The following is a 70,805-nucleotide window of genomic DNA, read 5'->3' as shown; positions in this document are numbered from 1 at the left end:
GACTCTTGACCTCTCACCTCAAAATCCTCAGCTGTGTCCACCAACCCGTAAGGATTAATATTATATCAGGATCCTTACCCAGTCCTAACCAAGCCCCTTGCTGAAAGCCCTGCCTTAAACCAGGCTTCAAGATCTCAGAGGCCCCAGCCCTCGGAGTCGCCGCTCCCAAGACTCTGGGGCCGCCCGCGGTCCCTCACGGAGAGCGACAGGCTCAGCTCGGTCTCACCACTGGGCTGTTTTGGTGATGTTTGGGGGAGCCAGCCCTCCACACTGCCCACACATCCCCGCTCACTCAGCCTCTGGGTGCTGCGGATGCAGGTGGGAATTAACTCTGTAAGAAAGGCTGCTATCTACCTACGGAAGGCCACGCACAGCCCAAGTACCGGAGTTCTCCGGCTGGGAAGTGATTCCTGACTCGCATTTCTAGTGCCCGCAGCAGAGGCGAGTCGGGTTTGAGAGCCTGAGGTTTCCAAATGCAAGCGAGGGCTCCATCTGGCGGCTGTCTGTGGAATAGCGGCTAACCTTGGCCTCCGAGGCCCGTGGGGGTGTTTCCCAGGAGACAGGGCCTCCAGACCTGCGCACCCCACGCCCAGCCCACCCCGGCTCACCTCCTCCCTGAAGGGCAGTGGGGGCACAGTGGGGTCCAAGCGGAACATGTCCTCACACAGCAGGGCTCGCAGGCACAGGGCCAGGCTCTCCACGTCCCGGGCCATGGGGCCAACAGAGAGCTGCACTGTGGGGCAGAAGGGGAAGGACATGATCGAGAGGAGGTGGGAACTCGGACCCAGGGTGGCCTGGGGGCCGGATACTGCCCACCAGAGAAGCAGGAGCAGAGTTGAATCAGACCAACCCCTCCCTCCTCCAGGGCACTGAGGGGACCACAGACCTCACCTGCCGTCTGTCCATAGACACAGCCCTTCAGGCCACTCTTGCTAGATAAGAAACACAAGATGTTGAAAATAGGAAATGGTCACCCTCTGCCCATCCCCACAGCCCGAACTCTCACCACCTTGGAAACAAGGGAAACAAGGAACCACAGACAGCCCGCGGTGCTGTGATACTCCCTCCCGGCAAAATCCTGGTAAGCAAACCCCCGCCTGGAACCCAGACGGGTTGGAAGCTAGGCCAAGGTCACACAGCAAGAGGCCCAGAAGTTCCCTCCACACCTGAGGCGGTTGGACGTGGGCTTGAGACCGCAGATGCCACAGAAGGAAGAGGGGAAGCGGATGCTGCCTCCAATGTCAGTGCCTAAGCCCAGGGGGGAGCCTCCAGACCCAATGAGGGCCCCCTCACCCCCTGAGGAGCCACCTGGGCTCTTGGAGGACTTCCATGGGTTTGTGGTCTGGCCGAAGAGGGGGTTGCTGCAGTCATAGCTGGAGGAAGCAGGGATGGGTCAGCCATGTCACGAGGCATCTGTGCCCCCACCACTCCCCACCCCTGAGGCCCAACCTGAACATGGACTGGGGGACATTGGTGTGCACGAAGGGCACGGCACCCTGCAGCTTCAGCACGCGCACCACCACGCTGTCGCACTCTGCCGGCATGCCCTCGTTCAGGCTTAAGCCCAGCGTCGAGTCCTGGCCCTGGGAGGAAGGATGAGCACCAAGAAGGACATGGCTGTTGAGTCAGGGCAGGCAGCCCAGGGTCCACTCCTGCCGCTGTCAAACAGGCCAAGGCGAGGCACACCCAGCAGCCCCTCAAGGCCTCTGGACCTGATACCTCCTCTGGGGGCCCAGAGTGACCCAGGACACACAGCTGGCCTGACACTGAGGCAGGGCGTACCGTGTAGGTGAAGCACTCCTTGAGGCTCACAGGGACCCCATAGAGCAGGCCCTGCCTGGGGGCCTCGGACAGCCAAGTCTCACAGTCAGCCAGGTAGGAGGTCACACAGTTGGTCCCTTTGTTCACTTCCCAGGCCTGGGGGAGGGGAAAATAGATACAAGGTAGAGTTAAGCTGGCCTTTTAAAAAATTGTGAAAATATACATTGTATACAATTGGCCTTTTAAAGTATATCCAGGGAAAGAGTAACCAGTAATGTGGCCCAGAGCACAGAGGACGACCTAGGGCCCAGCACCCACCTCATGAGGACATCTGGCCCCAGCCTCAGCCTAGCTCTTTCTAGCCTTTGACCCCAAAACAGAGAGGGTACTCCAGGGCCAGGACAAACCAGGACACTCAAGAGGGCAACATACTGGCTTCAGATGCCCCCAGCAGGGGACGAGCTGGGAGGAAGATGACCACTGACCACTCCCCCACCTCCTCCAAGACACATCTGTGCCCAGCGAGGCCGATGGGAACTAGATAGGGACAGACCCATTTCAGGTAACACTGGGAGCAGCTGCAGAACAGGGCTAGACCCAGATCCCTGCCTCCCAGAGCCCGGCACTCCCTCCTCTGGCCCAGAAACTCTGGAATCTATTAATCAAATCACATGGAGTAATGGACTGATTGTGGCAAAGGGGGCAGGAACTTGACTAAAAGGAGTGTCAGAGTAATAGCGGACATCTGCCCAGAGCACTCAAACCACACCCCACTGGGTGATACAGAGAAGTCCAGGGCAGAATGAGTAGTAAATACTCCTATGCCTGTGAGACACCCAAGGAAAACTGGGCAGGTTGTGTTGCCACACTCAGGCTTACGCAAAATCTGTCCCCAGGCTATCCAAGGCAGGAAGGGAGGCCAATCTGTAAACAGAATGTTCTCTATGATTGACTAAGTAGAGCAAGGACCTTTCAGGGACCTGACGGGAAGAAGTAACATTGCCTGGCCCGCTCCGCTGCGGTCCCTCGCCCAGACTCGCTCACCTGCCTAGGGGTCACACCCACTAGCAAACGCTCTTTCAAGAAATCATATAAGCCAACTTGTAAAGCAGAATTTGTCCTCCCTCCCTCCATTCCTCCCTTCCTCCCTTCCTTCCACCTCCTGAGCATTTTACTATGTGGAAGACAACGTGTTCAGCACTAAGGGTCAAAGACAGATAAGACAAGCTCTGTCTACAAAGAGCCCACAGTAGACACGGGAAAGAGAAAGAGAAAGTGAGCCCGGTATGGCGATGAGAACTGTGCTGTTAGAGAGTGAGCACCAAAAAGGCAACAGTAACTCAGGCTGGGAGGGGACAAGCGTCAGGGATGCCTGCTGCTCTGCGCCCTGAAGGGACAGCCAGGAAAATCTGTGGCACTCAGAGGGGCAGAGAAGAGGGAAAGAGACTTCCAGGCAAAGGAGCCCCACTCGAGCCAGTGCAGAGGAGGGCTGAGCTGCTGGTGCCCCCAGCTCTGACCAGGAGGCCTTGGTCAGAGGTGATGCTGGGGACAGAGGAGGAGCACAAGAGCAGGGCCTGAAGAGCTGGGGACCCGAGAGAGCACCTGGCCAGGAGGCTGGTGCTTGGGCAGGGAGGGAGATGGTGGTGGAGAGCCAGGGTGGCTGTAGGGGGATTACACAAGGAGAGGGACAGGAGAGACACATCAGAAGGGAACAGACCTCACAGTGATCAATGGAGTAGAGGCAGGAGGGAGAGGGAAGTCTGGGCTGAATTCCAAGTTTCCAGCTAAGACGACATGCTCAGTGACACACACAAACACAAAGAGTGCTCTGGCTCCTTCCCCCACTGGCAGCCCCTGGCACGGTGGCCTCCCCAAGGCCCTCAGTGGGACAAAGTTCAGGCCAAGTTTTCCCCACTGCCTGTGCAGGGGAGGCAGCAGGGAGGATCCCTGGCTGGCCTGTGCTGGCCTTACCTTTTCCACATAGGTGAAGAGGGTAGCCTCAGGGGACACTTCCCCACTGTGTAACTTCTGCACCAGTTGAGGCAGGGACAGGGCCAGCAGCGCCTCTGAGTCCAGGTCTGGGTTCTGTGGGAGACACACTCCGATCAGTCCCTCATCCCCCAAACCCCCACCCGCCTCCCCGAAGGCCTCAAGTGCCGGCAGCAGACATGTGGGCCCACGGCCCTCAGTCCCCAGGCATACCCAAGCAGATGCTCACTGTCACATGCCGATCCATGCAGACATGCCCACCTGCAGCTCTGACACCAGGCTGGGCAGGCCCTTGCCATCCCTGGAGAGTGCAGATATATCTCCTCCAGAAGCCTGCCAGGGAGTGCCCAGCAAGAGGCCATGCCCCAGCTGACCATGAAACCATTGCAAACAACCCCCAGCAACAGCACCCTTCTGTGTGCCGGGCACTGTGCTGTGCACGCCACATTTTGATTAAATCTTCCTATCATTCTCACTGCACAGATAAAGAAACTGAGGCTCAAAGAGAGGAAGTGCCCTGCCCAGGACCATAAAGGGAAACTACAGCACTACAGCGCTATGCCCACCAGCACAGGCTGCCCACTGACTGCCCACCTGCACCCGACCCCCGAGCCCTGGCAGAGGAGGGCAAAAACAAGAAGACCCTCCCCCCTGGGTGGTCAGGGCTGTGGCTGGAGGCCCACCTGAAAGGGAGGATCTCTACTTTCATGCATTGGCCGCCTGGTCTATACCAAGCATCGAGCCAGGCAGGCACTGGGCAGTGAAAGAGAAGCCCCACCCACAGGAGCTTACGCAGGGCAGGGATGGGGAGAGCATATAATTAACAGGTAAACAAGATTTTAGATAGTGAGAAATAACTTAGAGAAAATAAAAAGGGGTGCCGTGAGTGGGCAGCACATGGGCAGTGTGGGCAGGGAAGGGCTCTGCAGGAGGAAGGGCATCTGAGCAGGCATCTGACTGCTGGGCCTCCAGGGCTCCAGAGTCCTGGGTCAGCCCCTGCCTGCTCCCACCTCTAAGGCAGAAGCAGTTAGCCACTGCTGAGTCACGGCCACCACTTATCACCCACGCTCCCCTGCTCTTGCCAAGGTCACCAGAGACCTGAAGGTTACTAAACCCAGCAATACAGGACTCCTTTTATCTCACTCCATGTCTCACTGAGGCACTCAAAGGTATTGAGGACACACACCGGCTCCCTTCCATTTCTCCTGAACGTGGAGACGCTACACTCTCCTGGTTCCCCTCATGCCTCTTGGCTGCTACTTATTCATTTATTTAGTCAGTTAACAAACATGTTCTGGACAACTATGTGCCAAGGACTGTGTGAGGGGCTATGAATTTAGAGGTAACCAAGACAGACAAAGTCCCCACTGTCAGAGAGCCTGCATGCAAGAAAATGAGCAAGTTAGATAAGAGACAGGCCATGGTAAGTGAGAGACAGCAGAGAAACAGAGCACTGACTCCAATGGGGCGGGCAGGCCTGTCTGAGAAGGAGCCAGACGTGAGGAGATACAGAAGCTCCTCGAGGTTCCTCCGGGCACCTTTTCTTCCCTCCTTGAGGCTGGGAGAACTTCGAGAAGGCCTTCCCTCCCCTGGCTTCCCCCCCTCCACATGCCCTAACTCTCTCCCGGCACCTCACCCTCCCACAGCCTCCAGATCCTGCACCCAGCCCGATCCAGCGGAGCTAAAACCAGCCCACTGAGCTATTCCTGTCCCTAAGCCTCCCCACCTTTTTTTTTTGAGGGCTGATACAGAGTTTATTGAATTAGATTTTTCTATTTACAACTGAGATCACATCTACATACTATTTTGCTAGTCTATATGGGTACATTATTTTTAACAAGTTTGACTTAGGAAGAATGGGCTCAATCACATAAAAATGCACTCACACACTCACACTAATTGTTTTGAAACAGTAGTGCATACATTATATTCCTCCTATAAAGCCAGCTTTCATTAAAAACCACTAGTTTCAAATATCAGTCTCTGATTTTGAAGATGAACCAAGATATATACCATATGACTCTAAAATCTATTTTAGCCATTTTGTACAGTTGCTATCTTACTGGACTAGAGTATATATTTTTTAAAAGGACACTGATGGGGGCACCATCTGGTGTTAACTTTAACCAGATAGTTGGCTTCCTCCCTCTCCCCTCAAAAACCTTTGGCCAGGCCGGGCCCTGTGGCTCACGCCTGTAATCCTAGCTCTTGGGAGGCCGAGGCGGGCGGATTGCTCAAGGTCAGGAGTTCAAAACCAGCCTGAGCAAGAGCGAGACCCCGTCTCTACTATAAAAATAGAAAGAAATTAATTGGCCAACTGATATATATATAAAAAAAAATTAGCCGGGCATGGTGGCACATGCCTGTAGTCCCAGCTACGCGGGAGGCTGAGGCAGGAGGATCGCTTGAGCCCAGGAGTTTGAGGTTGCTGTGAGCTAGGCTGACGCCACGGCACTCACTCTAGCCTGGGCAACAAAGCGAGACTCTGTCTCAAAAAAAAAAAAAAAAAAAAAAAAACCTTTGGCCAAGAGTTCTCCATTGTGAAGACTGAAAGGACCTGAAAGGTGATATTTCAGCATAAGTGCCATTACTGCTTGGAGGTAACAGAAGTAGGCCCACGTCCTTTAATTCTACCACACTACATAACTCACAATTGGTTCTGAAATTAGAACATTTACCATCATACTTAAAAACTTAGGGGCATGAAGATTCAGCTAGAACAAGGGAAAGGAAAGTCATGGGGGGCAGGTAAGTAGGTGGGTACATGAAAAGCCAAGCTGCACTATTAAACACTAGTGCACGTGTGCTTTAACTAAATGCTCAGGAGGTCAACAGCAGTAGACCTGCTCGATTCACCTTCCAAATCAGAACAAAACTAAAGAGCTCAGGCTCGAGTGTTCTACTATGCATAGGTTCCGCCAGTGATGAGGAGCTCATAAGCAGGATTTCTACTCCTTCTGCACAACACGATGCACGCACACAGCATGCCCAGCAGCTGAATAGCTGCAAATGCCAGTGCTGCCCAGATAACACACATCATGATTTCTTGTAGCTTCTTCACAACTAGAGCCTCACAGCCCTTGGCACAGAGGTCAGAGGGGGCGGGGGGCAGACTGCCATTGCAGCTGCTGGCAGTCTCTCTGCAGCAGCTAAGAGGGACACTCTGGTTTTTGGTTTCTTTAAACCAATCTGTATTTTCCCAGTCTGAGTAATTGTGAATTCCACAACAGTGCAGCTGTCCCTGTACATAATCAATAGCCCAGTTAGCAGCATCAGGGTTGGTTGCATTGTAGGTCTTATACACTTTCTGAATGCTGTGATCAACCTCATTTTCCTCCTTTGCTCTGTAAACGTATCCCAAAACCACGACGACAACTTCTGTGACAAAAACCAAGAGTGGGATGATAACAAACATGGCAAGTCCACAGCGACTTTCCCGGATGGTAGCACAGCAGCCAATTAACCCAATAATGAAAAGCAGGGCTCCTACAGCTATGATCACTACAGTGGGAATGAGAGTGTACACATCTTCAAAGAAGTGGTCATAGTCATCATAAGTGATGAAGATGTAAGCTCCCACATAGCATAAAATGCCAGCTGCCCCCCAGAAGATGAGGTTGAGGAGGTAATGCCACACTGGCCCATGGTGCCGGATGCCCATGGAGGCCCTGCTCTGTGAGCAGCGTTGCGCTCCCAACTTTTTTTTTTTTTAAGAGGCAGAGTCTTGCTTTGTCACCCAGGCTGGAGTGCAGTGGTGCAATCACAGCTCACTGCAGCCTGGAACTCCTGGGCTCAAGCGATCCTCCTGCCTCAGTCTTCTGAGTAGCTGGGACTACAGATGCGTGCCACCACATCCAGCTAATATTTTTTAAGTTTTTGTAGAGACAAGATCACACGATGTTGCCTAACCTGGTCTTGAACTCAGGAGTTCAAGCAATCCTACCCCCTCAGCCTCCCAAAGTGAGCCACCATGCCTGGTTATCCCCTACATTTAACTGACTCCTCCTCTGTGTACTGTACCCTGTACTCAGGGCAGGGTTCCACCTTCAGGTATTAAGGAAAGAAAACAAGTGTCTTCTACCTCCTCCCTCCCCCTCCCACATGCGTCCAATTATCACCAAGCCCTCTAAATAGCTCTGGAAAATATTAATAAATGGTCACCTCTCCCTCACTGGGGCTCATCCTTTTCTCCTGGGTTACACAGGGGCCACCTAACTGCTGCCTGCCCAAGCCTGCCCCTCCAACTCACATTTCCCAATAGGAACAGACAATGCAAAGTCCAACGTGGCCTTGCCTCTCCCTTTAAAATCCCTAGCACGCCACACCACAAGCTCCAGAGCATGTGCCAGGAGGTGCTTCCATGCCATGATCTGGTCAGACTTCTTCTGCACCCCTCTCCCAATGCTCCACTGCCCCCTCACATCTACACAGTCCCAGAGCAGAGCACCTGTCCACTTACCCCACGGCCTCTGTACCTGAGGCCCTCAATATTGAGAACACCTCTCTGAATTTGCTACAGATACAACACTTGGGATTTTTTTTTAATACAGGAAGTTACAAAGAAGACAAAAATGGGCCCATGATTTCTCCCCAAACACACCAGATAATCCCTGATGATATATTTTTTTAAAGGTTTACAAAATGAAAAGTGAGCATACCTTCCGCCCCTGGTTCCCCCCTGCACAGTCCCTCCTCTAAGAAGGAAACCAGAGTTTAACAGTTTCTAATGTACTCTTGCAGGAAAAGAAAATGTATATGAAAAACCCACAATGTATACAGCCATTTACATATATTCTTTTTTACACAAAGGAATCATATTATACACACAGTACTGCATCTTGCCTTTCCCATCTCACAATGAAAATAAAAATTTGGGTTTTTTTCTGATTATATGAGTTCATTGTAAAAAAAAAAAAAGAAGAAGAAAGAAAGAAAAGAAATACCTACAGTGCAGAGAAGAAAGTCACAATCAGCAGAGAGCCCACCACACTGGGATAATTATAGTCTGGTCACCATCTCCTCCAACCCCACTATGAGGTGCCCACAAAATCCCTGTGCACGTCAGCTAAAGGCTGTCAATGTGCTCCCCTCATTCTCTGCATAAATTTTAATTCTTTCCTGTGTTCTTCCCTGTTGACAGTTGATGACATGGCTGCTAACAGCTATTTTTAAGACTTCAACTTGTATCAGGCAGCTGAGATGTTTTCTCTTTTCACAAGATACCAAAGTATGTCTGCACCTCCAGGAAGCCAATCTGTGGCTTCAGCAGTTAGGTGGCCCCTGTGTAACCCAGGAGCCCCAGTGAGGGAGAGGTGACCATTTATTAATATTTTCCAGAGCTATTTAGAGGGCTTGGGGACTGCTGTTGTCTGGAGAATGCAGGGAAGTACACAGGTAACTTCTAACCATGTGGCCACATGTTAATTTTTCAAGAGAAGGACACGATACCCATCACCTGAGCATTGCCCTTCCCCCATCTGTTTCTGTGTCTCCTAAACCACCTAGTGTCCCAGTTCCAGGTCTCCGAGATTGTCCTCTTTTCTTTCCTTTCCCTGCATGATATTTGATCATGCAGACCACAATAACCATGCTCCCCTTTCAATTCATCTAACTGAATCATTTTGTTTTAAAGGAATGTGCCAGGTGGGTTTGGAGAAGGCCAAGAGACAGAACTACAGGTCAATCCAGCAGGAAGTTAAGGAAGAAAGTGCTATTTCATAAGACCAGTGGGTCTGTGATGAGCAGGTTGGCAGAGATGTGGGAAAAGCTATTCAGGGTAAAACAACACGTGCAAAGGCACAGGGGTATGAGTACGTGTTCTGTGGTGTGTCTGCCAGCCATAATATTCTATCATTGGTGGCTCCTTCTCCTCAGTCTAGAAACCAGTCAGAGGTCAGGGTGGGGAAAGAATGGCGAACGGTTATTACAGGTAAGCCTCACATGGCCAACAGAGAGTTGCCAGAAACACAGCTTTCTCCAGAGTTGCTCGAGAGTCTAGAGAGAGTAAACTAGTTTGCGAAGATTCAGAAGGTGCTTAGGTCCCCGCCTGTCCAGCCTGGGTCCTCCTTGGAACACTCCTAGGTATCTGGGCTCCCAACTAGGATTGTCCAGAATCTCTCAGACCAGAGCTTTACAACACACTGCTGTGTTCCTGCAGGGCCCGTGGGGGCCTGCTCGCCTCAGGCGCCCTTGGTGACTCACGGCTGGGCTGAGAAACCCCTGAAGAAAGACCGCTGAGACTGTCTCAGATCCCACCTCCCCCTATCCAGGACTCTGGGGCCAAGCACAAGGGTGCCTTACGGGTTGGGAGTGGGGAGAGGAGCTGGCCCAAAGCTGGACTGAGTTCAGCTAAAATTGCCACCTCCTACCTGCCCCCAAGGCCTACAAAGCTATTTTCATCAAGACCCCAGCCCTTTGCTAATGGCTCAAAACCACAGAGGCTCCAGAGATAGTTCTCTTTCTCATCCAGTCTTTGGGAACCCAAAAAGTAATTTCCTGCTTCTCCTCCTGAAAGGGCTAAGCTTTGGTGATGGAGGCCAGGCTTTCCTGCCCCCAGGGACGGTGTGTAAACAGCTTTTTGTATTTCAGAGCCAAAACTTCTGTCCTGGAAGATTTGGTTCTTAAAAATAATGAAGGGGAGTTACTGCAGAAGGAAACCATGCAGTTGCTGCTGCTTGGAGTTGAAGTGTAGGAAGACAGACTGATCCTTCAACCATCCCACGCCCCTGCCAGCCAGGTGGGTTCTCTGTGACTGGGAGAGGAGTTCTGCAGGCAGGAACTGTGGGGAGATGTCTGCACCTGCTCCCCACACAGCTCTGGAGCTGGCGGAATTCAGCTGGCTGCACAGAAGGACTTGGGGCCTCAGGAGCAGCCAAGGAAATCCAGGCCGAGCTGGTGATAAATACGAGGACCCCGAGAGGGGCATCTGCAGGGACCAGCCAGAGAAGGGGGCTAGACAGTGAAGAGTCTGTGCTCACACAGGGGAGACAGCCAGTTTGGGTTGAACACCCTCCATATCTGGGAGGAGGAAATTCTAAAAATTGACTGATGGTGGACTTTTCAGCCAGCATGATAAGTGGAGGCTGGAAATAGATATATTTTAATTTCAATAAATAATTAAATATGACACTTCCTGGGCCCAGGGATGGCACAGAGCAAATTCATACGATTGCAGCCAGCCAAAATCTCAACACATTCAAGGCCACACCCTGGGTATGGCATCCAAGGCCCAGTCTTCCTTCCTAATCTCTCTCCCCTGCTCCCCTCTTCTCCATGAGAGGGAGCCTGGGGAGTCCTGCTGGGCACCTAGGTTCTCGTTCTGCCCCAACTCAAAAATCACTGGCTGAGCATCTGCTAAATGCAGTTTTCTGTGACTTCCTCTCTGCTTCCCACCTAGGCATGCCCTCCTGAATCCTGCTGTCCCTGTCACCTGCAAAGCCTCCCCACCTGTCAGTTCCCACAAACACTCAGCAAGTCCTCCCTCCACCGGCTTTTGAGCTTCTAACTGGGGCCAGGGTTTCCTGCACCAGGAAGGGAAGGGGGGGCGGCTACAAGCGGTCTCTCCACCACAGCCCCGCCCTGCACTCCCCCTGTCCCCCAATACACACACTGAGATAATCCAGGAGCAGCGCAGAGAGATGTGAAGCTTGTTGACAGATCGCCCAGGAAAGGGGCTTGCCAGGGGTTGGAAACGACAGCCCAGGCGGGCGCAAGAGCTGGGAAGATCCATTAGCCCATAAGCCTGGCTTTGCCAATAAACTCCCCGTGCACTTGGCAAGCCTGTTTCTGGCTCCCTCAGGATCCTCATGCACAAATCAAGGAGCTTGAACTCTTAAGTTCTCTGGATTACCTGGGCCATCACTCCGTGATTCCAAGTCCTAAACCCTAGCACCCTATTTATTGGTTATCACGCTAGCGTTTTAGCGTTCTTTGGCACGGAGCAAAGCTCCTCTTTGACCCAGTGCAGCGATGGCCTTCCGCAACCTTTCGTTTCCTTTCCTCCCCGCCCCACCTGGCTCACAAAGAGTGCAGAATGCACTAAGGCATTAGGGCGAGGAATGGTTCTGGAAAGTAACACACCTGCGCTGCCAGCCCACCTGCCCTCCGCGCGCCCAGGCGGCGGAAACTGCTGTGGGGGTACCCCACGCCGTGCCCACCGCCCCGCCCCGCCCCGGCAGTCACCTGGAGCCTGTAGCGCTGCGCCGCCTTGTTCATGCTCTCCAGGCCGGCTCGCTGCCTCTGCCGCGCCCGGGCCGACGCGCCCCGCGCCGTCCAGCGCCCGGACCAGCGCAGGGCCACGGCCGCCGCCACGACGCAGCAGGCCAGGGCAGCCCCGGAGGCTCCGGACAGCGCGGCCCACAGTTCGCCCAGCACCATGATCTCCCGGCGCCAATTGCTGCCGACAGCGACAGATGAAGAATCAGCACTCGCCGCCCGACCGCTCCGCCGCAAAACCCGGCCTGGATCCGCCCGGGATCGCGCGCCCGCCTGCGCGGGAGGAGCGAGGCCCGCGGGGGTGGCGCGCGGTCGCCGGGCTGCGGACCCGAGGCCGGCGGCGCACAACAAAGTCAAGCCCGGCGGCCCGGGCCGGACGAATCGCTCCCTTGTCCTTCCGCTGCGGGGCAGGTCAGCCAAGAGGACGGGGAGCACTGCAGCTCGGGGTCAGGGACCTATTAACCTCCGCGAACTGTTTAGCAGCATCCTTCCTGGAGAACCGAACGCCGGGTCCTGCACCTCAGGGCGCCCATCTCTCCCCAGCTCCGGGCTCTGGGGCGCCAGCCCGGGGACAGAAACAGGAAGTTCCTCTGGGGCGCCCACCCGCTGTCCCCTCCTCTTTCCCTAACCCCAGGACTCCGTGTCTCCAGCCCTGGGCTCTCTCCTTCATGGCCCAAACCGCCCATCACTTCCTGCAGACTGGCCTCCCCAGGGTCACCCTGTCCCCGTCCTGGGCTATCCTGGATTTCACACTCAGGAAGCAGAAGGAACGCCAAACCAGGGAGAGTCTGGGGACCTGGCGCCCTTCATGGGGGGAATAGACCTCACATACAAACACACACACACCCGTGTGCTGTCCGGGCTTCTCTCACAGAACTTTGTGTGCTTTATCTCCTCTATTCTCCCAACAGCCCGATGAGAAAGGCATTTTTATGCTCATTTTATTTATGAGGCAACTGAGGAAAAGCGTTAAATAACTTCTGTGGGTCGCAGGTGCTCGGTGGGTGGGGATTCAAAGTCGGGTGCTCTCAACCATCACGCAGCACCCCTCACCGCCCCTGGAAGTGAGGCGCTGTGGGCGCAGGACAGGAGAGTGCTCTGTGGCTGAAAACACCGGAGGGGGCTCCTGGTTGTCTCTACCTCTCTGAATCTGGGCCTTTATCTGTAAAAGGGGGATGGTTATGTACGGGATTGTTAGGGAGAGTCAGTGAGTCTTTTAACAAAGGGCCTGGCTCATAGTAGGGACTCTGTAAACAATTATGATCAGAATGCAAGGCCCACCTGGGGAGAGCCTTGGGCCTTACTGGAAGAATCTAGGCCTGAGGGCCTCGAGTCAGGCTCTTGAACTTATTCAAGAGGAGCTCAAAGCCTTGTGCCTCCAAGTCTTTGGTGCCTTAGCAATATTTAAATCCCTAGACCTGTTTCCCTAGAATAGGGGAGCTAACAGGTACACATGATGGAAACCCCAGTCTGAAGTGGTTCTTGGGAGGTCACTTCACCCCATCTCCTGATTAAAAGATGGGAGTCTAGCCCTCAATTCACCTTTCCCTTGCTGGTGGACCTTGAGTAACTCAATTTTTCGTTTTGTAAAATGTGAAGCATTCGGGAGGCTGAGGCAGGAGGATCGCTTGAGCCCAGGAGTTTGAGGTTGCTGTGAGCTAGGCTGACGCCATGGCACTCACTCTAGCCTGGGCAACAAAAGTGAGACTCTGTCTCAAAAAAAAAAAAAAAAAAAAAAAAATGTGAAGCATTCTTCCAGACCCTCTCTCCCTCTCAAGGGGAATATAATGTTGTAGTCACAGGGAAACAGTGGCCTCTCCTGAGGCTTAACCACCAAGTTCATAATCTGTTGTGAGTAAGGCACAGATTTGCTACTTTAGGAACTCCATTTACAAAGCATCCACTTGTGTTTGCTGTAATGACAGACTTCTCCAAGCAGAAAGCTCCCTGGGGACATATTAAATGGGATTGAATTCACAAAAAGGATCCAGGGTTTAGTGTGGGTTTGGAGGCCAAGGCAGCAAGTCCAGGAAGTAGTCTAATGTTCCCATCCAAGCGGGCAGCTACTTCATTCCTATAAAAGAGGATCTGGAGACCCTTCTGAAGTCCTGTGCTTCAGTTCAACAGACGTGAGCCCTGCCACCATGTGAGAGTCCCACTGGTGATCTGGGAAAGTGAGGCAAATACTAGATTTAAAATCTGTCCTGAGGTTGCAGTGAGTTACCATGATGCCACTGCACTGTAGCCCAGGCAACAGAGCAAGACTTTGTCTCAAAAAACAAAAAAAAATTATAACTCTTAGCAGTGGATAATATATATATATATATATATATATATATATATATATATATATATATATATATATAAACTAGCCCGTGGAGCTTCAGTCTTATGGGGAAGGAAAAAGGTACATAGACCAAGACAAAATAAAGGACAGGCTTTGGTGGATATGCAGAGATCACGCTGCACGAATCCAAAAGGCCTTGGATTCCGGACCCATGGGCTGAAGAGCAGCCCTTAGTACGATGGCACAGTGGTTTAGAGCTTGGCTCTGGAGCTGGACTGTCTAGCAACCCATCCTTGTTGTGGGACTCTATGCCTCAGTTTCCTTATCTATAAAATAAAGATAATAATAGTACTCCCTAATACTCTAGTACTTTGGTTAAGAATCAAATGAGTTCATGCATGTAGCATAGTCACAACAGGGCCTAACATATAGTAAGCAATCCATGTGATTCAAAGATCATTATTGTTGTTGTTACTACTTATTATTAGAAAAAAATAGAAACCTATAGAGAGGAATTTTCTGGCCTGAGAAGCCCAGGCTCAGGAGCCAGACTGCCTGAATTCAAATCCCAACCTTGAGTCAGCCACTTTAACCTCTTGTGTCTCAGTTTCCTTATCTATAAAATGGAGATAACACCAGTGACTACCTCACAGAATTGCTGTCAACATTAAACAATTCAAGGAGAGAACTTAGAACAGCTCCTCACCCACTGTAAGAGCTCAGTAAATGTTAGCTCACTTTATTTTAAGCAGAGATGTGTGCAATCCTACCAGTGTTTTGGGAAGACAGTGTGGAGGAGGGTTGGGAGAGGCAAGCTAGAGGCTGAGGTCGTGGAAAGGAAGAGCAGGTGGATGTGAAGATTAGTGAGGGTGGGTTTCCAGGGCTCCACCTGTGTTATCTAAAAGGCATCAGGGTAAAAGGCAACACCCCGCACCTGTACTCAGGTGGTTCCTGCAAGGGATGGTTAGTTATTATTCTTACGGCCTGTCAAGCAGGGCTGGTAAGTTCCTGACCAGGCTCAGGATCCTTCCCAGTTAGCTAGTGACCTTGAGCAAGTCATCCTTAAGTGTCTTCAGCTGTTGAGTGGAAAGACAGGTAATAAGTTCCCTCCAGCTGAGGTGGGGCTGCCAGGAGAGGGCGGGAAGAGGGAGGAGAGCTCTGATTGCAGACAGTTTGAAGTCTGTCTTTGTTCTGGGGGTGGGAATAGTAACTGCTCTGCTTCCCGGTTTCCTTTCACTTCTATGAGCCTTTCCTAGCAGCCTACTAAAGGGGAGGACACAGGCCTGTTCTAGAACTTCTATGGTCTGAATGTTTGTATCCTTCCAAACTTTTACGATGGTATTAGAAAGGTGGAACCTTTGGGGGAGGTGATTAGTTCCTGAGAGCTCTGCTGTCATGAATGAGGCTGACTTTATAAAAGAGGTGCAAGGGAGGTGTTCGCAGCACCTTTTGCCCTTCTGCCCTTCTACCACATGAGGATGCAGCAAGGGACCATCTATGAAGCAGAGAGCAAGCCTTTCCAGACACCAAATCTGCCAGAGCCTTGATCTTGCATCATAAGAAATAAACTTTCTGTTCTTTATAAATGCCCCAGTCTCACAGACTAAGACAGGAACCCACAGCCCCCGATGGGAGGTAGGGTACCATACTCAGAAGCCCTGCCATCTGTGGGGTGCTGACAATTTTTAAAAGCAGTCAGGTCGGCTGGGCAGGGTGGCTCACGCCTGTAATCCTAGCTCTCTGGGAGGCCAAGGCGGGCGGATTGCTCAAGGTCAGGAGTTCGAAACCAGCCTGAGCAAGAGCAAGACCCCATCTTTACTAAAAATAAAGAAATTAATTGGCCAACTAAAAATATATATACAAAAAATTAGCCAGGCATGGTGTTACATGCCTGTAATCCCAGCTACTCGGGAGGCTGAGGCAGAAGGATCGCTTGAGCCCAGGAGTGTGAGGTTGCTGTGAGCTAGGCTGATGCAAGGGCACTCTAGCCTGAGCAACAGAGTGAGACTCTGTCTCAAATAATAATAATAATAAAAGCAGTCAAGTCTTTGAGTGCAGTTGTCTGAGTCCCCTTACCCACATGCTCCTCTCAGTCCGGGAAGAGTTTGTCTCCTGTGGTAGATTGATTGCATAAATGACCCTGGCAGTCCACCCCTCCTTGTACATGTGTTCTTTGAAAAGTCATTTTGTATCTCCTCTCCCCAAGAGGTGGAGTCTACTTCCCTACCCCTGTAAATACTTGTCCCTTGCTTTAACTAATGGAAAGTAGCGGAAGGAATGTTGTGCTAGTCCTTAGCCTAGGCTTCAAGAGGACTGTTTTGTCTCTATGTCTTGGAACCCTGCCACTGCCGTGAGAACAAGCCCCAGCTAGCCTGCCACAGGATTAGAAACCCTGTGGAGTAGAGCCTGCTCAGCCCCATTGCCCCTGCTCAGGCCTCTACACAGGTGGGAAAGCCAAGACAAGCAGACCCACCTGACTGCAGGTACATAAGCGAGCTTACCTCAGCAGAACCACAAGCCAACCCACAGACTCAGAGAGTAATAGATGGTTGTTTATTACTCATTTGGGGATTGGTTCATTACAAAGCAATAGCTAACTGAGCTACCTTCCCATCCCAAATGAGTAACTGAGGCCCACAGACAACCAGTGACTTGCTCAATGCTACATAGCCAGTGGAGGGCCCAACTCCACCCACGTGAATCAAACCTGGTGTCTTCAAGACTCAAAATCCCTGCAGCCTCTGTAACATAGACACAGACAGCTAGACTTTAGAACTGCTGTTAAAAGTTCCAAGTCATTAGCTTGGAAACCCGCCAGCCACACTTCACCTTAAATCTGTTTTCCTCAACCTGTTTTAACCTATGCCCTCTTTGGATATATGTGAAATGCTATGCTTGCTCTATCCTATATTTGAAACTGTGGGGTTAGTTTCTTTACCATTCTGTACCTTGTTTTCCTCATCTGTAAAATGGGGATATTGTTCTACCTCATTGATTGCCGTGAGAATTAAGTGAGTTGATGTTAGTAAAGTGCTTGGAACAGTGCCTGACACACAGCAAGGACTATATCATTAAATAAAATAGTGTGACTAAAAATGAGCCGTAGCGATGGCAATTTTATTAGGGAAACGTTTTTATTTTGATCATGAGAGCTACATATTTTTCCTTTGATCTGGTGACATCAGTGTGAGTGCTGAGTCAACTTGTGTGCCATAAGCGCTTCTATCCAGGACGGTGTGGGAGACAACATCTTGTGGGTGGCAAACCAGACATGCAGAAAAAGCACACGCCTCCCTTCTTTAGGAGAATGGGTGCGACATTATTTCACATTTATTTCATATTTCACAGAGAATATATTCTTGGTAGGTGGTATGTAAATCAAGTCCTAATATATGTCATTTAAAGAACTCATCTGAGGGATCACGCTGCAAAATGAAGACTGCTTTGTGTCTAAAATATTAATAAATCTCCCCACCTGGGGTTCCCTCAGGGAACTCTGGTCCTTCTCTCCCTTTCCAGGATCCCCCACAGGTTCCAGGGCTGCCTGCCACTAAAACTTGGGACCACTCAAAGTACCCCAGAGGAAGAGGCCCCCTGCCTCCTCTCATTTGGCCTCTTGTCCTTGGCTCTTTAGGGCTGGGAGTGGTGCGATTCCTGGCACTACCCAGGTGAATTCCTTTGAAAACAGAAAGGGAGCTGTCCTTGGTGACTCTGATGTCATTCCACTGACAGTTTAAATATTCAGCTACCAGGCCTCCAGGCTGTCTGGATTCTGCCCTGACTTGCAACTTCCTTGCAACAGGAGCACCTAAGAGAGACACAGCCCACATCTGGTCCTGTGAGTTGAGGGAACATAGGTCTAGGCTCACAAGCTCAGTATGTGGTAAGGAGGGTGCTGTCCTGGTGCTGGCTGTCAGCTGAGGGCCTCCTAAAAGTAGCATCAAGGCAGACTTGTGGCATTTTTTGTCCATTGCCTGTCACTGGCTCAGTACTTCAAAAGCCAATTCAGAGGTCTCAGGTTCCAGATGGCAGATGAAGCACATGTATTTGCTATCCCCATTAAAATAATAACAACAGAAAGCATATTAAGGCCAGGCATGGTGGCTCACGCCTGTAATCCTAGCTCTCTGGGAGGCTGAGGCGGGCAGATTGCTCAAGGTCAGAAGTTTGAAACCAGCCTGAGCAGGAGCGAGACCCCATCTCTACTATAAATAGAAAGAAATTAATTGGCCAACTAATATATATATAGAAAAAATTAGCTGGGCATGGTGGTGCATGCCTGTAGTCCCAGCTACTCGGGAGGCTGAGGCAGCAGGATTGCTTGAGTCCAGGAGTTTGAGGTTGCTGTGAGCTAGGCTGACGCCACAGCACTCACTCTAGCCTGGGCAACAAAGTGAGACACTGTCTCAAAAAAAAAAAAAAAAAAAAGAGGATGATTCCAGATTTGGAGAGGGAACAAGATGGCCAAATAGAAACCTCCGGTGATTGTCCCCTGCACGAACACCAAATTCAACAACTACCCACGCAAGCAAGCACCTTCAGAAGAACCAAAAATCAGATGAGCAACCATACAACCTGGTTTTAACATCATATCAGGGAAAGAGGCACTGAAGAGGGCAGAAAAGACAGTCTGGCATTGCCTACGCCACCCATCCCCATCCCCTGGCAGTGCCGCGCCAGCACACAGAGTGGAGAGAGAATCTATGTGCCTGGGAGAGGGAGAGCGAAGTGACTGTGGGACTTTGGGACTCAGGGTCACCCTGGCACAGGAAAACACAGCACAGGGCAGAATTGTGCCAGAGCCTTAAGACCAGCCCTGAGAGAGAGAAATCCTCTGCCCTGAAACCCAAGTTCCTGCTAGCGCCAACAATGACAGACAAAAAGCAGCATGGGGCCTGGACTAAATTCATAAGGCAGATGGGTCACAAGGGCTGAAGTTCTTGCGCAATTCTTGCAGCTGTGCTGGCTCCAAGCCAGCAGACTTGGGGTGCACATGACCCAGTGAGACACCAGCAGCTGTGGCCAAGCTAGCACCAGTGTCACCCCTCCCCCAACTATAGGCAGCACGGCTCAGGGAGAGTCTTCTTCCACTCAGCGAAAGGAAAGGGAAAAATTCAGAGAACTTTGTTTTGCAACTTGGGTACCAGCTCAGCCACAGTAAAATAAAATGCCAAGCAGACTCCTGAAGCTCCTGAATCCAGCCTTAGTTCCTGGAAGGCATTTCTGGACCCAGCCTGGGCCAGAAGAAAACATGCTGCCCTGAAGGGAAGGACCCAGTCCTGGCAGGATTCACCACCTTCTGACTAAAGAGCCCTTGGGCTTTAAATAAACATGAGAGGTAGCCAAGCAGCAATCACCAAGGGCTTCGGGTGAGACTGGGCTGGCTTCAGGTGCGACCTGGCACTGGTGGCCACAAGGGAGTGCCCGTATCACTCCTCCAACTCTAGCAGCCCAGTGCAGAGTGAGGGAAGACAGTGAGAGACTTTGCCTTGTAATCCAGGGAATTCTCTTGTATCTTACCCAAGTCCACCAAGGCAGTACCACCAAGAGTCTGCAAGAGTCACAAAATTACTGGGCTTGGGGCACCTCCAGTGCTGATACAGCTGCAGTGACCAAAGACTTAGATCACAACACTCAATTTCATTTGACTATCTGGAAAGCCTTCTCAAGAAGGACGGGTTTAAACAAGCCCAGACTGCAAAGATTAAAATAAATTCCTTTTGTCTTCTACAACCTGAAGTTGATGTAAAAAAAAAAAAAAAAAAAAAAAGATAAAATTTAAAATAAAAAAAAATAAATTCCTAACTCTTCAATGCCCAGACATCAACAAATACCCGCAAGTATTGGGAACATCTAGGAAGACATGACCTCACCAAAAGAACTAAATAAGGTACCAGTGACCAATCCTAGAATGATGGAGATACGTGACCTTTCAGACAAAGAATTCAAAATAGCTGTCCTGAAGAAGCTCAATGAACTTCAACACAATACAGAGAAGGAATTCAGAAGCCTATCAGAGAAATTTAACAAAGAGATTGAAATAATTTAAAAGAAATCAAGCAGAAATTCTAGAGCTGAAGGATTTAATTGACAAACTGAGACTTGCATCAGAGTCTCTCAGCAGAGGAATTGACCTCTCAAGCAGAGGAAAGAATTAGTGAGCTTGAAGATAGGCTATTTGAAAATACAGTCAAAAAACAAAAAAGAATGAAGCATGCCTACAAGATCTAGAAAAAAAGCCTCAAAAGGGCAAATCTAATAGTTACTGGCCTTAAAGGGGAGATAGAGAGACTGGGGTAGAAAGTTTATTCAAAGAAAAAGAAAACTGGAGAAAGAGTTATTGGTAAACTGAAAAAAAAAACCCAGAAGATAGAAAATTTTTAATTCTTAGAAAATAGAAAGCAAATGATATCAAACTGGAGGAAAAGGAGAAGCAGTCCATGACACCAGAGGGAAGCAGGGTGTTCCTCAAGGAAGCCCTAGAGAGGATCCAAGTAGGGATGAGCCATTAGGACCATCATGGGATTATACAGAGTACAACTTTGAAATGCAACTTTGGGGCCTCTCACTGCCACCTTCAATAAATAAACAGTACAGGTCCAAGTCTGGAGAAATAACTCTCTAAATAAAGTACCCCAGTCTGGGAAGTGCAATCACTGAGGGCACGAGAGCTTGAAAGGAGCAAAACAGAGAGGAACTGAGTGAGTCTGTTCCCCTAGGACAGATGAACAGAAAAAAGACAAGAGGACAGTGACACTGTAGGACTTGTAGGAGTCCCTGCCTTCATGCGCATTTCTTGGTCACATTCCCTCTCCTGACCAGTCAGATCTTTGGGTCAGGGGAAAGGCCTTCCGGGAGGCAGCCACACCTGCAACTCAGGAGGAAATACGCACAATGCTTTATTGGCCAATGGTTTGTTCATTCATCATTCATTTATTACCTCAGATGCAGAGGGTTGAGTTCATTATATGCCTCAGTTCCTGGAACATTATCATCATTGATCCATCCAAGCCCCTCTCTCATTTTATCTACTTATTCTCTTATCTTTTCTCCTCAGTCTTATTCCCTCTCCAACCATAAGCAACTCATAACTTGTTTAATGCCTTTTTGTTTGTGTATTTTCTTGCAAAATGTGCTATTGTTTTGTATAAATGTATTTTACAGTTTTCTTAAGATATAATTGGTGCACGATAAACTGTATACATTTAAAGTATACAGGCCGGGCGCTGTGGCTCACGCCTGTAATCCTAGCTCTTGGGAGGCCGAGGCGGGCGGATTGCTCAAGGTCAGGAGTTCAAAACCAGCCTGAGCAAGAGCGAGACCCCGTCTCTACTATAAATAGAAAGAAATTAATTGGCCAACTGATATATATATAAAAAAAAAAATTAGCCGGGCATGGTGGCACATGCCTGTAGTCCCAGCTACCTGGGAGGCTGAGGCAGTAGGATCACTCGAGCCCAGGAGTTTGAGGTTGCTGTGAGCTAGGCTGACGCCACGGCACTCACTCTAGCCTGGACAACAAAGCGAGACTCTGTCTCAAAAAAAAAAAAAATAAAAAAATAAAGTATACAATATCCATCTTCCCCAAAACTTTCCTCATGACCTCTGTGTATCCATCCCTTTCTTATTGTTCCTCTCCCTTGGTAACCACTAATCTGCTGTTTGTCACCATAAATTGGTTTGCAATTTCTAGAGTGTTATACGAATGGAATCATTTAGTACATACTCTTTTTTTGGTCTGATTTCTTTCATTCAGCATGATTATTTTAAAATTCATTCATGTTGTTGCCGAGTAGTACTCTATTGTATGTATTAGGTCATTAAATATGAAACATCTGATTTAGAATCAAAAGGATAGTTTATTATATTTCAAATAAGAAGTGGTACAATTAATCAAAGTATGTGCCTAAAGTACGAACGCAGATTTGCCATCTTAACAGTAGCTTGTTTATGTGAGCAGCAAAGAAGCCTGGAGAGCGAGGAGCAATGAAATCTCAAAAGGTGTTTTCCCCAGCTTGTTGAGAATTGAATGTTTCCTTGCAAGAAGGGGTCCAAAGCCTAGAAGACGTGGTAGTCAGTTGGTGCAAGGTCTGGTGAATACGGTGGATGACAGAGAGTTTCCAAGTCCAGCCTCTGTAGTTTGAGCAGCATTGTTTTTTGCAACATGTGACCTAGCAAGTGTTCAGCACAATGGTTGGATAAAGATGAAGTGCTGAAACGCAGTCCAAAACTGAATAATCATCAAAAAAAGCTAATGGTGTCTATTTGGTGATCCAGCGCTGGTATTCGCTACTACAGCCTCATGAAACCTCATTAATCCATGACAGCAGATACCTACTTCAACCAATTGGATGAAATGATGGGGATACTTTTGATTAACCAGCTGAGATTGGTCAAGATTAGAGCAAGACCCTGTCTCTAAATAAATATTTATTTAATAAATACAGAAAACTAGGGATTACCAGACACTTGAAGAAAACCAATAACATGAAAGATAAGACCCAAGCTGCACAAACAGGACCACTGTACCAGAGGAAATTTTTTTTTTTTTTTTGAGACAACATCTTATTCTGTTGCCCAGGCTAGAGTTCAGGGGCATCATCATAACTCACTACAACATCAAATTCCTGGGCTCATGCAATCCTCCTGCCTCAGCCTTCCGAGTAACTGGGACTCCAGTGCATGCTGCCATGCCCAGCTAATTTTTCTATATTTTTAAAGACAAGGTATTGCTATGTTTCTCAGGCTGATAGACTCTAACTCCTGGCCTCAAGCAATCTTCCTGTCTTGGCCCCTCAAAGTGCTACTATTACAGGTGTGAGACACTGCACACAGCCCAAGAAATTACGATTCTTTAAAGGATTTATTCAGTGTTTAGCAGAACATATGAAAAAAAATCCATATCAGCTACATTATGGTGAACTTTTAGAAATTCAAGGCTAAAGAGAAAAGCCTAAAAGCTTCCAAAAAGTGAAAGTGATCACTTACAAAGAAATGAAAATCTGGTTGATATTAGACTTCCCATCAGCAAAACACTAAATTCTAAAAAATTATGAAATAGTCCTTTAAATTTCTCAATAAAATATCTTAAGCCTAAAATTATGTAATTGGCCTATCAACCAGGTGTTAGGGCCAAATAAAGACTTCACCAAATGTACAAGAACTTAAAAGTTCACCACCCATGCACTTCATAAGAAAAGTTATTCAAGGAAGTACTCTAGCAAAATGAAAAAAGATCTCGATTTGGGATACAAGAAAGAGTAGCATCTGAGAATGATCCAGAAGAAGGAAAGAAAGTGAAAAATAAATCAAAAGGAATCCCCTTATATACTGACACTTGGAAAATTCTCCTTTGAACTTCAAATTTTGGGGAACATAGGATTACATTTCCAACTCTGCCAGTCTAGTCATGGTACATGGTTCCTCAGTATTGGTATTACTGCTGCTGCCACTCACAAGCTGTCTAACCTTGGACTAGTTATTCAGTCTTTTTCTTCTCCTGAAAAATAAGCATAACAGGACCTACCTCAAAAGACTATTAGGGTGATTAAATTATTTTATGTAAAATCTCTTAGAATATATAAATCCTCAATGCTATTTGTAGATATTATTATTATAAATATTCACATACTGGCCGGGCGTGGTGGCTCACGCCTGTAATCCTAGCTCTCTGGGAGGCCGAGGCGGGCGGATTGCTCGAGGTCAGGAGTTCAAAACTAGCCTGAGCAAGAGCGAGACCCCGTCTCTACTATAAATAGAAAGAAATTAATTGGCCAACTAATATATATAGAAAAAAAATTAGCCGGGCATGGTGGCGAATGCCTGTAGTCCCAGCTACTTGGGAGGCTGAGGCAGGAGGATTGCTTGAGCCAGGAGTTTGAGGTTGCTGTGAGCTAGACTGACGCCACGGCACTCACTCTAGCCTGGGCAATAAAGTGAGACTCTGTCTCAAAAAAAAAAAAAAATATTCACATACTGTAATGGCTATTTATTGACTTTTAATTTTCAGAATCAATAAATAAACAAGCACAGAAGAAATATGGGTATTAATGTAATATAAATTAATGTAAAAATAAGCATAAAACAAGTAAGAAGTAGAAAGTATGGAGGGAGAAGGGAGAATATGTTCACTAATTTTTTAGTGAGGAGAGGAGAGTTGATACCATCTCAAGTTGATGTATCAAGAGAAGAGATTGGGCCAGGCGTGGTGGCTCACGCCTGTAATCCTAGCTCTCTGGGAGGCCGAGGCGGGCGGATTGCTCAAGGTCAGGTGTTCAAAACCAGCCTGAGCAAGAGCGAGACCCCGTCTCTACTATGAATAGAAAGAAATTAATTGGCCAACTGATATGTATATAAAAAATTAGCCAGGCATGGTGGCGCATGCCTGTAGTCCAAGCTACTCGGGAGGCTGAGGCAGAAGGATCGCTCGAGCCCAGGAGTTTGAGGTTGCTGTGAGCTAGGCTGACGCCACAGCACTCACTCTAGCCTGGACAACAAAGCGAGACTCTGTCTCAAAAAAAAAAAAAAAAAAAAAAAAAAGAGAAGAGATTGAAGAACATTACTGAAAGTCTTTAATATTAATAGGTATTATTTTTGGAGTTTATAATATATGCCAGGCACTATCATAAAAGCTTCACATATATAAACTTTTAATCCCACAAGGTAAATGCTATTGCTATCTCCATTTTACAGGTCATTCTCTAGAAAAATAAAATAAAATAATAAATAAAAATAAAATAATAATAGTATAACTCACAAAACATTAGGAAGGGGAGGGAGGAGAAAAGGCAGGAGATGATATATGTGCATGAATTTTTTATCTTTCATAAAAGTCATTGGATACTGGCTAAAGCTGACAAAGATTTTAAGTTGATTATATAAAGTTATAATGATAACCATCAGCAGCAGTTAAAATAGAAATTGCAAATTAAAACAGAACTTTTTTTTTTGAGAACTTGAAGTAGAACAGAACTTTAAATGTACAGTTGGATCCATAGTGTTCAAAAGATTATAGTTATTTTGTTTCGGTTTTTGCCTTTCAGCTATTTCATTGTTGTACATCTGGTTAACTTGCCCTTCCTATCTCAGCTGAAGTATCCTCTCCTCTGGGAGGACTTCCCAGAATTCCTAGTTTGGGTCAGGGTCACTATGCTCCCAAAGCTCCCTGTGCTTCCCTAGCACAAGGGTTCATCACACAGTGTTGAAATCCTCTGTTTGCATGACTGTATGGCCTCCCCTTAGGGCAAGGACTCTGTCCTATATCATCACATTCCCAGCACCATGCACGTTTATGCATGTTTGTTGAATGGATTGTATGAACCAATGCAATTGTGTTATATTGTATCGATAATACCTCTGTTTCCATCCCAGTGGCCAGTATATTAAATTGGTGGCTGCTTCCTTAACACAGCTAAGGATAAACTACCAGTGCTCACTGGTTGAACCCTGGGTTTGCTAACTTTCTAAAAACCCTTCCCGTGTTAAGTGCCAGCAACCTACAAGCCACCAGATCAGGAGCAGAGACCCCAAAGTAGGCACAATTTCTTCCTCTAAAGGAGGAGGATGGACATGGTCAAACGGAGCCTCCTCAGGTTCCCCTGCCTTTGTCACTGCAGAAAACCCCAAGGGTCCTGATAAACTGCAGGCACATCTATTTGTGTGCACTCAGACACACATGCCCTATGGCAGGGTTCCCCAACCTGTGGTGAGTTGTATAATTGTTTCATTATATAGTACAATGTAATAATAATAATAATAAAGTGCACAATAAAGGTAATGCGCTTGAATCATCCCCAAATCATCTCCCCACTCCCTAGTCCATGGAAAAATAATTTTCCATGAAAACGATCCCTGGTGCCAAAAAGGTTGGGGACCGCTGCCTTGTGGGGTTGTGGACTGAGTTGAAGTCAGCTGAGGCTCACCTGAGAAGCCTCAACTGGAGGAAGAGATGCAGAAAGGTCCCATCCTGAGACCAAGCAGGTGGCTCCAAGGCCCTGGAATTGTGCATCTCTGGCTTCTTCCCGCTGCCGACCACCCGTAGCTTCAGATATCTGGCAGGCTTCTCAGCAACAGCTGGTACCTAAGACTCAGAATGAGGTGGTGGCCCCAAGGTCACTGGGCTGTCCTCAGCACTGCAGGCAACCTACGTCCCTCCTGCCTGTCTTCTGAAGTCCCCAGGATCCCACAGCCAAGCCAAGCACATTGTCTGCTCTGATTATCACCCTCCCCTCTCCTTCAGGCAGCCCCCACATGCTCAGACCCATGCCCAGGCTCCGGCAACCACTGGTGCCTCCTCTGTATCCTGTCTGTACTTTGGACTTGGAGGTAACAGCCAGCACTTCAGCACTTTTATGTTAAGCCTGTCACAGACATTTTCTCATTTCACCCTATCAGTCCTGTGAGGTAGGAACTATGTTTATTTCCATTTTACAGATGAGGAAACTGTTAAGAGATTGAAACACCTAATTGACCACCCATTTTATTAATACTTTATCTCCCTACAGAGTTCTGTTGTTTATACTATACTTTTAGGAATGTTCTACCCTTTAATCCTGAGAATACTGTGGCTCAGAAAAGGGAAGTGACTTGTCCCTGGTGGTGTCCAGCTGAGAAGCAGCAGGTCAGGAAATAGAAGCCAGGTCATGTGACACTGAAACCAGGTGCCTCCTGTCTTCCACAGCCACTGCCAGTTCTGGGGTGAATAGTGAGGGCATCTGCCTTACCTAGGGCGCAGACAGGATGGCTATCTTGTGGGTCTGAATGCCAAAGAGCCATCTGACCCCAAACTTCAGCACCCCTGGCTTGCATGCCACAGGCACTTTGAAGAAATTAAGAATGGTACCATGGGTAAGTGCTGCTGGCAGGGCAGCTCACAGAGCACAGGGTGATTAGGAATGCTTCAGACAGAGATAAGCTTCCACTGCGCCCTAAAATGTGGGTAGGAGAGGGCTGGTAGAGAGGAGAGAGCGAATAGGAGAGATGCCAATGACTTTGGGCTTGTGTCAGCATCAAAAGTGATCTCAGAGGTCATTTGCTCCAGTCTCCCAACAGTACACAAATCCTATCAGTGACATCCTTGTCTGAGGACTACTCTCAATTTTTAATGTACTTTTAAATCATTTGAAGAGACTTTTTAAAATGCAAATTTCCGGAAAAAGCCTCTATCAGTAGATACGGGGCCAAGATATCAATATTTTTAACAATCACCCTAGGTGATTCTATTCTCCACACTTTGAAGAACATTGAATTCTGGGTCTCATACCTATACTTCCCTGTCAGCTAGGTTGTTTTCAGTTGCAAATAACAACAACAACAACAAAAAAAAACCCAACCCAAAGTGGCTGAAACAATAAAGAATTAATTGGCTAAAATAATGGAAAAAACTGGTATGAGGGTGAGATTCAGAGTTTGACTAGGGCACTGGCATTGATTCTCTGCAATACTCTTGTTTTTGTCTTCCTTCAAGTGTGGCAGCTTCACCCTTGGTTTTTCTTAGTCCCAAGATGGTTGCCAGGCAGCCATGCTTCATTGGCAGTGTACTTCCTCATTCTCAGCCAGGAAGAAAGCACCACTTCCCACAACACTTGAACAGAAGTCCTAAGTTGTACTCTGGTCCACTGAATCAGTTACCATGGCAAGAGGGATGAGTTTACCTTGTCAGAATCAGAGCAGTCAGAGCCCACCCCTGGGGCAAAGGGTAGAGTCACTACTACCCAAACCACAAGATTGTTAAATATTATGGGACTATGACTAGAAAATATCAGCCTGTAATACCTCACTATATTGGTTACTTATTGTTTGTAACAAATTACCCTAAAACTTTGCAGCTTAAAACAAGACATAAGGGCCAGACACGATGGCTCACGCCTGTAATCCTAGCACTCTGGAAGGCCGAGGCGGGAGGATCACTTGAACTCAGGAGTTCAAGACCAGCCTGAGCAAGAGTGTGACACCATCTCTACCAAAAATAGAAAAAATTAGCAGGACATGGTGGTGCACACCTGTAGTCTCAGCTATGTGGGAGGCTGAGGCAGGAGGATCGCATGAGCCCAGGAGTTTGAGGTTACTGTGAGCTAGGCTGACGCCATGGCACTCTAGCCCAGGCAACAGAGTGAGACTCTGTCAAAAGAAAAGAAAAAGAAAAAGAAAAAGAAAAAGAAAAAGAAAAAGAAAAAGAAAAAGAAAAAGAAAAAGAAAAAGAAGGGGAGGGGAGGGGACATAAGGCGTATTATCTCATAGTTTCTGTGGATTGGGAATTTGGGCATCTGCTTTATGGTCTCTTGCAAGGCTGCAATCAATATGTTAACCAGGCTATCGTCATCTCAGAGCTTGACTGGAGAAAGATCTACTTCCATGCTTGTATGGCTGCTGGCAGGATTCAGTTCCCTGAGGGTTTTTGGATTGAGGGCCTAGTTCCTCAATGTCAGCTGGAGGCTGCCCTCAGCTCAGGCCCAGGCGGCCCTCTCCATTAGGGCAAGTACACAAGAGTCAGGAAGACAATACCAGGAAGACTGAAGCCACAGTCTTCTGACACCTAATCATGGAAGTGACATCCTATCACTTTTGCTGTACTGTATTCTGTTTGTAGAAGCAAGTCACCAGGTCCGGCCCACACTCAAAGGGAGGGAATTACAAAGGGCAGGAATACTAGGAGGCAGAGATCTCTGGAAGCCATGTCAGTCTGTCTACTACACTCACAAAGTAGTCCTGTCCATTGCGGGACCACTGTAATTGTTTAAAGAGGTGGTTCTTACACCTTGTTCACCGTGTTTCACATTAAAAATAGAGACCTAGTAATATATCAAGACCTAGTATCAAGTATTAAATCAAGACCCAGTAATATATGTGGGTCTGTATACACACACTCTAAAACAAATGTTTCACAACATAACATTTATCTTTACTGTGTGATGCACATATATTTTCTTTTTCTTTTTCTTTTTTTTTTTTTTTTGAGACAAAGTCTCACTTTGTTGCCCAGGCTAGAGTGAGTGCTGTGGCGTCAGCCTAGCTCACAGCAACCTCAAACTCCTGGGCTCAAGCGATCCTCCCTGCCTCAGCCTCCCGAGTAGCTGGGACTACAGGCATGCGCCACCATGCCCAGCTAGTTTTTTCTATATATATTAGTTGGCCAATTAATTTCTTTCTATTTATAGTAGAGATAGGCTCTCGCTCTTGCTCAGGCTGGTTTCGAACTCCTGACCTTGAGCAATCCTCTCGCCTCGGCCTCCCAGAGTGCTAGGATTACAGGCGTGAGCCACTGCGCCCGGCCTATTTTCTATTTTTTTTTTTTTTTTTTTTTTTTTGAGACAGAGTCTCGCTTTGTTGTCCAGGCTAGAGTGAGTGCCGTGGCATCAGCCTAGCTCACAGCAACCTCAAACTCCTGGGCTCGAGTGATCCTTCTGCCTCAGCCTCCCGAGTAGCTGGGACTACAGGCATGAGCCACCATGCCCGGCTAATTTTTTATATATATATCAGTTGGCCAATTAATTTCTTTTCTATTTATAGTAGAGACGGGGTCTCGCTCTTGCTCAGGCTGGTTTTGAACTCCTGACCTTGAGCAATCCGCCCGCCTCGGCCTCCCAAGAGCTAGGATTACAGGCGTGAGCCACAGCGCCCGGCCTATTTTCTATTTTTTAAGGTGACTAATTTATTATCTCATTTAGGAGGTGCTATTAAATTTTCTTTACATTGTGAGTCAGTAAGTTTCAAGTAATTTGTCCATTTCATCTAAATTATAAATTCACTGGCAAAATAAATTATTCATAATATCTCTTTTTTCTGGCCGGGCGCGGTGGCTCACGCCTGTAATCCTAGCACTCTGGGAGGCCGAGGCGGGCGGATTGCTCAAGGTCAGGTGTTCAAAACCAGCCTGAGCAAGAGCGAGACCCCCATCTCTACTATAAATAGAAAGAAATTAATTGGCCAACTAATATATATAGAAAAAAAATTATTCATTGTGGTTATGATGAAGTAAAAAAAAAAAAAAAAAAAAAAAAAAAAAAGAAAAAAAATTAGCCGGGCATGGTGGCGCATGCCTATAGTCACAGCTACTCGGGAGGCTGAGGCAGGAGGATCGCTTGAGCCCAGGAATTTGAGGTTGCTGTGAGCTAGGCTGACGCCATGGCACTCACTCTAGCCTGGGCAACAAAGTGAGACTCTGTCTCAAAAGAAAAAAAAAAAAATCTCTTTTTTCTTTCTTCAAGACAAAGTCTTGCTCTGTTGCCCAGGCTAGAGTACAGTGGCATCATCAAAGCTCATTGCAAGCTCAAAATCCTGGGCTCAAGCGATCCTTCTGCCTCAGATTCCTGAATAGCTAGGACTACAGGTGTGCACCATCAAGCCTGGCTTATTTTTCTATTTTTTGTAGAGAAGGGGTCTCACTCTTGCTCAGGCTGATCTCAAACTCCTGGCCTCAAGCAATCCTCCCACCTTGGCCTCCCAAAGCACTAGGATTACAGGTGTGAGCCAGCATGCCTGGCCTATTCATAATATTCCTTTACTGTTTTTTTAATATTGGTTAGACATGTAGTGAATACCATTCTTTCGTCCTTGACATCGGTAATTTGTGTTCTCTTTTCTTAATCAGTTAAGTGTTTATCATTTTTGTTGATTGTTCAAAGAACCTACTTTTTCCTTTGCAAAAATTATTTTTGGCTGGGCATGGCGGCTCACACTTGTAATCTCAGCACTTTGGGAGGCTGAGGTGGGAAGAATGCTTTAGGCCAGGAGTTTGAGACCAGCCTAGCCAACATAGTGAGATCCTGCCTCTATAAAAAAATTTTATTTATTTTTTTAATTTTTACTTATTTATTTATTTTGAGATGGAGTCTCACTCTCTTACCTGGGCTAGAGTGTTGTGGCGTCAGCCTAGCTCTCAGCAACCTCAAATTCTTGGACTCAAGAGATCCTCCTGACTTAGCTTCCCAGGTAGCTGGGACTATAGGCCAGGAGCTCAAGACCAGCCTGAGTGAAAGTGAGGCCCCTGTCTCTACAAAAAATAGAAAATTCAGCCAGTTGTGGTGGCATGCACCTGTAGTCCCAGCTACTGAGGAGGCTGAGGCAGGGGAATTGCTTAAGCCTGGGATTTTTAGGTTGCAGTGAGCTATGATGATGCCACTGCACTGTAGCCTGGGCAGTGAGATCCTGTTGAAAGAAAGAAGGAAAGAATTTCTAGAAAGGAAGGAAAGAAGGAAGAGAGGGAGAAAGGGAGGGAGGAAGGAAGGAAGGAAAGACGACTAGGGAAAGTCTGGAATTTCTTACACATTATTTAAATGGTCATGACCAGAATGCTGATAGAAATATGGACAGTAAAGGCCATTCTGATGAGGTCACAGATGGAACTGAAGAACAAGGCATTGGAAACTAGAGTAAAGGCCACCCTTGTTATAAATGAGCAAAGAACTTGGCTGGATTGTGTCCATGCCCAAGAGGGCTTTATGGAATGCAGAATTTAAGAACAATGAATTAGAATATTTAGTAGAAGAAATATCTAAGCAGCAAAGCATGCAGGCTGCTACATCACTACTTTTTAACCGCTTACATTAAGCTGGGTGATAGGAAAAATGACTGAAAGATGGAGTTTATAATCAAAAAAGAAGATCTGGAAAACTCTCAGGCTGTCCACGTACAGTGAAAAAGCATGTTTGGGAGAGAGGAAACCAAGGATATGGCCTAGCAACCAGTTTGCTAGAGATTAGTACAGATAGAAGGGATTTTCAAGAGAATGGAAGAAAGACTCTAAAGGCATTTCAGAGATCTTAGAAGTTGTCCCTCCCATCACAGGCCCAGGGGACTAGGAGGGCAGAATGGTTTTGGAGGACCAGCCCAGCCCCAGTGCCCTCCATTGGCTTACTTCCCACGGTCCCCTTGGGTCTCTGCTTCCCGCACTCCAGCACAATTCTTCTCAGCTGCCCCAGGTATGGCTCAAGCGGGCCCAGGTGCAGCTCAACCTGTTGCTCCAGAAGGTATGAGCCTTAAGCTGTGGCTGCATCCATGTGGTGCTGACTCTCCAGGTGTGCAGAATGCAGATGTGGGGCAATGTCAGCCTTCACCTACATTTCAAAGGATGTATGGGACAGCCTGGGGACCAGGCAGAAACCTGCCGCAGGGGTGAAGCCACTGCAAAGAGATCCCACTAGGGCAACTCTGAGAAAAGTGTGGGGTCAGAGCTGCTCCAGAGAGTTCCCACCAGGGCGATGCCTAGTGGAGCCCTGGGAGCAGGGCTGCTACCAGAAACTGTAGGGCCACCAGTGTGCATCTTCAGCCTGGGAGAACTGCAGGACTCTTACTATGTTGTCAAGGCTGTAGTGCAATGATATGATCATAGTGCACTGCAACGTTGAATTCCTAGTCTCAAATGATCCTCCTGCCTCAGCCTCCCAAGTAGCTAAGACTACAGATATGCACCACCACCACACCTGGCTAATTTTTTCTTTTTTTAGAGTTGGGGTTGCACTATGTTGCCCAGGCTGATCTCGAACACCCGGGCTCAAGCAATCCTCCTGCCTTGGACTGCCAAAGTGCTGGGATTACAGGTGTAATCCACTCCCAGCAGAATGCCTGTTTTATGTCTGTCCTACCCTTGTATTTTGGAAGAAGAAAACTTGTTATCATAGGCTCACAGCTGGAAGGAACTTGCCTCAAGGTGAATCCTGCCTTGAGACTCGCTCATGTCTGATTTAGATTAGACTAGGAACTTTGGACTTTTGAGTTGATGCTGGAATGAATTAAGACTTTGAGGCTAGGCCAGGTGCAGTGGCTCATGCCTATAATCCCAGCATTTTGGCAGGCCAAGGGAGGAGGACTGCTTAAGGCCAGGAGTTCAAGAGCAGCCTAGGCAACATTGCAAGACCCCCATCTCTATAATAAAAAATAAAAAGACTTTGGGACTATTAGAGGACAGAAGACATGAGTGTGTGGGGTGGGGCAGGAGCATAATGCTGTGGTTTGAATGTTTGTCTCCTCTGAAACACATGTTAAAACTTAATCCCCGGCCGGGCGCGGTGGCTCACGCCTGTAATCCTAGCTCTCTGGGAGGCCGAGGCGGGCGGATCGTTTGAGTTCAGGAGTTCGAAACCAACCTGAGCAAGAGCGAGACCCCGTCTCTACTATAAATATAGAAAGAAATTAATTGGCCAACTAATATATATACAAAAAAAATTAGCCGGGCATGGTGGCACATGCCTGTAGTCCCAGCTACTCGGGAGGCTGAGGCAGTAGGATCGCTGAGCCCCGGAGATTGAGGTTGCTGTGAGCTAGGCTGACGCTACGGCACTCACTCTAGCCTGGGCAACAAAGTGAGACTCTGTCTCAAAAAAAAAAAAAAAAAAAAAAAAACTTAATCCCCAATGTAACAGTATTAAGAGGTGGGGCCTTTAAGAGGTGATTAGGTTATGAGGTCTTTGCTGGGTTCAGCCCAGACAGCAGTTCTGATGGATTAATGGGTTATCATGACAGCAGGTTAGTTATCACAAGAATGGATCTGTTATAAAAGCCGGTTCATGCTTATGCTCTAGCCCCCTCACCACGTGATGTCCTGTGCAGTCTCAGTACTCTGCAGAACATCACCACCAAGAAGAAGACCCTCACTAGATGTGGCCCCTCGACCTTGGACTTCTCAACCTCCAGAACTAGAAGAAATAGATTTCTTTTCTATATAAATAGCCTTATCTCAGGTATTCCATTATAGCAACAGAAAATAGACTACTAAGACACATATAAGCGAGACCGAGCAGTATTTGTCTTTCTGTGCCTGGCTTATTTAACTCCACATAATGTCCTCCAGGTTCATCCATGATGTCACAAATGACAGGATTTCGCTCTTTTTTAAGACTGAATAGTATTTCACTATGTATACATACCACATTTTCTTTATCTGTTTATCTATTAATGGACACTTGGGTTGATTTCATATTTTGATTGTTGTTGAATAATGCTATAATATAAGCATGGGAATGTAGATATCTTCAACAGATTGATTTCATTTCCTTTGGATATATACCCATAAGTGGGATTGTTGGATCATATGATAGTTCTATTTTTAATTTTTTGAGGACTCTCCGTACTGTTTTCCATAATGACTGTACTAATTTACAACCCCATCAACAGTGTACAAGGGTTCCCTTTTCTCCACATCCTCTCCAACACTTATCTTTTGTCTTTTTGGTAATTCTAACAGGTATGAGGTGATATATCTCATTGTGATTTTAATTTGTATTTCTCTGATGATTAGTGGTTTTGAGTAATTTTTCATAGACTTGTTGGCTATTTGGCTGTCTTCTTTTGAGAAATGTCTATTCAGGTTCTTTGCCCATTTTTTAATCAGGTTGTTTTTTCACGATTGAGTTGAGTTCCTTATAGATTTTGGATGTCCTCTTATCAGATGGACAGTTTGCAAATACTTTCTTCTATTGAGTAGATTATTTATTCTGTTGATCATTTCCTTGGCTGTGCAGAAGCTTTTTAGTTTTATGTAATCCCACTTGTCTATTTTTGCTTTTGTTGCCTGTGCTTTTGGGTTCATATCCAAAAAACTGTTCTATTCTCTTTCATTAAAAATAAACAGCTGGGGCCAGGCATGGTGGCTCACGCCTGTAATCCTAGCACTCTGGGAGGCCAAGGCGGGAGGATTGCTCAAGGTCAGGAGTTCGAAACCAGCCTGAGCAAGAGCGAGACCCCCGTCTCTACTATAAATAGAAAGAAATTAATTGGTGAACTAATATATATAGAAAAAATGAGCCAGGCATGGTGGTGCATGCCTGTAGTCCCAGCTACTTGGGAGGCTGAGGCAGGAGGATTGCTTGAGCCCAGGAGTTTGAGGTTGCTATGAGCTAGGCTGATGCCATGGCACTCACTCTAGCCTGGGCAACAAAGTGAGACTCTGTCTTAAAAAAATAAAAAAATAGACAATTGGTCTAGAATTACTGTATCAATCAAGATAGACTAAGTTATACTTCAGTAACAGACAACATAAACTCTCAGTGGCTTAACACAACAACAGTTCTTTTTCACACTTGCCACATGTCTAATGCAATAACCATAGGAGGCTCTGCTCAACACATTAGGTACTCATGCAGATGTAGGCTACATCTCAACAAATGTTTCTTTCTTTTTTTTTTTTTTTTGGAGACAGTCTTTGTTGCCCAGGCTAGAGTGAGTGCCGTGACCTCAGCCTAGCTCACAGCAACCTCAAACTCCTGGGCTCAAGCAATCCTCCTGCCTCAGCCTCCCAAGTAGCTGGGACTACAGGCATGTGCCACCATGCCCGGCTCATTTTTTCTATATATATTAGTTGGCCAATTAATTTCTTTCTATTTTATAGTAGAGACGGGGTCTCACTCTTGCTCAGGTTGGTTTCGAACTCCTGAACTCAATCAATCTGCCCGCCTCGGCCTCCCAGAGTGCTAGGATCATATTAGGGACCGACCTTCCACAGCCCCACCGGACAGAAAAGCAGAGACATTGAGGATGCAATCACACAAGAGGAGGTTTATTTTCTGGCTAGCCAGGGTCCAAGCCCCAGAGCACCAACGCAGTGGCCACTCTCGCAGGCAAAGACCCCGACCGGAACAACGGCATGCCTTTTATCCCCATGGTGCACAAGCTGCGCACAAGCTGACTACGCATGGATCATGCGTTGACCTTTAAAATGACTGGTTGCCCACTATTGCCTTTTGAAATAATTGGCGGGTTGGTTGCCCTCTATTGCCTGATGGGCCAGTCGCCCGTGCTTCAATGACCTCATCCCATAATTCCCCATACAGCTGCGTAGCAAGCAAGCAATGACCAGAAGCAAAAGTTTGCAGTTAGCTCATTGCCCCACCCAAGTAAATTCCTGACAATTGGAAAAACTCCTCTGCCCTTCCTCTGTCCTACAAATTCCTCTGCCCTACAATTACAGGCCTGAGCCACCACATCCAGCCACCAAATGTTTCCTTGATCATTGCAACAGCAATGACATGGCAAATCTGGCATTAGCTATCAAAGCTTTCATCAGAAGCAACAGACACCACTTCCTCTCACATTTCATTGGCTAAAACAAGTCACATGAGCATGCCTACCTGCAGACAGAATGGGGAAGGCAACCCTACCACGCACTCAGGAGGAGGAGAACTAGATATTTGTGAAGTCCTAATGTCTACCCACAGAATTGATTTCATGACAGCTAATGAATTGTGGTTGTGAACCATTGTTCAGAAAACACTGATTTAAAGGTTTCTTATGTTAACCTGCAATCTGGCTCACTACAACTTCCTTCTGCTGGCCCCAACTCAAAACACATCTGCTCTCCCTGCCTATTTGGAGACATTTCTCTTCCCTAAGTTTGCTCTTCTCCTGGTGCAATACTCCCAATTCCCTCAGTTCTTCTCACTAGAATGGGACTTGCAGCTTCCTCTTCATCCTGGTCACCCTCTTCAAGGTACAACTGACTTTGCCAATGTAGCTCCTAAGGGTCACCTCCAAATATAGTCTGAGCAGCTTGCAGTTCAACAGTGCCCATTTACTCGGAGAGATAAGGGCTGAGTAAGCTTAAGGATAGGACTGACCTTTAGAAGCATTTTCTGTAGGGCCAGTTATTTAATTTCCTCATTCAGTAAATGACATTGATAATCATATCCCCAGTGGGAGGATTTCTCAGTGGGAAATCTGATCAGATCATTTTCTGGCTTAAAACTCCTGCAATGGCTTCAATTGTTCCTTGGAATAATATCCATTCCTTCAAGTGGCCTGCAAGGCCCTATGTAGTTGCTTCTGCCTGCTTCCCCAGCCTTGTATTTCACAACCATTCCCTTCTCTCTATGTGGCATGGTATCCACTATCAGTCTTTTATAGAAAGCTATGAAATAAAAAAAAAGAAAAGAAAAGAAAAAAGAAAAAATGTGGCATGGAATTGGACCTCTTTCAGGTCCCAGAACGTACTTTCCTGCCTTAGGAGCTTCACATTGACCCAACCTGAAACCTAGAGGTTTCAACACCCTCCCCTGCCTCACTAACTCCACTTCAATATCAGGTCTGCTTAAACATCTTTCTCCAGGCTAGGTTAGGTCCCCTAGGTATATGCACTCTACACTTCTCTCAGTACTTACCTCACTCCTAATTTACTTGTAATTAATTGTAACTACTTGTAATTTGTCACACTTATCCATCTTGCCCACTAGATTGTATGATCCATAAGAACAAAGACCTTGTCTATTCTGTACACTATCTCTAACATCTAGGATTAGGCCTAGCACATAAGGATTACTCAAATATGTATTAACTACTAAATATGCACCATGTGTGTTGGTGCCTGGGGATTAGGGATGCAAAAATCAATACCAGCTTCCAGCCATGAATAATTCCTAGTCTGAGGATGAGGTAAAGGAGAAAAAGCAACCATGGGAAGTGTTACATTCCTAGCATATACAGAGGGTCAGGGAGCACGGAAGAGGAACCACCCAGTCTGCTTTAGAGGGATTAGGGAAAGCTTTTGGAGGGGGTAGAAATTTGGGATAGCAAAAAAGGGAAAGAGGGCATTTAGACAGAGAAGACAATGTGTCATGACACAGAGGCATGGGGGCAGGTACTGTACAGAGGAGGAATGCAGATAGGAAGAACAGATTCACAGGGGAGAGAGTGGTGATCTGAGTTGGCCACGGGGGCTCTGTTTGTGTCCCCCTTGCCTTCCACTAATGGCCCTCAAATCCTGAGACCTTCTAATCCAAAGGTTCTTAACTTGGGGTTTTCAGATGGGCTTTAGGGAGTGCCCAAACCCCAGAAATTATATGTAAAATGCCGTGGTCTTATTTTTTTCCTGAGGGTGAAAGCTTTTATCAGTCTCTCAGATTTGTGACCCCAAAACGGTGAAAACTACAGATCCAAGCAAGCTATCACTCTCTCATGACCCATGGTTGCCTCAACATCTGATCCTCTGCTACAGATGAGCTGTTGTATGTCACAAGGAAAGAGGAACTCATAAACAAGACTGAGGCAACATTGCTAAACTTCCAGGTCTTTTGACATGACCCCTCCCACAGCCCGTATCAAGCCATATTTGGTACTCTATGGGCTTGGTTCTCTACCCCCCATAGTTTTTGCTAAATTTAATTGCTTTTAATACATCATAAGCACCAAATATGAAAGCCAGAACCTTGACAATAATCTGGCTGTATGTTCCCTCCAGTCCCTATCCTCCACCTGTGGGAACCATTATCCTGAATCCCATAGTGATAACCATTCTTTTCTTTTTAAATAGTTTCACTGCATACGTGTTCTTTTTAAATGATTTTTTTGCAGGTTTAATCATGGCTTATTTAACAAGGTTATTTTTACAGAGTTATTATATTTTATATGTGTGTTATTATATTATATATGTGTGTGTATGATATGAAGAGACTGATGTACAATCAATAAGTCTTAAATCTCTCTTCCATGGATTTCCCCTATCTTTTTGCTTAGCAGTAAAAGGCATTTTTAGCTTTACATAAACACATTCTTTACAACTGTCTTCTTAACAGAAAATTAGTGTAGTATAAAAATAGCACTGGCTCTGGGAGGCCGAGGAGGGCAGATTGCTTGAGGTCAGGGAGTTTGAAACCAGCCTGAGAGTGAGACCCCGTCTCTACTATAAATAGAAAGAAATTAATTGGCCAACTAATACATATAGAAAAAATTATCCGGGCATGGTGGCACATGCCTGTAGTCCCAGCTACTTGGGAGGCTGAGGCAGCAGGATTGCTTGAGCCCATGAATTTGAGGTTGCTGTGAGCTAGGCTGACACCATACCACTCACTCTAGCCTGGGCAATAAAGCGAGACTCTGTGTCAAATAAATAAATAAATAAAAATAGCACTGGGCATTTATTAAATAAGTCACTGGCCATTAAGTTCAATTGTGCAGGTGTGAAATCTAACGTCAAAGAGTTTTTGAAACCTTAAAACTAGGTGATCTGCAATGTTTCCAACATGTCTTTGACTACCTTAAGAGAGTATTTGGATTCTTTCTGTGACCTGCAAACTGATAAGCTCTGTTTGACTGGCTGCCCAACCAGCATATTTCATGTTGTCCTTTTTCAAGTTTGCACTTGCTTTTGAATTAGAAGCAATGTGACTTGCCAACATGTAAAGCCCAAACAAAGCTCTCATATTTCTGTTGTTCAGTTTCAATGCTTGTAAAAAGTACTTTCTTGCAAGTTCAAGGTTTTCAAGTCCACCTTGGGTATATTTAACTTCAGCATACAGTTGACAGAATAAGTGGTTGTGTGGATTAGTCATCACAAGCTCCTCTAAACAAAAGGCTGCGTTTGCAGTCATGTTCATTGATAAAAAGTTCTGCAAATTCATGCCAGGCTTCTTGGTCTCCAACAAATTGTTCCACATACTCATTCAGTTCTTGAATGGCCTCTATATTTTTCCCCTGGGCTTTTCAAATGGCAATCTTATGCTTTCTTGCAGCAATGTTAGTTGGATCTTCTTGTAAAATTCTATCATATAGCTGTACAGCATCATTGTATCTTGCCATGGCTTGAAATCTTGTTAAATAATAATAATTTATTATTGTTATTATTTATTTTATTTATCATTTATTATTGTTATCTTGTTAAATAATAAATGCTTGTTAATCGCTTTACTCTGTGACAGCCAGGGTATTGTCTTCTTAATTCTTAAAGACAAAACAATGCCAAGTCATCCGGACCATAGTTAGGGCTGCAATCATCACCTGTTCATATATGATCCAAATATCATCTCCAAGCTTAGAAGCATATTCATTAACTACTTCTTCTCCAATTTCCACAATTTGCTCACTATTTCATGAGTTTTCTCTCCATTTTCTCATTTTATCTCGCATTTCTTCCCAAGTGACATCGTAAAGCTCTGAAACCTTCACCATCTTCCTAAATGTTTTTAAATTCTTAGTTGTATTTGACTTTATATCACTAGCACCAAAGAAATGCAAATTAAAACCACAATGAAACTAAGACACACATGCTAGAATAAACTTTAAAATTGACAATTGACAATACCAAGTGTTAGCAAGGATGTGAAGAAACTGGAAGTCTCAAATACATTGCTGATGGGAATGGAAAATGGTAAAGCGTCTTTGGAAAACAATATGGGAGTACCTTATAAAGTTAAACATACATTTACCATATGACCTAGCAACCACCCCTAAAGATTTACTCAAAAGAAGAATACACAAAATCACATACAAAAATGTTGTTGGCAGCATTACTGATAATAGCCAAAAACTGGAAGCAACTTAAATGTCCATCAGCTGGTGAGTGGATAAACAAATTATAGTATATCTACCATGGAATATAATTCAGCAATAAAAAGGAACAAACATTAATATAACAGAATGAATCTCAAAAATATTATATGAAGTGAAAGAAGTCAAATATAAGACTACATACTGTATGATTCCATTTATATGTGCAAAATTTCCCAAGATCAGATATTTGAAAAGATTCACCGAACTTCACACAGCATAGTCAACTAAGATTTTTATTTAAAGACAAAGGACACAGGGCAGCAAGAGAAAGACTGGGCAGGTAAACAACAGGAATCTGAAAAACATCCCAAGTATAAGCTCCCCACCGTCCTTATTCACACATGGACTGCACTGCCTGAAGTCTTTGGATTGAATCACCATGATCTGTGTGAGGAATCCTGGCTTTGAAAGAGCTCGAATCAGAAGTTCCCAGCAAGGTTTTTACATTACTCTGACTATGTAATCAAGCCAGACACTAGTTAGACCAGTTGCAAACCCTCAGTAGAGTGAGTGACCCTAGGGGTCACCAGAGGAGCTTCAGACTTTAAACAGCAATTATAAATCCCAATACCCTTATCTTGACCAAGAGTAAAAACCAGACATCTGGGTGTCCTCAGCAATAAAGACAGAGCTTTTGCAATCCAGCTGTGAACCAACTCTATCTTCTACAATATGAAAATCTAAAATAGGCAAAACTGTAGTGACAGAAAACAGATCAGTGGTTATCTGGGACCAGGGATGGGGCAAGGAGGGTGAGTGCAAAGGAGCACAAGGGAATTTTTCAGGAGATAGAATTATTTACCACATCTTAATGGTGATGGTGGCTATACTATTATATATAATTATCAAATTCATTAAACAGTACATTTAAAATTGATGAATTATATATAAATAATAACTTTAAAAAAACTTTATTTCAAAAAGGACACCATGCTACACTTTGGGAATTAAATTTTTTTCACTCAATATTTTATTGCTAAGATTCATCCATACTGTTAGGTATTATTATAGTTCATTTGTTCTGTCAATTGTATAATATTCCATTGTGTGAACATTCCAGTTTGTTCGCTCACTCTCTTGCTCATAGGCGTTTGGGTTGTTTCTAGGCTTTTGCTTTTGTGAATAGGGCTGCTATAAACATTCTTGTACATGTCTCCTGGTGTACATGTATGAGTTTCTCTAAGATTTATCCCCAGTACTGGAATAACTGAGTAATAGGATAGCTGAATGTTCAATTACAGGAGATAAATTATGTTTCAAAATAGTTCTCCGCTTTTCTTACCTAGGTCTGTCTGTCCCCAGTTAAGACTATGACTCTGGGGACAAGAGGCCCTCTCCTCTTGAATTACCACTGCTCAGCATTCAATTAGCACCAGGCTGGATATCCAGGAGCACAAGGGTAGAAACCTAGGCACCTGGGGCCTCCTAGCCTCAGCAAATACTAACTACTGTGCAGAGTAAACAGCATGCAGGGACTATATGCCACAAATGGAGGTTGGTTAGGGTCCTACTCAGAGCACCAGCCAAGCTCCCAGGAGCTCCATCTTCCTCGGTTCACTTGATTTTGAGTCTGGAAGGTATTCCAAGGCCTTGAATTACCATGCAAATCCCAAGAGAAGGCTTAATCTCAGCTAAAGTCCTTCTCAATCAACACCTCTAATACCTAAATAAGGATTAGCAGGAAAGGCACAAAGGACAAAAGTAGTGGCAGGAAGAGGAAAACAGGGAATAATGAAAATGAGAAAAGCCAAGAAGCCTTCGGGTATTCTAAAGTTACACACCCTTTTCTGCACAAGGACCAGTTTCTCAGGAAAAAAAATTCTTTTTAATTAAAAAACTCTGCAAATGACCATGAACAATTTTTAATATTCCTGCCACTACAGGTTACCTTCTTTTGGCTAAATTTACAAAAACAATATAATTAGTATACAATCAGTAAACGATGCAATGCTGCCCCTGAACACAAACTGTGTGCAGTGAAGCCCTTTGATGCCAAGGGAAGAGCTCTGAGAGATTGGGGGTGGGCCAAAGAACAGGTACCAGAGCTCAGCCACAGACTAGAAACAATAAAAATCTGGAATATAACAAAACATCAGGAGATTCCTAAGTGTTCAGAAAGCAAAAGGAGTAGAGTTGCCATTCCAAAGGTGAGGAAGCCTGATTATCTCCCACAATCCCAACTGCTACACCTCCAAGAGCTCCTTGTCACACAAGAGGTCAGGGAATACTTGCTAGACAGATGAACAAAGGATGAAACACACAAAAGAGTATGACAGCTCTGTAGCAGAAGCAGCTTCCCCAGCCATGCTTAAGCAGAAGTGCTGTTGACAGCAGGAAGAGTAACTGGAATTATTTAGCTCAGGAGAGCTTTCTCAATGTAAGTAAGCAGATTATTTTGCATTGGCTTAACATTTTTAGTTACTTTTCCTTAAATTAGATCATGGGCCATATGGAGAAACTAGGTAGGTTTGTTTGGGCCTGTTGGCTGCTCGAGATTGTGCAGGTGAAGCTCACTTCAACTGTAACCAGCTAGTACAAATAGAACTAATGGCATTTGGACTGACATGAAGCCCCCAACTATAGCCCCAAATCTATGGAGCTTCAACAATTTTATTGGCTAAATGCTTCTTCTCAAGTTTACAACTTAAAGTGTGAGCCTGCTCACTGGCTCCTTCATCTAAGCCCGTAAGCAAACTTTAGCACAGGTTGGAGATTGTGGAGGAAGAGTGGTAATCAGTGAATTAGAAACCTGCTGATGCTCCACAATTGGACAGCAGGATAGTAAAATTCCTACTTCCTACTGTTGAAAGCTGTCAGTAGAAAAACTCGAACAGGATGGAGACAGGTTCCAGAGTACATCTCTGCCATTGGTTCCAGTTTCCAGTGTCTCCAACACAGTATATACCCTTTGTCTTCCTACTTCAGGGAAAAGGTGATGCTACGTCAGTCTACGCATTTTGCAGAAGTACATAGGCCCAAAATTGGCCATGAGGTTCGGTATTACCAGCTCCCCAACCTGGCAGGATGGGAAGAAACAGAATGTGTCCATGAAAAGCCTTCGGAAGTGAGCCAGGTCTTCCACCTGAACCTCGATGCTGTATTGATTGGCCAGGAGCTCAATGGTGCCTTGCACCACATACTCGTTCTGTAACTGTGAGAGTGAGCAGGTAGAATAGACAACGTGGCCTCCTGGTTTGGTGGCAAGGAGTCCAGCCCTGAAACCAGAAAGAGAAGCAGTGACTAGTAAGCTTCCCAGTAGTGAAAGAGCAACATAAGGAGCTGAAAAGACAGAGGAAGTCTACTACAGGATAGGTGGCTAGGCTACACAGGCTCTAAAGTCCCTTTCACAGCAACACTGTCTGAAAAGTTATTCTCAAGACAGAGCACAACTCAACCTTACTCCATGAGCTCTCCACTAGGAAGTCTTCTTAAAATGATGACCTGATAGGCCAGGTGCGGTAGCTCACGCCTGTAATCCTAGCACTCTGGAAGGCCGAGGCAAGATCGCTCAAGGTCAGGAGTTCGAAACCAGCCCAAACAAGAGCGAGACCCCCATCTCTGCTAAAATAGAAAGAAATCAATTGGCCAACTAAAAGCATATATAGAAAAAATTAGCCGGGCATGGTGGTACATGCCTGTAGTCCCAGCTACTCAGGAGGCTGAGGCAGAAGGATTGCTTGAGCCCAGGAGTGTGAGGTTGCTGTGAACTAGGCTGATACATGGCACTCCAGCCTGGGCAACAGAGTGAGACTCTGTCTCAAAAAAAAAAAATGATGTCCTAAGCTCTGACTCTGGTTATTGACCAAACTGTTACGCTGGCTATGGATTGAGTCCTCAAGCCAACCCTACCGAGCCTTGGGCTCAGGAGCTATTTTTCAAACATGTGCTACTCACTAAAATAGCATGAGTGAATCTGTGCCACCCACCCTGGTATATATGTCTTATCAGATAGGGTTTTTATGTTTCAGGGAAGATCTCATGATTTCTGCTTCCTCTAGGCAGATCCCCAGCCAGAAGACCCCTCTATGGGTAACAGTCTTGGCAAAAGCCTCCAATTCCCCAGTTTCCCAGGTGACCAGACAACTAGGGTACTCTGGCACAAATTCGTAAGTTTTCATCAATCTATTACTCACGCAAGAAGCTGCACCTGCAGCATTGGCAACATCTGTCGCTCCTTCTTCCTCGATCGCTGAAAGATGTTGTTCTCTTCTTCATGAAGGGAGTGGCGGTCTACGGTGCAAGGTACATCCACCAGCACCTGCCCAGAATGTTAAAGGGTAAAGTAGTAAAGCTCCTTACAGGCTCCTCCTCCTTAGGCCAGAGCTGTTTTAGGCCCTTGGCCTGGGAATTTTATGGAGTACTCCCCATCCCCATCCCTCTATTTCAGAGTACCTGACAAAGCTTTTCATTTTAACCTGGTAGACAATCATGAAACGATTAGTGGGAAAATAGTGTATTTAGGAATATTCATGGCTGGTCAAAAAACTAAAACCAACACACAAACAACTATCATTAAATAATCAATATTGGCCTGGGTGTGGTGGCTCACACCTGTAATCCTAGCACTCTGGGAGGCCGAGGCGGGCGGATTGCTCAAGGTCAGGAGTTCAAAACCAGCCTGAGCAAGAGCGAGACCACGTCTCTACTAAAAATAGAAAGAAATTAATTGGCCAACTAATATATATAGAAAAAATTAGCCGGGGATAGTGGTGCATGCCTATAGTCCCAGCTACTCTGAAGGCTGAGGCAGTAGGATTGCTTGAGCCCAGGAGTTCGAGGTTGCTGTGAGCTAGGCTGACGCCATGGCACTCACTCTAGCCTGGGCAACAAAGCGAGACTCTGTCTCAAAAAAAATAATAATAATAATCAATTATTACCCTAGAAAGATGTCTTAGTGCTTCAGAGCTCTGTCCTTAAGCCTATGAGAACAGAAAACAGGGCATTGTGCTTATTTGAGGAGGATAATTGGAATGAAAATCTATAGCAAAGCCAAATCCTCAAAGGGTTACACACTCAATTAGAGTAAACTAGGAAAAAAAATCTAGCCCACAAAAGAAGATGACAAAAGAATGTGTCTGTTTTGGTTTTAACTCTGGGCAAAATAAAGAAAACAAGAAAAGTTTCCTTAAGAGAATTTTTTGTTGTTGTTTTTGTTTTGTTTTTTGAGACAGAGCCTCATTCTGTTGCCCTGGGTAGAGTGCAGTGGCATCTTCATATCTCCAAGCAACCTCAAACTCCTGGGCTCAAGCGATCCTTCTGCCTCAGCCTCCCGAGTAGCTGGGACTACAGACGCACGCCACAACACATGGCTAATTTTTCTATTTTTAGTAGAGATGGGGGTCTCCCTCTTGCTGAGGCTGGTCTCAAACTCCTGAACTCAAGTGATCCTCCCACCTCAGCCTCCCAGAATGCTAGGATTACAGGCAAAAGCCACCACACCCTACCCAAAATGCTGGGATTATAGGTGTGAGCCAACATGCCTGGCCCCAAGAGAAATCTGAAGTAAAACAAAGTTGGAGGATTTACTACAACAGACAGTAAGCCTTATTACAAAGCTACAGCAACAATCCTAGCACTCTGGGAGGCCGAAGTGGGTGGAACGTTTGACAAGCTCAGGAGTTTGAGACCACCATGAGCAAGAGCGAGACCCCATCTCTACTAAAAATAGAAAGAAATTAATTGGACAGCTAAAAATATATAGAAAAAATTAGCCGGGCATGGGGGTGCATGCCTGTAGTCCCAGCTACTTGGGAGGCTGAGGCAGAAGGATTGCTTGAGCCCAGGAATTTGAGGTTGCTGAGAGCTAGGCTGATGCCATGGCACTCTAGCCTGGGCAAGAGTGAGACTCTGTCTCAAAAAAAAAAAAAAGCTACAGCAACAAAGACAGTATAGTTTCTTGACAAGAAAGACAAATAGGCCGGGCGCGGTGGCTCACGCCTATAATCCTAGCTCTCTGGGAGGCCGAGGCGGGCGGATTGCTCGAGGTCAGGAGTTCGAAACCAGCCTGAGCAAGAGCGAGACCCCGTCTCTACTATAAAATAAAAAGAAATTAATTGGCCAACTAATATATATACAAAAAATTAGCCGGGCATGGTGGCGAATGCCTGTAGTCCCAGCTACTCGGGAGGCTGAGGCAGGAGGATTGCTTGAGCCAGGAGTTTGAGGTTGCTATGAGCTAGGCTGACGCCATGGCACTCACTCTAGCCTGGGCAACAAAGCGAGACTCTGTCTCAAAAAAAAAAAAAAGACAAATAGGCCAATAGAACACAGTCCAGAAATAGACCCATACATACAGTATTTGATTTATGACAAAGGAGACATTGCAGAACAATGGGAAATGAATAATCTTCAATAATTGGTACAGGGTCAACTAGATATCATTTTTTGTATCCTTATTTCTTTTACTATACATAAACATCAATTTCAAATGGATTGAAGATCTAAATGGGAAAGGTAAAATAAAAATGTTTGTAAAGGATAACATAGAATAATATCTTCATTGTTTTAGGATAAACAAAGGTATCTCAAGCCCCCAAAGCACTAACAGTGATAAATTGGACTACATTAAAATTAAGAAATTATGTTTTGTACTTGCAATATGTATTTGCAATAAATATATTCATAAAGGACTCATTTCCAGAATACCTAAAGAACTTTTCACATACCAATAAGAAAAAACCAGATAACCAAATAGAAAAACAATGGGCAAAAGACTTGAATTCTAGCCTGGGCGCAATGGCTCACACCTGTAATCCTAGCACTCTGGGAGGCCGAGGCGGGCGGATTGCTCAAGGTCAGGAATTCCAAACCAGCCTAAGTAAGAGCAAGACCCCGTCTCTACTATAAATAGAAAGAAATTAATTGGCCAACTAATATATATAGAAAAAATTATCCGGGCATGGTGGCGCATGCCTGTAGTCCCAGCTACTTGGGAGGCTGAGGCAGAAGGATTGCTTGAGCCTGGGAGTTTGAGGTTGCTGTGAGTTAGGCTGATGCCACGGCACTTACACTAGCCTGGGCAACAAAGTGAGACTCTGTCTCAAAAAAAAAAAGAGACTTGAATTCTTACTACAAAATGAATCGTCAATAAACACATGAAAAGGCATCCAAACTCATTAACCACCAGTGAAATGAACCAGTGAAATGAACATTAAAACCACAAAGTAGGCCGGGCACAGTGGCTCATGCCTATAATCCTAGCACTCTGGGAGGCCGAGGCAGGCGGATTGCTCGAGATCACCCATCTCTACTAAAAATAGAAAGAACTTAATTGGACGACTAAAAATATAGAAAAAAATTAGCCAGGCATGGTGGTACATGCCTGTAGTTCCAGCTACTCGGGAGGCTGAGGCAGGAGGATTGCTTGAGCCCATGAGTTTGAGGTTGCTGTGAGCTAGGCTGACACCACAGCACTCAACCCCTGGCAACAGAGTGAGGCTCTGTCTCCAAAAAATAAAAAAATAAAAAATCGGCCGGGCGCGGTGGCTCAAGCCTGTAATCCTAGCTCTCTGGGAGGCCGAGGCGGGCAGATTGCTCAAGGTCAGGAGTTCAAAACCAGCCTGAGCGAGACCCCGTCTCTACCATAAAAATAGAAAGAAATTAATTGGCCAACTAATATATATATATAAAAAAAAATCAGCCGGGCATGGTGGCTCATGCCTGTAGTCCCAGCTACTCGGGAGGCTGAGGCAGGAGGATCGCTTGAGCCCAGGAGTTTGAGGTTGCTGTGAGCTAGGCTGACACCACGGCACTCACTCTAGCCTAGGCAAGAAAGCGAGACTCTGTCTCAAAAAAAAAAAAAAACAAACATAAAACTAAAAAGGACTGAACCCTAGGATACATTATTAAATTTAAAAAAACCACAAAGGTCAGAATAGTGAGTATAATACACTACCACTCCTATTCTTTTTTAAAAAATACATATTTATATATGCAAATTGATATATTTTAAAAGATACAGAAAAAATAGAAGCAAGGGTTATTAGTAGGGTGGGGAAGTAGATGGCTATAGAACACAAGTAAGAAGGAAACTCAATTTTCACTGGATGCTCTTTTGTGCTTTCTGAATTTTGTACCATGTGCATATGGTACCATATATTCAAAAATAAATAAATGAGCTTGTTCATATTTAATTCTTGAGGGATTCTGAGCAACCAAGTGACTTGAGAAATAAAAAAGCCTAATAACCTTTTTTTCCCCACTCAGGTTCAAATTCTTTTTTTGTAGCCAACTACCTTTTAATATAGTAAACTGGTCATCTAAGCTGAACTGATAATTCTGTAAAGTGGCTTTTTTCCCCCAAAGTATCCAAGGAGAGCTCACCAGGTCCAGAAATAGCCTTGCATGCTCAAACACAGGGACTGGATCCTACCCTTCCAGGGCTTGGGACCAGGATGGGGAGGCCATAGTTAACTGGATGGATGTCCTAAGTCAAGAATCACTCACCCGGTCATAGGTGTCCCCCTCCAGTTCTCCCCACTTCCTGCCATCCCATGAGGTGACTCGAACTTGATTCCTATCCCTAATTTCTTGAGGCACATAGCTATGAAGGACCTTCTGTAGTCTGCCTGTTCGGGAAGTGGAGAGATCATTGGCAGCGAGATTGCCTGTGGAAATAAAGACACCTCAGAGGCCATGGCCCGACGAAACATCCCACCTGCAATAGCACTGACGGAAGAGTCAGACCAATTCTCAGGCAATCCCAATTAACACAGACCCCAGCAACAGGGACATTTATTATGTGCGTGGCTCAACGTCAGTCACTCTGGAGTGCACTTACAAAGGCAAACAACTATATGATCCGGAAAGGTTAAGTAAATAAAGCAAACCAGGTAAGAATATTTATGTCTAAAGAAATATGTTCTCTCCCACTATTCTTAAAACATATGGCTCTCTTCTTCTTTGGTAGATACTAGAGGTTATTGGCCCAAAATGTATTCTCCTCTTATTCCTTAGTAATAGAACCCCTATTTGTGCAATGTGCCTTTCCCAGCCTTTCTTTAACAAGTATGACTGTATGACTAAGTTTTGGTCAAATAGTTTTAGGCAGAGTATCATGTGGGAATTCTGGAAAAATGCTTTTAAAAGCTGACACAGGCCAGATGCAGTGGGTTATGTCTGTAATTCCAGCACTTTGGGAAGCCAAGGTAGGAGGATCACTTGAGCCCAGGAATTCAAAACCAGCCTGGGAAACATAGTGAGACCCCATCTCTTTAAAAAAAAAAAAAAAAATTAGCTGGTTGTAGCAGTGCATGCCTGTAGTCCCAACTACTCAGGAGGCTGAGGTGAGAGAATCACTTGAACCTACGAGTTCAAGGTAGTTGTGTTGCAGTGAACTATGATCATATCACTCCAGCCTGGGCAATAGAGCAAGATTGTCTCCTAAAAAAAAAAAAAAAAAAAAAAAAAAAAAAAAAAAAGCTGCATAACTAGGAGATGAGATGAACCTCTTTTGCCCAATCCTTTTCTCCTGTTTTGAATTTGAATGTGATGACTGGTGGTCCAGCAGCCATCTTGAACCATGAGGCAATCCTGAGGATGACAATAGCAATAAAATAGGTTGCAAAAAGGAAAAGGGAGCTTTAAGTCCCTGATGATTATGAAGCTTTCATACCAGCCTTGTACAGCATATATCCCAGCTTCTCTTATGTAAGAGAGAAATAAATGTTTCTTCTTTAAGGCAATTAGTTGGGTTTTCTATTGTATACAACCAAACCTAATTCTGATTTACCATCTACCTTTTCATTTTCTCTTTTTTGATAGACATTAGTTCAAGAAATATCTCACTTTGCTCTTAGCTCTAAGGAAAATATTAATGCAAGCTTGATGATAAATCACAGTTGATATCTGGCCTCAACGTCATGATACGACAAGGAAGAGTCAGAACTGTGGAGAAGAACTGAAGGGTATATATCTTACCTAACAGATGTGGTCACTACTGTGAACCAGCTTAGTGTTCCTACAATTTTTGAGGGCACTCAAAGAAGTAATGATTAGATTCCCTGCTCTAGAGGAATTTGCAGGAGGATATAAACTGAGACAAGTAAAGATGGGGGGGCTGTAGGCTTGCGGACTGGTAGGATGGCCAATGAGGAGGAAGATGCCACCTATGAGGAAGAAAATGAAGAAACTGGAGGAGGTGCAGAAGGTGGACAGGGTAAAACAAAGAGACTTTTTTCTAAAGAATTGAGATGTATGATGTATGGCTTTGGAGATGACCAGAATCCTTATACCGAGTCAGTTGATATTCTTGAAGACCTTGTCATAGAGTTCATCACTGACATGACTCACAAGGCAATGTCAATTGGAAGACAAGGCCGAGTACAAGTTGAAGATATCATCTTCCTGATTAGAAAGGACCCAAGGAAGTTTGCTAGGGTTAAGACTTACTTACTATGAATGAAGAATTGAAACGAGCTAGAAAAGCATTTGATGAAGGAAACTATGGATCTTGACACCTTTTGTAGTAACTGAAACTCCCATTATGTTCTAGGGAAAATGTATATAATAATTGTATATTTTCTATAGTAAGGTCTTGATACCTACCTATGTAAATGAAAGGTGGAGAAACACAGTTTTCTGCCTTTATTTTTATGCCTTAGATTTTAGAGTGATATTGGATTAATTGCCTGCCTTTATATGACCATACTTGAATTACTTATTTGGTTTTAATGACCACACATGAGTTAAAGTACCTTGCAAACCATGCAATTTCTTCTGACTTTGACTATCTAAAGGATGAAATAGTATTTATGTGTTAGGTGTATTTGTGTCCTTGTAAGCTATACTGTAGCTGTTTAATATGTGAAATTTAAATGGCATCTTTGACTCTATGATAGCTGAAATGTGCTTTATGTACACTGAAGTTTTTATACAAAAGTAGTCTGAGAGGTATTATAGTGAACGTTTTTGTGTTTCTTTTAAGGAGATGATACAGGAAAATAAAGGTTTTTTGTAAGAATGTCTATCTTAAAAGATAATTTGTTTTATTATTCTTTTTTTTCAGATAACAAGAATGATTTTATTTTTTTTGGAGAAACTGAAAGTTTCATGTGAATGGTTCTGTGTTGGAAGGCTTTTTTGATTTAAAACTTTTTGGGGCTTATAACATACTATTTGTTAAGTTTTGGGGTAACTCATTTTCCAGATCAAATTAAAGCTTCTAAAAATAAATGCTTTCAGTAGCAAGAATAGCATTGCTTAAAAATTGAATGGCATTCATGGCAAGATAAGCATTTAGGACAGTGTTTTATTAACATATTTGTAAGTACTTGTTCATTGTGGAAATGTGTACTTGATAAAAACCGTATGTGTCTGTGGAAACTACTTTTGTCTTTTTTTTTTTTTATTTCACCAATTGCACAAGCAGAACTAGATAGAAACTACTTTTGCAGTGCAGGATATACAGGTTTTGTGTGTATGTAGCTTATTGTATTAAATTATTATTGCACTTAGCTTAAAATTAGGATTAAAATTGCATTTAAATAGATCAATGAATGTTACTCTTTGTGAAACTGAACTTTTTGTGTGCCACTTATAAACATTACCTATAAGTCAGTGCTTGGGAAAATTTTACTTTTTCAACCTATTAATACAAGGAATAAAGTATGAAAACTTAAACAGAAAAAAAAAAAAAAAAAAGGAAAGATGGGTTCCAGTTCTGGCTCTACCTCCAAGTCTTGCAAGATTTAAGTTATTTAATCTCTCCAGAGCTCAGTTTCCCCCTCCATAAAATATGAGAGCTAGACTAAGTAAACTCTCAGTTTCCTTCTTGCACTGAAATGCTGGAATCCTATCTTCCTGGGATCAAGGAGTTAGCTATTTGGGTGAGAAGCTGGGATGAAGGTGAGGTGCTGATAGTTTAGCATACTTTATAGAAGAACAACTCTCAATTAGTTCTCCTTTGCCCTTCTTCCTCCTCTTACCATGTTTCCCCAAAAATAAGACCTACCCATAAAATAAGCCCTAGCAGGATTTCTAAGCATTCACACAATATAAGCCCTACCCTGAAAATAAGACCTAGTGATGGGTGTGACTATGCAATTATCTGCACAACCCATGCATTTCCTCCCAGAGCGGTAAAGAGGACGAGCAGCCCTTCTCATCTGCCCCACCATGACAGCTACTATCCCAGAGGTGACCGGAAAGATGCGGGCAGCCCCACCAACAAGGTCGGCTCCCCGTCAGGTCCCAGCCATCCTGTGCGTGCTGCAAGCTGAGGCTTTGAGGGGAAAATAACACATCCCCTGAAAATAAGCCCTAAGGTGTCTTCTTGAGGAAAAATAAATATAAGATCCTGTCTTATTTTTGGGGAAACATGGTAGTTCAAAGTTCTTCCTATTCCAAGTAATCCTACCCTCATTTATCTCCCTTCTGATGGATTCCAACATCATTCAGTCAGATTAACACAGGCCAGCCTCTCGCATTGGACCCATTAAGCCTATGTCACCATCTTTTCTCCACTGCCTCTGGACATCCAGAAGACTAAAACCAAATGTGATACCTTTCTGAATCACCCATGGGCCTACCATGAGGCTGGAGGCTAACTCAAACCACTAAGAACTGAGGCCGGGCGAGGTGGCTCACGCCTATAATCCTAGCACTCTGGGAGGCCGAGGCGGGTGGATTGCTAGAGCTCAGGAGTTCGAAACCAGCCTGAGCAAGAGCGAGACCCCGTCTCTACTATAAATAGAAAGACATTAATTGGCCAACTAATAGACATAGAAAAAATTAGCTGGGCGTGGTGGCACATGCCTGTAGTCCCAGCTACTCGGGAGGCTGAGGCAGGAAGATTGCTTGAGCCCAGAAGTTTGAGGTTGCTGTGAGCTAGGATAATGCCATGGCACTCACTCTAGCCTGGGCAATGAAGCAAGACTCTGTCTCAAAAAAAAAAAAAAAAAAAAAAAAAACCACTAAGAACTGGAAAAGAAGGGTCTGAGCCTACAGAAAGGCTCAGGCACATGGTAAGAGAATCCTGGCTGAGCTCCACATGGATGTGCAAATCACAGCACTTTGTGGATATTTCTCAGGGCCTCAAGGAGTAATACTGTCTATTATAAGGCAAGGTGTTGGGCAATGGATGGCTGAAGTGACACAGTGCACAAGACCCAGGCTAGGGCACACTACTGAGATAAATAAGACCTGGGCCTATCCCCAAGGAATTCATAATCTTGAAGAGGGAGAAGATACACATACAGTAAAACTCTGAGGCAAGGCTATTGTGCTAATACTTGTAAGGGTAATGCTCATGGGGTGGGAGCATAGGGAGAGAGGTATCATTTCTGAACCGGCTAGCAGAAGTCATGAGGGAAGACTTCCAGGAGGTGGCACACTTGAGCTGATGCTTGAAAATCAAAAGGATTTAGACAGCCCAGCTGAGATGAAGTAGGGGAATTCTAGCAGAAAATTTAATAGGAGCAAAGGCTTATTTGGGCAACAGAGCAGTAGAGTGTGGCTGAAGCACATAAAACCTGGGGAAGAGTAACATATAAAGCATATAAATGGTGGCTGTAGCCAGATCTTATCATTTCAGCAGGCAGGCTAAAGAGATGGGACTTAATCTTAGAGACAAAGTAAACAGATGCCGAGGACTACAGGTGTGTGCCACTGTGCCTGGTAAATTTTTTAATTTTTTGTAGAGACAGACTCTCACTATGTTTCTCAGGCTGATCTCAAACTCCTGGGATCAAGCAGTCATCTCACCTCAACCTCCCGAAGTGCTAGGGTGATAGGTGTGAACCACTGTGCCTGGCCAGATCCCTGCTTTAATCTGCTTTCAGAGACCTTGCTCAGCAATCTTCCTTGATAAGCTGACAGAAAAAGGGAGGAAATAATTGCAAACAGAAAAAAGACACAAGCTTAGCAAGCAAGCCATTATTTCCTCCTCTGACCTAGGGACCAGAGAGCCTACCGTATTCAGTATGCCCCTGGCTAGGTGAGATGAGAAGCCCTCTCTGCCCAAGACACCAGCACCCTGACTTACGGCAACAGCCAGTCTGAAGCAATGCTAGTGTCTTTCCCCCGGGGGCTGCACATAGGTCAAGCACAATGTCCCCAGGCTGCAGGCCAAGGGCCAGGACAGGCAGCACGGAAGCAGCATCCATCAGGTAGTAGTCCATGACACCCAGACTGCCAAGTCTGAAAGAGAGGAGATCACATTATCAAATTCCAGGTTAGGACACCTACTGGGAGTCAAGGCCACCAAGTCCCTGTCCTCAGAGGCCACTGGGCTCCATTGAGCAAAAACTCATTTCTCAGACCCACACTCACTTTTTCACTCACTTATTCATCTACACAGAAGCAGAGTGATCCTTTTAAAACATAGATTACTTCAATGTAGCCATGCTAGCCACCTTGCTAACCTTAATTAAGCCATGCTCCTGTCTCAGGCTTTTTCAGTTGCTGTACCTTCTGCCTGCAACACTCTTCCCTCAAATATCCTTGATTTGCTTCCTCACTTCTTTCAGTTCTCTCCTCAAAAGTTCCCTCATCAGAGGCACTGGCATTGCCTGACTATCTAAAATAACAGCCCCCAATTCCCATCACCTTCTACCTTTCTACCCTGCATTATTTTTCTTTAAAGCACTTGGCTGGGCGCGGTGGCTCACGCCTATAATCCTAGCACTCTGGGAGGCCGAGGTGGGCGGATTGCTTGAGGTCAGGAGATTGAAACCAGCCTGAACAAGAGCAAGACCTCGTCTCTACTATAAATAAAAAGATATTAATTGGACAACTAAAAACATATATATAAAAATTAGCCGGGCATGGTGGTACATGCCTGTAGTCCCAGCTACTCGGGAGTCTGAGGCAGTAGGATTACTTGAGCTCAGGAGTTTGAGGTTGCTGTGAGCTAGGCTGATGCCATGGCACTCACTCTAGCCTGGGCAATAAAGTGAGACTCTGTCTCAAAAATAAATAAATAAAAAATAAAACACTTATTATTCACTTTAAACATATACCACTGTGTGTGTACGTGTCTCTGTGTTATGTATTTTCTCCCTTTCTATCTCCCTCTATTAGAATACTAGCTCTAGGCTGGGTGCAGTGGCTCATGCCTATAAAACTAGCACTATGGGAGGCTGAGATGGGAGGATCGCTTGAGGTCAGCAGTTCAAGACCAATCTGAGCAAGAGCAAGAGCTCATCTTTACCAAAAATAGAAAAATTAGTTGGGCATGCTGGTGGGCACCTGTAGTCCCAGTTACTCAGGAGGCTGAGGCAGGAGGATTGCTTGAGCCTAGGAGTTTGAGGCCGTAGTGAGCTGTGATGACACCACTGTACTCTACTCAGGATGACAGAGTGAGACTCTGTCTCAAAAAATAATAACAACAACAATAATAATATTACCTCCATGAGGGCAGGGATTTAGAGATTTTGTCTCCTTTTTTCATTATAATACCCCCAAAACCTGAAACAGTACCTGGCACATAAGAGGAACTCAGTTTTATTGGGTTATATATTAAGATACAAAGCGCTTAAAGGATTCTGAGAGAAGGGCCCCCAACTGTGTTTGTCAGAGTTACCTGAGTTAGGCCTGATGAAGAATAGGAGGTCTTCATTAGGTAATAAAGTAAGAGGAGCACTCCAAGGAGTAGAAAAAGAACGAGCAAAGGCATAGAAGTGCACAAACTCCTAAATTCTTTCAGAAACAGAGAGAAAGCTGGTGTGTGTAGAAATATAAGATGCATGAGATTGAGGTTGGAAAGCAGACTGATGCCAGATCGTAAAAGGTCTTAACCCTTTGTACTCGCTTGCTTTTTTCTCGATTCCTTTATTCTACTAGGGATTTAATTTTTTAAATACCCCAGATTTTACAAAGCGCGGCAATAGAATAATAAACTGGAGTTTCTTTTCAATGCAAACTTATTTATTTGGATTTTTTTATATTTCAAATTATTGATACATTCAAAGAGTAATTTTAATCTCTATAATTTTTGCTAACCGTGTCGAGTCACACTCGACATCCGAGCACGAAGGGTTAAAACCTATGCTAAGGAGCTTGGACTATAACCTATAAGCAGTTACCAAAAGTTTTTAAGGAAAACAACATGATCAGATAGATCTGAGTTTTAGAAAGTTAGGTGGGCTAGAAGGAACAAATTAGAGACACCAGAGTGGCAGTAATAGTATGGGCATAGGGAGTGGGATGATCAACAGCAGACTGTCATAGGAGGACTCCCTACTCCCAAGCCAGCTGTCATAAGGGCAATTAGTAGTGAGCAGCCATTCCCCTGCCTTAGATGCAGTTCAGTGTGGAAAGTTTTGGGACAAACTCAAGGAGACAGAAACCTTGACAGAAAAGGTCTGGGAGACAAGACATAAGACACAGCACCACCGAGGGTCAGCTACAAGAGCTACAATTCCCAGTCCTGAGACTTTAACATCTTCAGCATTCACATATACGTGCAGGCTGTGGTAGGATATTTTCAAAGCCAAACCATGCTTGGATTGTCTTTGAAACTATATGCCTCATGCCTCACAAAAGAGAGTGACAAAAAGACTGAGAAATCTGAGAAAGGCACAAACTGCTATCACACCAGCACTGGCCCATAAAACTCATCCTCATCAAGCTCCTTCCTTTTGTATCACTCTTTAACCTTTTTTTGGTTCACAGTTTTGAGAATCTGCTAAAAGCTATAGCTCCTCTTTCTGAAAAAGCATACTTTTTTTATTTTTTATTTATATTTATTTATTTATATTTATATTTTATATTTATTTATATATATTTATATTTATTTTATTTATATTTATTTATATTTATATTTTATTTATATTTATTTATTTATATTTTACTTTTTATTTTTATTTTTATTTTCTGAAAAATACGTACTTTCGCAGGCAATTTCAGGGGCTTCTTGTACTCCCTGAACACATCCTTGAACTCCTGAGAGGTTAAGATCCACCCCCCCTTTTTTTTTGAGACAGAGTCTCACTTTGTTGCCCAGGCTAGAGTGAGTGCCGTGGCATCAGCCTAGCTCACAGCAACCTCAAACTCCTGGGCTCAAGCGATTCTCCTGCCTCAGCCTCCCAAGTAGCTGTGACTACAGGCATGCGCCACCATGCCCAGCTAATTTTATATATATATATATATATATATATATATATATATATATATATATTAGTTGGCCAATTAATTTCTTTCTATTTATAGTAGAGATGGGGTCTCGCTCTTGTTCAGGCTGGTTTCGAACTCCTGACCTTGAGCAATCCACCCACCTTGGCCTCCCAGAGTGCTAGGATTACAGGCATGAACCACCACGCCCAGCCTAAGATCCCCTTGATTTCATTGGGAGCCCTCAGAATAAGGCAGCAAAAAACCCAAATATATAGGGGTTTTGGTGGAAGGACAAAAAAACCTCCAGAAATCTGTGCTGTGGCTGCTTCCCTCATTACTCTCAGAGTGTCCTCCCTGAGGAGGAGTTCCTTGAGTAGGTGCTAAGTACCTCAATCAATTTAGGCGACCACATGGTTCTTACTCCATGGTTCTGCCTATAGCCAATGCCTCTGAATTGGTCTCCAATCTGGCCCAATCTGTCACCCCCCTACACAGTGACTAAAATGATCTTCCTGAGCATAACTTTGATGAGAATACCATCAATACAGACAAGTACTATTGACGAGTGCTGTATTGCTAGGTGTTTAATATGCATAATTTCATTTCATCCTCACTATAACTCTATGAGGCAGGTAAACCTAAATTCTAGAGCCAGACTACATAGATCTCAAACCCAGCACAACTGCTCATTAGTTGTGTGACTTTCAGCAAATTACTCAACTTCTCTGTGCCTCAGTTTCTTTCATCTGCAATAAGAGTACATACCAGATAAGAGTTACTGTTAGCACTCTGGGAGGCCGAGGCGGGCGGATTGCTCGAGGTCAGGAGTTCGAAACCAGCCTGAGCAAGAGCGAGACTCCGTCTCCACTATAAAATAGAAAGAAATTAATTGGCCAACTAATATATATACAAAAAATTAGCCGGGCATGGTGGCGAATGCCTGTAGTCCCAGCTACTCGGGAGGCTGAGGCAGGAAGATCGCTTGAGCCAGGAGTTTGAGGTTGCTATGAGCTAGGCTGATGCCATGGCACTCACTCTAGCCTGGGCAACAAAGCGAGACTCTGTCTCAAAAAAAAAAAAAAAAAAAAAAGAGTTACTGTTAGGATTGAAGGAATTAACATAAGTCCACTGCTTAACACATTGACTGGCACATAATGAGCTACAGAGTTAGCTATTACTGCTATTATTTTCCAGATTATTTTCCAGATAAGGAAATGAAGGCTCAGTTATCCAGTGCCACATGTCAGTAAGTGGTAAGGGCAGGAGCAAAATCTAGGTTTGCCTAACTCCAAAGTCCATGCTTACAATCACTGTGCATTATTGCCTTTCAACTGCTCAGAAACTCTTTTCAGCAGTTCTCTGCAACAGATCTTGGCAATTCACAACAATATATACTAAAGGGGACATGACCCAAAGCCAACCAGCCTGGTAATCCCAGCCATCTGCAATCAATCCTGTGCCACCAGAAAAATCGCCTTACCCCAACTTGCAAATTCCTGGCAGTCAAGGTTCCCACATATGCTTTTACAGCCTCATCTCTCATTCTTCATGAGCATACAGCCTTCCCTCAAGACAGTAGCTAGGACTACTGCAAACGCCTCCTACTTTATATACCCATTTCTAGCCTTGACCTTCTCCAATCTGTTTTCCACAAAGTAGCCAGAGTCATATTTTTAAAATTCAAATCTGGTCATGTCATTCCCCAGCCTAAAACCTTTCATGGCTTACTATTCCTCTAAGAGGAAAATGCCCAAAATTCCACACAGCCTATAAGACTTTCATAATCTGTCTCCTACCTGCTTCTGAAGCCTCATATTTAGCCTCTCACCCTGATCCCCACCCCCATGCCACCAGCTTTAATTTCTACTCAGTTTTCAGGTTTTAGCTTAAATGTCACTTCCTCAGAGAAGGCTGGGTTAGATCTCCTAATTATAAGACCTCAGAGCATCTTATACTTTTCCTTTGTCGTACTTATCACAATTATAAATAATATTTTAATAGTTTTCTTTCTCACCAGACAAGAAGCTCCATGAGAACTTGTGCACCAAAGTACTTAAATGTCTATAATTTAGTACACAATAAATATCTGTTGGCCAGGAGTTTGAGACCAACCCCAGGAAGAACAAGACATCATCTCTATAAAAAATAGAAAAATTAGCCAGGTATGGTGGCACATGCCTAAATTTCCAGCTACTTGGAAGGCTGAGGCAGGAGGATCGCATCAGAGCAAGACCCTGTCTCAAAAAAAAAAGAGTCTCACTCTGTTGCCTGAGCCAGAGTACAGTGATGTCATCGTAGCTCACTACAACCTCAAACTCCTGGGCTCAAGCGATCTTCCCTCCTCAGCCTCCCGAGTAGCTGCAAATATAGTCGCACACCACCACAACTGGCTCCTTCTCACTTTGATGAGTGGCTATGAGGGCAAAATGAGAAAACTGCTATGAATAACACACATTTTAATACGAGAGAGTATACAGCGAGTGCTCGTGTAAGAAGTGGCTGTTTTCTACAGGAGACGGTAGAGCAGGGCAAGTTCAAAGTGCAGGTTCTGGGGTCAGACCACCTGGATCTAAATACTAGCTGCACCACTTAATATCTGAGGGATCTAAAGCAAGTGAGAACCTTAATATCTCTGCACCTCAGTTTCCCAAAATGTAAGAGAAGGAATAATATCACCTACTTCATAGGGCTGTTAACAGAACAAAAGGAGATAACATATGTACAGCACTTAGAAAAATGCCTAGCCTACAAGGATGCCACAAATATTAGCAATATTATGATACTTATTACAGAGGGCAGAACCTGGGTCTCTTCATGCCTACTTCCAGCAGGCACTCAGGATAGCCCAACATGGTTCCTGATCCTACCTGGCAGGAGGGAAGCGGTTGACATCCCCTCTGGCAAAAGTGAAGCAGCGTAGGTTGGGACTGCAGGCCCAGGATGCTGGGGATAGAGGTCCAGATTGGCCACTCTCAGGCTCCAGTTCCCAGTGGGAGATGGCTTCATTCACAAAGTCCCTGGCATTCAGCTGCTCAAGCTTAGCACTCACATGATCGCAAGCAGCAAAGTTATTGACCAGGGCACCATACTTCTGCTCTGAGAGGAGACTAACACGGATTGATGGCCAAAGATCCCCAAACTGCATACTGTAGGTCATGTCAAAATTCTGCAGAGCCAGTCGAACAGCAGGGAATTTGGGCTCTGTGGCAGCCTAAAATAGAAAGAATAAGCTTATTGGTTTTTCCTGTCTTGCCTCTATCCCCTACTACCTGACCCCACCTTGGAGCCCAGGGGCAAACGTGGATCCAGCTAATGCCCATTCCTGCTTTTGCATCCTGCCTCTGCCTGCCAGAGAAGAACTCTGGGAGGGAAAAGTAGTGGGGAGTGGCCTTCCCATCTCAGAGTTGTGAAAGAAAGGAAGCTGTAGCTCTCACAAAACCATGTGAAGATCATCAAGAAGGGGGGCCTTGGAGCAGGAAGAACTTAAATAGAAAGGGAGCTCAGGAGAAGACTTTTTTCCTTTTTAAAGATACAGGGTCTCGTTGCTCATGCTGGAGTGCAGTGGCTATTCACAGGTGTGATCCCACTACTGATCAGCACGGGAGTTTTGACCTGCTCTATTTCTGACCTGGGCCTATTCACCCCTCCTTAGGCAACCTGGTGGTCCCCTGCTCCCAGGAGGTCATCATATCGATGCCAAACGTAGTGCGGACACCCAATTGGCATAGCACACTACAGCCCAAAGCTCCTGGGCTCAAGCAATCCTCCCACCTCAGCCTCCTGAGTAGATGGGACTACAGGAGCACGCCACTTTCCGGCAGCAGAAGACTTGAGGAGAGCCTGCAGAAGGCTGGAAGAGACTATGAAAGCCATGAGGAAGCTTCAAGCTTAAAAACAGAAGATCCTGGCTGTGCATGGTGGCTCATGCCTATAATCCTAGCTCTCTGGGAGGCTGATGCGGGAAGATCACTTGAGGTCTGGAGTTCGAAACCAGCCTGAGCAAGAGCAAGACCCCGTCTCTACTAAAAATAGAAAGAAATTAATTGGCCAACTAAAAATATATAGAAAAAATTAGCCGGGCATGGTAGTGCATGCCTGTAATCCCAGCTACTCTTGAGGTTGCTGTGAGCTAGGCTGACGCCATGGCACTCTAACCCGGGCAAGAGAACGACTCTGTCTCACAAGAAAAAAAAAAAGAGATCCTTTTCCTCCGAACAGTCTTTTCACTTTGAAAAGGACTTTCATGTGTACTAGCTTATGTGAGTACAACAGACAGCTCAGTAGATTAAAAAAAAAAAATAACACCCTTCTACATTTGATGAAGAGATGTGGGCAACTTACCTAAGGCAGTGACTGGCACCATAATGTTCAGAATCATAAGGTTAAGGGTTGTTTTGGGAGTTCCCAGACCCCAGTAAGATGGAATAAGGAGAGCTCACACAATCTTGAGGTATGAACCAAAACAGGGACTTCTAGGATGACTGCTATGGGGGGTAGGAGAGAAGGACATGCACAAGTCAGGTTTAAAGGGCATAAGGGTAGAGTAAAAGGAAATGAAGGCTTCAGATGAGGAATCCACAAGTTAGTCCAGGTTGCTGCAGCTGGGATGCTTGCTATGGCTGACAGTCTTGTTACTTTGACTTTTGCTCTGGCCTGAATTTTTGGTCAGGTCATAACTTTTGCTCTGGCCCTCATTTCTTGTTATGGTGAGGACTCTTGCTCCGACGACTTCTGCCATGGCGGGGACTCGGGGGACTCTTACTCCGGCTCCTGCTATAATGGGGACTCTTGTTCTGGCCTTGTCCTCTGCCACTTTGGGGACTCTTGCTCCGTTTGCGACTTCTGCCATGATGGGGACTCTTGCTCTTGCCCCGACTTCTGCCAAGTTGGAGAATCTCACCCTGATTTGTGTCTTGGTGAACACTACTGCTCTGGCTCTGACTTCTGCTCAGATGACTACTCTGGCTTTGATGGGTAAGCTTGGTGTGGCTTTCACCACTATGGCATTCACGAACAATAGTCGAACTACAGCTGGGATCAGGACTACATCCGGAATCCTTGCATGAAGGCAAAGGGCAGCTGTAGGGAATCTGGAGGGACCCTTTGCAAGGATCTTGACAGACCACAGAGTAGGTATGGAAACCACAGGGGACAGTATCAGGGCAGGTACGGGCTCGGGGGCCAATGGGTAAACATTGGGGGTCAAAGGGTGTTCTCAAAGGTATAAAAGAATAGATGTGGGTAGAACAAGGAGGCACCACAGGCTGGCAATGAGATTGGGGTGGGCCCCTGGGAGTGCTGCAGATGCCACAGGGGGGTACTATGGGATGGTTATGACACTGAGCAGGGCCTGTGGAGTGATTGAGGGAATCAGAGACTGGGCAGTGATGGGGGGTGGAGGGAAGCACAGAATATACATGGGTACTGCAAGGGAATCTTATGAGGGGCCCACGGGGGCCGCTCTGAGCATAACTACTTGGAAAGACAGGATCACAAGGAAGGCGGAGGGGAAGGGAAGTGGGAAGAATGGTTTTGAGGATTCTAGGGACCACAGTGGGTAAGGGAGGCCCTGGAGGAAGTTCTTTGGGGCAGGAATTTGAAGGAGTTGTAATGGATGGCTCCATACAAGAAGAACCAGAAAGGCCAGGGGGGCAGGAGGGAGGTGGAGAAGAGGGGCTGGCCTTACAGGGCTTGGGCTGGCAAGGAAAGGTGTGGTGGGGAGTATTAATTAGGGAGTGACCCTTGTGGGGAGTACATGACTCTCTTAACTCCGAAGATTTAGGGGACTTCACTTGGGGGCAAACTGGGGTGGGCAGAGAGGGTGACTGGGGTAAAGATATAAACAGGTTGCCCAGGGTTGAAGGGAAGGAGAGGGCAGAATAAGGACAGTGGGGAATAGATGGTTCCTGGGGACAGGGGGGGCAAGAAATTGTGGAGCCTGGAGTTAGGAAGAAGTAAGAGTTCCCACCAGCCTCCCAGGACAAAAGGGACTCAAAGCAAGGCTTTTCAGGAGCCTGGGACTGGCGTGAGCAAGGAGAACCAGTACTACTCCCAGGGGGCAGTCGGATGGCACAGTGAGGACTTCCAGGGGCAGGTATGTAGGAATCTGAGGAAAGATGAGAGTAATGATAAGTGCTCTCCTGAGGTAAGCTGGGAGAGCCAGACATGCCTGCCTGCAAAGGGAGGCCACAATTTTTCTCAAGGGGCAGGTCAAGCTGTGGTTTAGGTTCACGAGAGTCTGCAGGCTTAAGACAGCCACAGTTGTCAGTAGGTGGAGAACATGTTGTGGAAAGAGGAGGGTCATTATAACTTCTCCCTGAGGACCAGTCAGAGATCAGAGGTGACATCATCATCTCAGTTTCCACAACTTTGTGAGATAGGGCTGGGGAGACTATAGGTCTAGTTTCCACTGGCCGGTGAGAAAGGGGAGGTGACACTGTGAGGCATGTTCCCAGGGTCCTATGGGTAGGAGGCGGCGAAATCACAGGGCAAGTTCCCTGGGACTTTTGAGTGAGGGGAGGTGAAACCACGGAGCCAGTTTCTAAGTGTATGTGAGTGAGCTGAGGGGAGGTCACCGAGCTGGTTCCTGGGGGCTGATGAGTGAGGATAGGGGAAGTCACCGGGCTGGTTACCAAAACTGAAGGGTATCCATTACAGTAACAGACGTAAGTATGCTGGTCAACGTAAGGGCGCCGAGGACAGGGGCGCGGGATTCTTGGGGGACTGATCCAGCTGCAATAAGGGCTCCGCTGACGGAGAGATGGTGACCCTAGAAGGCTAGACCGGTCAAAATAAGGACTCGGAGGGGCGGAACCTGAGAGGTTGGGCCCATGGCAGTAGACCCTTTCAAGGAGTTGGGGAGAAGAGGGTTCAAAACAACATCTCACTGGGCGTATGGTAGGTTGGGGGGGTGGAGATGGGGGAGGTGGGGGCGGAGAGGGCATTGGTTGGGGTAGGCAGGGAGGTGTGCCAGTTATGGAAGAAATTCCAGGGCTACCAGTGAGGCAAGAGAAAGGATTTCTGGAGAAGTGGGGAGTGTCCGGGGAGTAAGAGGAGTCGTTGCACCTTTTGCCTGCGTTTGGGGAAAGGCCGGCAGTATGGTCGCTGTAACCTTTTCTGGGCGCCAGAGGCAGCTGGAGGGTGAGGAAGGGGCTGAATCCTTTCCTGCAGGGCGTCGGAGAAGGAGGGAAGGGGTGGTCTCTATGTTTTCCGAGGGGTGAGGACCGCCAGGAGGGAAGTTCAATGAGGAAAGGAGGAGAAGAGGGCATAGGATGGGGGGAAATGGTTGGGGGAAATGGGGGTAAGGGGGGAAGGGAAGGAAGTGTAAGGGGTAATGGGGACCCAAGCTAAGCACAGCAGGGAAACAATAGGCGGTGACGTAACTAAAAGAATGAGGACGAGGACGGAGGTGTGACATAACTTAGAGGGGCGGAGTCAGGAGGCTACAGACGTAACAAGTGGAAGACACTAAGACTTGTGACGAAATAAAAGGGCGGGCAGAGGCGGTGACGTAACAGACGGGAGAGGGAGGAGACTAATGACGCTCCCTGAATGGCGTAGGGAAGACGCCTAGGGGGTCTAGAGAAGTGGGAGTAACGAACGTAACCGAAGGGGAGGGGAAATAGAAGGGCTGGAGAAATTACCAGAGAGGCGGCGGTCAGACACTGCAGTTACTGTTCCCTCTGCGCCCCGAGTCAGATCTTACCCATTTCTTCTTATGTCGATGTCTCCGCGGGACCGTCGCGAAGTCCACATGCTTCAGCACCTTACGGACACCTCTTAGTATCGGCGCGGCCATGTCAGCGTGCGCCGCTAGGTAATTCCGACTGGAACCGCAGGGGGAGATCCGAGGGTTCCGGGGAGGTGGTGAGCGCCACCCTGGAGGACAAGAGCGGGTAGAGGGGAGTGAATTATAACGGACACTCTTCCAGGGCTCCGCCCACCGCTATATGGCACCACCACCCCACCCCACCCCACCCCACCCCACCCCACCCCACCCCACCTCCCGCCTGCAATCCCTTGAGGGTGCTGGAGAAAGAGCAACCTGGCTCCCGGAATGCTCGGAAAAGTGACAGGTGTTCTGAAGAGGTCCCTAACCCAGTTAGGGGATCAGAGATCAGAGAGGACAATGAGCTAATGGTTGAGTACTGAAAGAGTTATCTAGGCAAAAAGGGACGGAAAGGGCCTTCTAGGCAGAAATTGCACAGAGAAAGATGCTGAGGTAGAGGGAAAAGAGACCAGACTTAGGCAGGAGTGGATTTGCAGTGAAGATAATGAAGCTTAAGTTTTAGGACCTGTCATTTGCACGACCCCTTTCAAGGCCTTGTACCTAATTTTGTTATTGCTTTTCTTTTTTTTTTTTTTGAGACAGAGTCTCGCTTTGTTGCCCAGGCTAGAGTGAGTGCCGTGGCGTCTCACAGCAACCTCAAACTCCTGGGCTCGAGTGATCCTGCTGCCTCAGCCTCCCGAGTAGCTGGGACTACAGGCACGCGCCACCATGCCCGGCTAATATATATATATATATATATATATATATATATATATATATATATATGTATGTATGTATGTATGTATGTATGTAATATATATATAATATATATATTATATATATATATTAGTTGGTCAATTAATTTCTTTCCATTTTTTTATATATATACATTTATATAATCTGAGGACTTTATATATATATTTGTATATAGAGAGAAATTATATATAGAGAAATTTATATATATAGAGAGAGAAATTATATTTAGAAAGAAATTCCCATATATATATATACAGAGAGAGAGAGAGAGAGAGAAAGAGAGAGAGAGAGAAACGGATAGTACCATGAGGATGTGAGTGTGATTCTGAGGACCTTATTTACTTTGTGGGCTACTGGACTCTGTGGAGATCAGTGAAGAAAGATCGCCCAAATGAGAATAAGCGGTGTATATGGGGAGCTTGCTTGCTGTGCGTGTGCACCTGTGTGTAAATAAATAGCTAGACATTCATTTCTTCTCAAGAGAGTCAGTGTCACCACTGCCAGCGCCATCACCACCGAGGGCGCTTTCTCCATTTTTTATAGTAGAGACGAGGTCTCGCTCAGGCTGGTTTTGAACTCCTGACCTTGAGCAATCCGCCCGCCTCGGCCTCCCAGAGTGCTAGGATTACAAGCGTGAGCCACCACGCCCAGCCTGTTATTACTTTTCTTAAAGAGAGCCTTCTAAATTGTGTACTCTTTAGGCCCACAACACTTGACTCCACCATTAGGGATCCAGTAGAGAGGAAGGACATGATCAGGTAAGTATTTTTAAAATGATCATCTGACAGTCGATAATCTGAGTAGGCAGGAACAAGGAGATCAGATGAGAGATTAGTGTTATGGCAATGAGAATGGAGAAAAAAGGAGGGATTCTACTTCTATTTAAGAGATAGAATGACAGGACTGATTGGCCCTATCCAGAATAGTATATACTACACCACCAACAGCTGTCTTCTTATCCTGATTTTATTCTTATAATTCATTACCACCTGATATATATTATTTTATAGTCTGCTAAATTATAATTTCAGAGAGGTTAAAAACATTACTCTCATGTAAATATAAAATGAACATATGCCAAAGATTTTATTCATCATCATAAACTGCTCATTCATTATTATCCTAAATAATGAGGGAACTAGTAAGATGGTAAGACTTGTTCAAGTGATAATTTAAGTTTCAGGAATTTAGATAATCAGCCAAAGGAATGTTGAAATGAATTTGCTCATAATTGCAAAAACATTAATATTGTACTAAATAATAAGCTAATGTTTGAGATTATCTTTTCCAGCAGATGGAAATCAATTCTGTCTTTACTGGACAAAATTCATTTATATTACTATGGATAGGAATCATTTGCATTGCTTTGAGTCAAGAATTATTTGCATTGCCAACAGTTTTTATAAATTAATCTCTATCCCTACAAAGGTGTAAAATAGCCTATTCAACAAAAAGTCAATCAAAAGGCTGGGTGCGGTGGCTCACGCCTGTAATCCTAGCACTCTGGGAGGCCGAGGAGGGTGGATCACTCAAGGTGAGGAGTTCAAAACCAGCCTGAGCAACTAGCCTGACCCCGTCTCTACTAAAACTAGGAAGAAATTAATTGGCCAACTAATATATATATATATATATATATATATATATATATATATATATATATATATATATAAAATTAGCCGGGCATGGTGGCGCATGCCTGTAGTCCCAGCTATTTGGGAGGCTGAGGCAGTAGGATTGCTTGAGCCCAGCACCATGGTATTCACTCTAGCCGGGCCAAAAAGTGAGACTCTGTCTCAAAAATAAAATAAAGTAAAATAAAATTATGTAGAAAAAAATTAGCCGGGCATGGTAGCACATGCCTGTAGACCCAGCTACTTGGGAGGCTGAGGCAAGAGGATCACTTGAGCCCAGGAGTTTGAGGTTGGTGTGAGCTAGGCTGATACCACGGCACTCGACCCCAGGCAACAGAGTGAGATTCTGTCTCAAAAAAAAAAAGTCAATCAAAGGTGTATCACAACACTACAATGAAAGAACACCCAATAAGTAATCTTGTGCCCACTTACAAGTTCTGGACAATTTTATGTCTCCCCTCACTAGAATTTAAGGTTTCAAAGAGCAAGATTTTTATTTAATTCATGGAGGAACTAGCACCTAGAACTATATTTGGTACATAGTTGGCTCTCAGCTAATATTTATTGAATGAAAGATGAGAAAATAGAAATGTGAGTATAAACAGTTTTTTCAAGTTTTTTTTACAGGGACCTAGAAGTTGTAAGGTAGAGGGGAATATGTGTGTAGAGAAAGACTTTCTTTCTTTTTTATTTTTTTTAAGCTCATAGACTTTTTTTTTTTTTTTTTTTTGAGACAGAGTCTGGTTCTGTTGCCTGAGCTAGAGTGCCATGGCATCAGCCTAGCTCACAGCAACCTCCAATTCCTGGGCTCAAGTAATCCTTCTGCCTCAGCCTCCCAAGTAGTTGGGACTATAGGCATGTGCCACCATGCCCGGCTAATTTTTTCTATATATTTTATTTATTTTTTTTTTTTTTTTTTTTTTTTTTTTTTTTTTTTTTTTTTAATTTTTTTTTTTTGAGACAGAGTCTCGCTTTCTTGCCTAGGCTAGAGTGAGTGCCGTGGCGTCAGCCTAGCTCACAGCAACCTCAAACTCCTGGGCTCAAGCGATCCTGCTGCCTCAGCCTCCCGAGTAGCTGGGACTACAGGCATGCGCCACCATGCCCGGCTAATTTTTATATTATATATATTAGTTGGCCAATTAATTTCTTTCTATTTTTATGGTAGAGACGGGGTCTCGCTCAGGCTGGTTTTGAACTCCTGACCTTGAGCAATCCGCCCGCCTCGGCCTCCCAGAGTGCTAGGATTACAGGCGTGAGCCACCGCGCCCGGCCTATTTATTTTTTTTTTTTTTGGTTTTTTTTTGAGACAGAGTCTCACTTTGTTACCCAGGCTAGAGTGAGTGCCGTGGTGTCAGCCTAGCTCACAGCAACCTCAAACTCCTGGGCTCAAGCAATCCTGCTGCCTCAGCCTCCTGAGTAGCTGGGACTGCAGGCATGCACCACCATGCCCGTCTTTTTTTTATATATATATATTAGTTGGCCAATTAATTTCTTTCTATTTATAGTAGAGACGGGGTCTCACTCTTGCTCAGAGTGGTTTCAAACTCCTGACCTTGAGCAATCGGCCCACCTCGGCCTCCCAGAGTGCTAGGATTACAGGTGTGAGCCACCGTGCCCCGGCCAAGCTCATAGACATTTAAATCCAGATGCGGATGCACTGAAGAGAGATTGAATACACTAGAGAGGAGATATCGCAAACACACCTGTTACAAAGGCTTATACTGAATGTAGGAGCCACAACCTAGCTGTGAAGGGCTCTTTCCCGGCCCAGCCTTAGTTTATCCATCTATAAAATGGGAGAGCAAGAGAGGCGGATTGGACTAGATCAGTGGTTTTTAAACTTTTTGGTATCAAGCCCCTTTACACTCTTAAAAATTATTTGAGAACTCAAAAAAGCTTTTGTTTATCTGTTTGTCATCTATTAATATTTCCTGGATTAGAAATTAAAATGAAAAAAATTTTAAATATTCATTAAAATAGTAATAATAAACCATAACATGTTAACAGAAATATCATTATGAAAAATAATTTTATTTCCAAAAAGAAATTTAGAGAATGGCATTGTTTTATAGATCTCTTGCAAATTGATGTGTGGCTTAATAGAAGACAGGTAAATTCTCATATCTGCTTTCTCACTCAGTCTGTTGCAATAGGTGGTTCTAGGTGAAGTAGATGAAGAAAATTCAGCCTCAGATATATAATTGGAAAAGAGAGGAATCTTCACATATAACTATGAATATTCTTTGGTACTACACTAAAATTTGACAAGTGTAGTTGCCTTAAAGTTAGTGGCAGTATGGAATCTGAAACCACATTAAGAACTTTTTATACTCTGTTACATTAAAATCCTTTGATCTGTGCTGAACTTCAAGTGACTCTTTTGTCCATGCATGAGTTCATAACATTATACAGTTATCTGGCAATTATTTGTTCACTGAGTTATACAGATCTTCTATTAATAGATGTTTCATATTCACTATACAATATCAAAAAATCACATTTGTTAATATCACTACTCATCACGAAAGTCTTTTAATTTTAAGAAGCTTTCAAGCTCACAATGGTGAGTACAAGTTTTTCAGAATTCTAATTTTTGCTTAAAAGCTTGAATTTTCTCATTGGCAACAAATACTATCAATTATTTTCCTTAAAGTGGTAGGCTCACTTTGTTCATTTTTCAAAAAAATGCTAATATATTAAAATACAATTGATTTTTCTCTATTGATCTTATACCCTGAGACCTTGCTAAATTCAATTATTACTTTTGGTAAATATTTTTGGAAATATCCTCCATTTTCTATGCATATGGTTATATCTTTTATAAATAAAGACACTTTTCTTTCTTTTCCGTCTGTCCGTGGTTTGTTTTTGTTGTTGTTTTGGGGGTTTTTTTGCTTTGCTTTATTCCACTGGCTAAGACTTCCAGTACACTGTTGTTTTCAAGTGGTAGCAGTGGACATCCTTGCCTTGTTCTCATTCTTTTTTTTTTTTTTTTTTTTTTTTGAGACAGAGTCTCGCTTTCTTGCCTAGGCTAGAGTGAGTGCCGTGGTGTCAGCCTAGCTCACAGCAACCTCAAACTCCTGGGCTCAAGCGATCC

The 70,805-nt window shown here is 45.2% G+C and overlaps 3 protein-coding genes and 3 pseudogenes across 4 annotated transcripts in view; 1 reads left to right on the top strand and 5 right to left on the bottom strand.

The window, feature by feature from the left end:
• The window catches only part of LOC105877493 (fatty-acid amide hydrolase 1), an 18,671-nt gene extending 6,158 nt beyond the window's left edge, over nt 1-12,513 (bottom strand). Inside the window, exons 1-7 of the mRNA XM_012776065.3 lie at nt 11,932-12,513; nt 3,733-3,846; nt 1,783-1,917; nt 1,450-1,583; nt 1,167-1,373; nt 892-932; nt 609-733 (exon numbers count right to left, since the gene is read on the bottom strand). Coding sequence (XP_012631519.1) covers nt 609-733; nt 892-932; nt 1,167-1,373; nt 1,450-1,583; nt 1,783-1,917; nt 3,733-3,846; nt 11,932-12,126 — 951 coding nt within the window. The 5' untranslated portion in view covers nt 12,127-12,513. The remainder of the gene's footprint in view (nt 1-608; nt 734-891; nt 933-1,166; nt 1,374-1,449; nt 1,584-1,782; nt 1,918-3,732; nt 3,847-11,931) is intronic.
• Nucleotides 5,478-7,528, bottom strand: LOC105877495 (tetraspanin-3 pseudogene; annotated as a pseudogene).
• Nucleotides 12,514-35,773: 23,260 nt separating the features above from the next.
• On the bottom strand, nt 35,774-40,651 carry LOC142864811 (ER membrane protein complex subunit 2 pseudogene; annotated as a pseudogene).
• Nucleotides 40,652-40,720: 69 nt separating this feature from the next.
• On the bottom strand, nt 40,721-65,374 carry NSUN4 (NOP2/Sun RNA methyltransferase 4). Of its 2 annotated transcripts, none has more exons than XM_020289637.2 (6): nt 65,259-65,374; nt 60,421-60,764; nt 54,483-54,637; nt 48,947-49,107; nt 44,635-44,759; nt 40,721-43,716 (listed from the first exon to the last, which is right to left on the bottom strand). In XM_020289637.2, exons 1-6 carry the CDS (start codon nt 65,349-65,351, stop codon nt 43,440-43,442), a joined length of 1,155 nt encoding a protein of 384 aa, XP_020145226.1. In that variant the 5' UTR covers nt 65,352-65,374; the 3' UTR covers nt 40,721-43,439. The 2 variants fall into 2 exon arrangements, with proteins under 2 accessions (XP_020145226.1, XP_012631520.1); XM_012776066.3 differs by lacking the exon at nt 65,259-65,374 and adding an exon at nt 61,895-62,213.
• On the top strand, nt 50,525-50,960 carry LOC142864823 (transcription initiation factor TFIID subunit 13 pseudogene; annotated as a pseudogene).
• Nucleotides 62,245-63,992, bottom strand: LOC105877492 (sperm head and tail associated protein-like). The gene has a single exon (XM_012776064.3). It carries the CDS (start codon nt 63,904-63,906, stop codon nt 62,245-62,247), a length of 1,662 nt encoding a protein of 553 aa, XP_012631518.2. The 5' UTR covers nt 63,907-63,992.
• Nucleotides 65,375-70,805: the final 5,431 nt, after the last annotated feature.

Source organism: Microcebus murinus, chromosome 2, assembly GCF_040939455.1.
Source record: "Microcebus murinus isolate Inina chromosome 2, M.murinus_Inina_mat1.0, whole genome shotgun sequence".
Lineage (NCBI taxonomy): Eukaryota > Metazoa > Chordata > Mammalia > Primates > Cheirogaleidae > Microcebus > Microcebus murinus.
This window is presented reverse-complemented; position numbering and strand designations above follow the sequence as displayed.

What these genes read in the sequence shown, in the direction of transcription:
- LOC105877492 (XM_012776064.3), bottom strand. Translation starts at nt 63,906, where the DNA reads ATGATGATGTCACCTCTGATCTCTGACTGGTCCTCAGGGAGAAGTTAT.
- NSUN4 (XM_020289637.2), bottom strand. Translation starts at nt 65,351, where the DNA reads ATGGCCGCGCCGATACTAAGAGGTGTCCGTAAGGTGCTGAAGCATGTG. An exon ending in AGGGGGACACCTATGACCGG is followed by an intron (nt 44,760 to 48,946) that starts GTGAGTGATTCT and finishes CATTCTGGGCAG; the next exon opens with GTGCTGGTGGATGTACCTTG. An exon ending in CTGCAGGTGCAGCTTCTTGC is followed by an intron (nt 43,717 to 44,634) that starts GTGAGTAATAGA and finishes TTCTGGTTTCAG; the next exon opens with GGCTGGACTCCTTGCCACCA.